This window comes from Musca autumnalis, unplaced genomic scaffold, assembly GCF_047663935.1.
Source record: "Musca autumnalis isolate F117 unplaced genomic scaffold, ASM4766393v1 scaffold_5, whole genome shotgun sequence".
Classification (NCBI taxonomy): Eukaryota; Metazoa; Arthropoda; class Insecta; order Diptera; family Muscidae; genus Musca; species Musca autumnalis.
In genome coordinates, this window is record NW_027412088.1 from 73747904 (window position 1) to 73819992 (window position 72089).

The 72089-nt window shown below is 36.3% G+C and overlaps 2 protein-coding genes across 2 annotated transcripts; both read left to right on the forward strand.

Annotated features, from left to right (window-relative positions):
• The first annotated feature begins 13385 nt into the window (after window positions 1-13385).
• Window positions 13386-33834, forward strand: LOC141405273 (uncharacterized). Its single transcript, XM_073989455.1, has 6 exons — window positions 13386-13559; window positions 27534-27681; window positions 27744-27855; window positions 27927-28165; window positions 32428-32539; window positions 32889-33834. The coding sequence occupies exons 1-6, from the start codon at window positions 13492-13494 to the stop codon at window positions 33125-33127; spliced, it is 918 nt and encodes a 305-aa protein (XP_073845556.1). The 5' UTR covers window positions 13386-13491; the 3' UTR covers window positions 33128-33834.
• Window positions 33835-48645: 14811 nt separating this feature from the next.
• On the forward strand, window positions 48646-49517 carry LOC141406612 (uncharacterized). The gene is made up of 3 exons (XM_073992388.1): window positions 48646-48829; window positions 48907-49012; window positions 49118-49517. Exons 1-3 carry the CDS (start codon window positions 48701-48703, stop codon window positions 49441-49443), a joined length of 561 nt encoding a protein of 186 aa, XP_073848489.1. The 5' UTR covers window positions 48646-48700; the 3' UTR covers window positions 49444-49517.
• The last annotated feature ends 22572 nt before the right edge of the window (window positions 49518-72089 follow it).

The window sequence follows — 72089 nt, forward strand, 5'->3', positions numbered from 1 at the left end:
AATTTTTGAAAAAAATTTAAATTTTTTTGTAATTTTTTTTTTTTTTGGGAAATTTTTGAAAAATTTTTTTTTTCGATTTTTTTTTATTTTTTTTTTGGTAATTTTATTGTTTATTTGTTGGTGTTTGACCATCTTTAATACATAGAAAGATATAAAAACCACAAAAAACTCATATTTTGATGAAAAATAGTTAAAAACCTCAAAAGTTTAACTTTGACCTTAAATTCCTCTGCAACTACCACTCCGAATTTGACCGATTATTATTCGCCTGAAAGCTGATTGTGCGGCGCGCCGGTAGTTAAGACACTTGAAGCTTTTATCCGCGCCAGCGTCGGAAATAGCTATCCAGTTGCCGATCATCAGCATGGGTTCCGTAAGCAGCGCATCACGACAGCAGCGCTGTACGCCATATCCACACATATTAGTCGAGAATTCAACAAGAGCGAGCCGTGCGATGGTGGCGATCGACTTATCAAAAGCCTTGGATACTGTCAAGCACTCCACGCTGTTTGAAGACATCGCGCAGACTACCCTTTAGATAAGTTTGAAACGTCCGAGAAAAAATTATATGTGTGGACGCCAGTCGTACATGGAATTCAGGAACAAGAAGTCTAAGCCCCATTTAGTGAAACAGGGATTTTCCCAAAATGGGGTAATATGTCCGGATCTGTTTAACCTTTACTTCTCCTTTATTCCACCTACTCCAGACGTCATTGATATCTTAACGTTTGCGGGTAATTGTACGATCTTGGCATCGAGTAAGGTACCTGACGTCATTTGTGAAAGGCTGAACTTTTATTTGACCGCCTTTTTTCCACGTGTTACCAAATTTACGACCACTCTGTTCACCACATGTACGGCAGAGGTGAGCACTGAGTTGAACGTCACGGTCGATGGTAGCAAAATTGCGATCGCCAACTACCCCAAGATTTTAGGGTCACATTCGACGGCATGTTCACGTCGTCCGCGCATGCCACAGCGATCTACGACAAGCTGAAATGTACGAACAAGGTCCTCAAGTCCCTAGCCGGCAGCATTTTGAGCGCAGATAAAGATACCTTGTTGACCACATATAATGTGGCTGGTGGCACCAGTGTGGTCCGATGGTAATATATACAACCCTGACAGAATGCCGCCCTGCCAGGGTGCTTCTTCATGTCTTCAGTGGACTATCTATTGAGGATACAAATATTCTTTCAGTACAGCAACACAATGGCATGCTTCATTGCAGTACTTGCTCGGTGCCAGGAGCGATCTTCATGATCTAGAAAGAGAGGTCAACGTCAACAAGCCTATCGAGCAGGTTTTAATACCATACACATAGATGCAGTCGCTGATGCCATAAAGAACTTTCGTGTGAATGCAGTCCTCCGAGAACATACTCCATCTATCGCAACTGAGGAGCGTCCGCTGCCACATTAAACCAGAATAATTTTGGATCAACTCCTATAGGGCAAAGATCGATCTGCCCAGCATGCGGCACAGGCCGACACGACACACTGCACCTTTTCAACTGCCCTGCCAAAAGTACTAAACTAACTCCAGTAGCTTTGTGCATACATCCCATCGAAGCAACTACATTCCTACAACTGACTCACAGCCAGATTACGCAGAAGACGAACATACATACATACACCTCGAGCTATTTCGACATTTTTAGTCACATTTTCACACTGAATTAGCTAAAATTTGGCATTTAGGGTTTATAGAGGTCAGGGAACTTATCTACTAAGAATTGTGGACACAGGTCCAAGTTTTGTTATAGCCCGCATATAACCGTAGATGTTTTGACGTTGTTAACCACATTTTCGGACCGAATTAGCTAAAATGTTGCATTTGGGGTTCTTAGAGGTCAGAAAATTTGTCCACTAAACTGTGTGAATTTACAGCAATTTTGAATTTATAACTCAAGTTATTGAAAAAAAAATCTCCACTGAAAATTGTAGAAATATGTATGTAGGTCCATGTTTTGGTATAGACCTATTGTAACTGTACCGGCTCATTTCAGGTATTATAAAGTTTTTATCTACATTATCAGATCGTATAACCTTTAATTTGGCATTTAAGGTTCTTAGAGGTCAACAATCGTACACGGTGCGCCTTAACTAATCTTAAATGGAAGGTGCTTACACCTGGGAAGTTTTTGCAGATTCTGAAACAAAGGGTATAAAAAGTTCTGCCTGACCGAACTTAACTCTAGTTTACTTGTTTTAGTACTACGCGTTTCTTTAATTCCCTTACCTTAACTTCAGAGTGCATGGTGACCAGGGCCCTATTCCACACAAACAACTTATAAACTTTTCATTTGCACTTAGCAATATTTTTGCTAAGTTTTCACACAAACGTTTCCTTCCGCTAAGTGAAAAGTTGTAACTGCAAAGTGTATTTTGCTAAGATTCTGAAAAAATGCTGCTCTTTCGTTCCACAGAAAACTTTGCATTTTGGATTTGCTGACCAAATATTGTTAAGTTTGTCTAAAATTTGCGGGGTAAACGTTCTCTTTGCTAATGTACATTATTAAAACAAGTAAAGGTTTTAAAACGTTTCGACAAGAGATTTTCTTTGGAAATATGGAAAACACGGCAATGACAAGAAATTATAAGGATCGAATTACTTTTTTCCAAACTTTCACCCTTCAAACCAAAAAGACAATAGGCGTGGTTGTTTTTAAAGATTTTTAGGAGTTACCAAAAAGGACAATAGGCATGGAATTTTTAAAGATTTTTAAGGACAACCAAAGAAGGCAATAGGCGAGTTTTTTTTAAAGATTTTTAGGAGTTTCCAAAAAGGACAAGAGGCGTGGATTTCTTAAAGATTTTTAGGGACAACCAAAGAAGACAATAGGCATGGATATTTTAAAGATTTCTAGGGGCAATCAAATAAGACAATAGGCGTGGATATTTTAAAGATTTTTAGGGGCAACCAAAGAAGACAATAGGCGTGGATATTTTAAAGGTTTTTAGGGGCAACCAAAGAAGACAATAGGCGTGGATATTTTAAAGATTTTTAGGGGCAATCAAATAAGACAATAGGCGTGGATATTTTAAAGATTTTTAAGGGCAATCAAATAAGACAATAGGCGTGGATATTTTAAAGATTTTTAAGGGCAACCAAAGAAGACAATAGGCGTGGATATTTTAAAGATTTTTAGGGGCAATCAAATAAGACAATAGGCGTGGATATTTTAAAGATTTTTAAGGACAATCAAATAAGACAATAGGCGTGGATATTTTAAAGATTTTTAAGGGCAATCAAATAAGACAATAGGCGTGGATATTTTAAAGATTTTTAAGGACAATCAAATAAGACAATAGGCGTGGATATTTTAAAGATGTTTAAGGGCAATCAAATAAGACAATAGACGTGTTTTTTAAATATATTTAGGAAATTAAAAGGATCGAATTACTTTTTTCCGAACTTTCAACATTCAAACAACCACCCACTCCGAACTTCCACGTTTGCGAACCAGCACATTCCGGACTTCCAACGTCAGAACCAACCATTCCGAACTTCCGCCCTGCGAAGCACCCCATTCCGAACTTCCAAACTCCGAACCATCATACAAATCGATGTTTCTCGATTTTACACTTAGCCTAAACTATTTGAGAGTATATTTTTATTTTATTTAATTATACCCTACACCACTATGTGGGGAGGGTATTATAAGTTGGTTTTGGCCAAAAAGTTTGTAACGCATCGAAATAATGGTCGTAGACCCATCTATTATATGAAACTCAAATGACGTTCGTACGTGAATCAAAAACTCGACCAATTTACAACCGATTTGTTTCGCGTTTGTCTTAAAATGTTCGTATTTATCCAAGGAAGGATCTGACGTATATTATTTTTGAGATATCGGGAATAATCTGCGAAAATTTGCAAAAATATATTTTGAAGAAAGTTAATTGTTTCCTCATATTTCGTTGGAGGCTTTTGTTGTCGACCTGCTTATTTCCACCTTTTGTAATTTTTTAGAGCGAAAAATCCGCTAAAATTTGCAAAAATATATTTTGAGGAAAATTAATTGTTTCCTCACATTTCGTTGCAGGCTTTTGTTGCCGACTTGCTTATTTCCACTTTTTTAAATTTTTTAGCGCGAAAAATCCGCTAAAATTTGCAAAAATATATTTTGAAGAAAGTTCATTGTTTCCTCACAATTTGTTGGAGGCTTTTGTTGTCGACTTGCTTATTTCCACCTTTTTCAAATTTTTAGCGAAAAGTGTATATGACGAAAAATCATTAACATTGATGAAGCCAAGGTTGACCTTAGTTGCAGCAAACGAAGTGTTTTTAATCAACGATCAAAAATGTGGCTAAGAAGTTAATTTTCACGGAAGCTATATCGCGGATTTAGACGCGTTTTTTGTGGATCGTTTCCTTTTCAATTAAGAAACTGACACATCACTCGCGTTTTTGCGAAAACAGCGATTTAAACAATTTAGTGGCATGGGAGCTGTATCCGATTTATCCCATAAATAGTGTGTGATGCTACATCCACCATTCTTGATGGATTTTATCGAAATAGGTTTAGATCGATGTATTTTTTCTTGGATGATAGTGACATCTGATGCGCATAAAAAGTGTATGCACTTTGTGCAAATTATAAGCGTTATACCGTTTTTTGTCCACTACGCTGCCGGCGATGCTACATCTTAGCGGCCAAAGTAAATCCTGGCAAATGTGTACAAATTAAAATAGAAGAATTCGTTGTATTGGTAAACCACATGCGCATCAAGTTATTATGAGGATTTCGCGATTTACACGCATTTCAAAATGAACATACAGTTTTATTTCAAGATTATACCCCATTTAAAGGAACCCAATATCTATTTGAACTTGATCTTCCGTCAGATGTTAGCGTGTATTCGAGAAGTGAATATAATAAAAAATGTGATTTTTTGCGAGAAATTTTACGAAAATAGAAGAATAACTCCGACCTATTTTTACTAAATTTTCGTCAACTAACTCACAAAATAAATTTTAATAAATATTTTTTCTTACAAAAATTTTATAAATTTCCTCAATATATTTTTTTGTTTATGCTATAATATGCAAACAACTAAACGGATTTGTATAGTTTTCATTTGAATCTTCACAATGTTTAGGTAACGTACATATTTTTATATATTTTTCGGATGCATAAACAGCTTGAATTTTCTTAAAACAAGTTGCAAACTACCAATTGTTTTGAATTATTTCCTAATTTCCGCGAAAATGTACAACTTTTTCACTAAAGTTATGGAACCTCAGTAAACATACAGTATGTAGGAAGCTATAAATTAGCAATGTTTCTCGATATAATGAATAGCGTATTTATACGATTTTTTTCTAATAATCAGAATTGTAGCCGCCATAAGTTTTGCGCTCAATACCCAAAATTAGTATCTCGAACAGAGTTGAGAATGGGGATTTTTCCTCAATCCATGTACCAAAAATCGTTCATGTAGCGTCAAACATTTTTTTTTAATTTTTTCAAATGGAATATTATAAAATTCTGATTTTTCCTAATATGCACAAATTGTGACATTTTATGTTTAGTTTTATCAATATTTGAAAGTTCTAAAATGTTTCATTTGCGACAATCAATTTAATTTGCATTGAAATTATTTAAAGGAAATTAAAAATATACATTGTCAACGATTATTAGTGGTTTCGAGAGAGGCAATTATTATTATTGTTGGTTTAGTAAGAAAATACCAACATTTCCGAAAGTAAATATATTTCGGTGTTAATTTTGTGACCGTAAGTAACGACAAAAGCTTATTATATAGTTGCTACATGTTATATCATATTTCAATGCCGCGGCTTCTATTATATAAAACTCAAATGTCGTTAGTACGTGGATCAAAAATTCGACCAGTTTACAACTTTTGTTTCGCGATTGTCTTAAAATGTTTATATTCAAGTTTAAATTTTTTTGTTTTTCTTATTATTTGACAAAGCAAATACATTCCGATGTTAATTTTTTAACCGTAAGTAACGTCAAAACATCTTTTATGCGGTTGTGTTCATATTCCGGTACCACGAGTCTGAAAATTCGAAATTACCGCGTACTTCATACCTGAAGAATAATTTCAATATAAGTATAGCATTCCATTATATTTTATCTTGGTCGGGAAGCGAAGCGCACCGGGTTCAGCTAGTACTTATATATACCAAAATGAATGTCTCGACGAGCTGAGTCGATCTGGCTATGTGTGTCCGTCCGTCAGTCCGTCCGTCTGTCCATCTAAACCTTGTAATCACGCTACAGGTCGCAATTTTGATCGGATCGTCACGAAATTTTGGATGTTGATGGGGGTCCCGGATGGGAAGAAACCTATTGGTTTTGGTGATGGTCGGATAATATTTAGGGGTCGGAATGGGCAAAAAACTTATGTGGATAAAAAGACAACGTTTTTTTCCAAAGCGAATATCTCAGCTTCTATATGGGGTATACCAAAGGTCGGAATGGGCAAAAAACTTATTTGGAGAAAAAGTCAACGTTTTATTTCAAAGCGAATATCTCTGCTTCTAAAAGGGGTATATCAAAAGCAAAACCTGCTGATGAAAGTAGAAAATATCACCTTTGCAACGATGTTACGTAGGTTGTCGTAGGTGGTCAAACAACGAAGATATCGCAAAAGCCGCTAATAGAACACAACTTTTCATTTTTGCGATTTTAATAATAATGACGAATATCACAGCTTTGGTTCCGGACCTTCCAAAAGCAAAGTCTGACAATGAAAGAAAAAAATCCCATCATTACAATGATGTCGGTAATACATCTCATTTTTCCACTTTTTTGGAAATCACGCTACAGGTCGCAATTTTAATTGGATCGTCACGAAATTTTGGGTGTTATTGGGGGTCCCACAGAGGAAAAAACCTTTTGATTTTTGATAATGGTCGGATATTATTCAGGGGTCGGAATGTGACAAACAAAAATATTTGGAAAAAAGGCCAACGTTTTATTTCAAAGTTAATATCTCCCTTCTGTAGGAGGTATATCGAAAGCAAAACCTGGCAAGGAAAGTAGAAAATATCACCTTTACAACGATGTGAAGTAGGTTGTCATAGGTGGTCAAACAACAGAGATATCGCAATAGTCGGTAATGCATCCCTTTTTCCATTTTTGTGCAATTACACTACGAAATTTTGATCGGATCCTCACGAAATTTTGGGTGTTGATGGGGGTCTAACCCAGAAAGAAGCCTATTGATGGTTGGCATACATCCCACTTTTCCATTTTTTATTTGGGTTGTACTGTCGATGCACTTAAATGCGTTTCAAGAAAATTGACCTGTGTTAATGTAGACATTCAGAGCAAAGGCGCTAAGCTATCCCAATTTTAATATTTTGAATTTTATTAGTCAAAAGCTTATGAACAGGGGTAGTGGTGTAGGGTATCACATAGTCGGCCCCGACCCGACTATAGCCTTTGCTCACTTGTTTTATTTTACTTTATTTAATTTTATTTTATTTTAATTAATTTCACTTCATTTTATATTATCTTATATTATTTAATTTTTATTTTATTTGATATCACTTCATTTTATTTTATTTATGTTTTCACTTCACTTCATTTCACTTTATTTTATTTTGTTTTATTTTATTTCACTTCACTTCATTTTATTTTATTTTTTTTTCACTTTATTTTATTTAATTTTATTTTATCTGCTTTACTTTACTTTATTTTGTTTTCTTTATTTTATTTTGTTTTACTTTATTTTATTTTATTTCATTTACTTTTTATATTTATATTTTATCATTGCTAAGTAGAAAACAAGTAAGAACGGCGTTAAGTTCGGCCGGGCCGAACTTGTTATACCCTCCACCACAAGTTGTATTGAAGTAAAATCAGCCATTTCGGTTGGATACTGACGTCACAATCTTCAGTATTACGAAAATCCGGAGGTACCGTTCTATGGGGGCTATATCGAAACGTGGACCTATACCGACGAATTTTAGTAAGAAATGGGACAATATGAAAGCGTGGACCTGTACAGACATATTTCTGGCGAACAGTTTTATATCACATTGAAGACTAAATACCAAATTTCAGCCATTTTGGTGGAATATTGAAGACACAACCTTCAAAATACGAAAAATCGGGAGGTACTTTTCCATGGGGGCTATATGAAGGCGTGGAACTATATCGACAAATTTAAAGGGTGAGTTTGAGTACCCCCAACGAAGTCTAAATAACAAATTTCAGCCATTTGGGTGGAATATTGAGGCCACAACGTTCAAAATACGTACCAAATTTCAGCCATTTTGGTAGGATAATGAAGCTAAAACCTTCAAAATACCGAAAATCGGGAGGTACCGTTCTATGGGGGCTATATGAAGGTGTGGACCGATACCGACAAAATTCTGGGGGAAAGTTTTATACCCCTAAAGAAGACTACTTACCAAATTTCAGCCATTTGGGTAGGATAATGAAGCTAAAACCTTAAAAATACCGAAAATCGGGAGGTACCGTTCTATGGGGGCTATATGAAGGTGTGGACCGATATATCCCATTTTCAATACCAACCATCCTGCAAGTAATAAAAACTTCTGTACCAAATTTTGACTCTCTACCTTTAAAATTGCGAGCTGTATCTTGATTTCAACAGACAGACGGACGGACGGACGGGCGGACAGACGGACATGGTCAAATCGACATAGAATTTTATGCTGATCAATAATATATATATACTTTATAGGGTCTCCGACGAATATTTCGATGTGTTACAAACGGAATGACAAACTTAATTATACCCTTCATATGGTGGAGGGTATAATAATGCAAAGATGATAAAATGTTCTGTGGAACAAATAGCATCCACACTTTGCATGAGAACTGAGAGACTTAGCAAGAAGGCGGAAAAATTAAGCAAGAGAGCGCAATAACTTTACTAAAGAGAACGGTTTTAAAAAAATTGCTAGGTTAGGTTAGGTTGAAAAGAGGGGCGAATATAAGAATCGCCACATGCCCGTATGGGGCATACACTTAAGCCAGTATAGCCCTGTTGTGCGGTCTAATTTCGGAAGCCTAAGGGGAATAAATTTTTTATTGCTTAATTTATTAAAAGAAAATAAATTTATCAGTTAATAAATTCTGTGCCATTGACATAATCTCTTAAGTTTTTGAACTCGCTTGCCCTAATTTGGTGGAGTTCTGGTATAGTATTATTTCCTAGAAATTGGTTTGTTAGCGTCGCGAAGGCTGGGCAATGACAGAGATAGTGTTCCAACGTTTCGTCGTCCTCTCCGCATGCTCTGCATTCGCTGCTTTCTGCACAACCGATTTTGTGCAGGTGTGCTTGTAGTCCTAGGTGTCCTGTAAGGATGCCTGTCAGTCTAATAATGTCTTTTTTACTCATTTGAAGGAGTTCCTTTGTTTTATCCTCGTCTGGGTTTCCCCCGGAGGATTTTTGTATTTTTCCCTTTCTCTTCAGTATTCCAGAGGGATGTATGGGCGTTTTCTGTCCATGCTTTTAACTCTAGACGCGCCGCTATTAAAGGCTTAGCATTATCTAGCATTGCCTTGCCAAGGAGTTGGCTATCTCGTTACCCCTAGTCCCTTTATGTCCTGGTACCCATATAATGTTAACAGAACGATGGTGGGAGTAGTCGTTGATTGATTTTTTACACTGCAGGACAGTTTTTGATTTCACCGTCTTGCTTGTTATTGCTTTAATTGCTGCTTTACTGTCCGTTAGGATGTTTACAGTGATTGGCCTTGTGTTAGCTTTAAACCAGTTCTGACACTCTGTGATCGCTCGGATTTCGGCCTGTAGGATCGTATTATGATCCGGCAGTCGAAGGGAGATTCTAGTTTCCTGGTCTTCGATATATAGACCCAGACCCGTTCTCCCCCCTAGAACGGCCCCATCTGTGAAACCACAGCTTCCAGTTGGCATCCGTTCCAGGGTTCCATCGATCCACATGTCCCTGTCTGGTATTAAAATTTCACACAAGGCGGATTCAATTGTTTCAGGTATACGGTCTGATATGATCTATTGACTCACCCGTTGTAACCTGTAATATGCTTTGGTGGTATGCTTGGTGGTCTCTTACGATCCACTCGCTCATCGACTTAAGTCTTATAGCTGCGATGGCTGCCTCATACCTTACCTGAATTTCTATTGGGTGGACAAATAAAATTGTCTCTAAAGCCCTAATTGGTGTAGTCCTCATTGCCCCGCTAATACTTAAGCAGCACGTTCTTTGGACTTTTTGCAGTACTTTTACGTTGCATTTCTTGTCCGTAGCTGTCCACCATACCACAGAAGCGTAAGTTAGAATCGGTCTAATTCTGTATAACCAATGTGTCATCCTAGGATTGAAATCCCATTTTGAGCCTATAGCTCTTCTGCAGGTTGACCAACATCTGTGGGCTTTATTAGCCCTTTCCTGAATATGGTCTCTGCATTTAAGTTTCCTGTTTAGAATTACTCCCAGGCACTTAATTGTTGGAGAAATGTTTATCATCTTATCTAGGAAAACGGGCTCTTCGTAAGCTCCTATTTTCGTTTTCCTAGTGAATAGAAATAATTCTGTTTTTCCGGGTTGACATTTAGACCTCTCGGTCTAGCCCAGTTGTATGCTATTTTTAGAGCCGTTTCGGCCCTTCTACAGAGTATATTTGGATTCTTTCCCCTAAGAAGTATTATAACGTCGTCTGCATAGCAGATGGGTTCAAATTCTTCGTCGGTTAAGATCCTTAGTAGACTATTTATGGTGGTAACCCATAGGAGAGGTGATAGTATTCCTCCCTGTGGCGTCCCCTGACCAACTTTGTCTCTTTTTGTTACGTCTTGTAGCGCGCAGCTTATTCATCTATTCCTTAGCATGTGGTCTATCCAGTGCCTCAAGGCCCGGTTTACCTGAAACTCGTCTAAGGAGTGGATTAGCGTTTCGGTGCTGCCGTTGTTGAACGCTCCTTCGATGTCGATGCAAACTGCGAGAGTATACAACTTCATCTCGAAGGTTCTCTCTATGTGGTGTACTACCTCATGTAATGCGGTTTCCACTGATCTACCTTTTGCGTATGCATGTTGTTTGTACTTGAGCATATCGTTAGGGATGTTACTCTTTATCATGGTGTCGACTGTCCGTTCCATTGTTTTGAGTAAGAATGAAGTTAAACTTATAGGACGATAAGATTTTGGTATTGCATAAATTGACTTGCCGGGCTTGGGAATGAATACTACCCTTGCCTCTTGTCAGGCCAATGGAGTATACGCAAAGTTTAAGCAAGCATTGAAAATCTCGACCAGATTGGACGAAATATAGTCCACTTCCCTTTGAAGTAAGGCTGGGAAAATCTGGTCTGGTCCCGCTGCTTTGTATAGTGAGAAGCTCATTATTGCTTCTTTAATCATCAAGTTGTTGATTTTTGGTGCTTCTTCTGATGCATAAGCTATCTCCATCGGTGACACTGTGTGTGCCGTAGTACTCGACGGGAAGTGCGTTCTCATCAACCATAAGCTCGGGTTGTGAGTGAGTTTTAGATAGAAACTTTTTAATTTTAGAGACGTCATTCACGCTATCTACCTGTTCACAAAAAAGCTTCCAGGAGTTCAGTTTGGCGTTTCTTGTCATTTTGTTGTATTCTTTTAGTTTTGTTTGGTAGTTGACCCAGAATACGGCTGCTTTTTTACGTTTTGCCTATTGTAAAGTCTTCGGACCTCTTTGCCTTTGTTACGAATTTCCCCTGTCATCCAGGGTTTTTCGTAGGCAAATTTCCTCTCTCGAAGTGGACAACTTTCTTCGAAAGACCTTACTAGAGCCTCTGTTAGTTTATTGACATTTCTATCTTTATCTTCTGTGCTTAGCAAACCTCAACTTCTTGCCCTAGTCTATCTTTAACTTGTTTTCCGAATTTAGCCCAATTTGTTTTGGATTTATTTCGGAAAGTTATCGGATTCGGCGGTGGCCTTGATATTTTAAACCTAATATACCTATGGTCAGAGAAGGAGTGTTCCTTTGAAACCCTCCACTCATGTACCTCGTTTATTAGATTTTCTGAACATATTGTTACATCTAATACTTCCTCCCTAACTCTGTTAACAAAGGATGGTGTATTTCCTATGTTAAGGGTTATGAGGTCGTTAGTATTCAAAAATTCTAGAAGGGCTTGACCCCTCTTGTTAGTATTAGTACTACCCCACGAAATGTGGTGAGAGTTAGCATCGCTACCTACTAGTACTTCGTTACCTGTTTGCTTGATTTTCCTCACCAGTTGCTGTAGCTCCGACGAAGGTGGTAATGTCGGCGAGTCGAACGGCAGGTAGATTGATGCGAGGTATATATTACCATTCCCTTGCTTCAACACTGTGGCGTCCGAGGTTGACAACTCTGGGGAGAAAAGAAAGCATAAGTTTTTATGGCATATAATACAGGTCCTCGGTCGGTTTCCTGTATAAGCGTAAAAGAGTTGGTAATTAATGTGGTTTAGTCCGGAAACATTGTTCTTTACGGTCCAAGGTTCCTGGATTAAACCGATGTGTTTATTACCTTTGTTTATTTTATCCATCAAGGCTTGAGTTGCCGTTTCGCTCCGATGGAGGTTTATCTGGATGACCTCAATCATGAGTCATCCAGTAAGCGTGCTTCTTGGGAGTCGCTGATGGCTTCGACCCCCTCTTCGGTATTGCTCGGTGGTTTGTCCTCCTTGCTGGTTTGGTGGGCATCCTCTTCTTCCCCGACTCGTGCTAAGTGCAAAGAGAAATTGAAAAGTTATTTCGTGGAACAAAAAATATCACTTTTCAAAATAACTACTTTTTGATAAGTGAAAAGCGATAACTTTTTTTCGTGGAATTGGGCCCAGGTTGCAGAAATGTTCTTCACATAAGAAGCTATAAAAATTTGCCAAAATGTTTTCCATTTTTGTTAGTATCTTATTACAATCGAAGTCGCTTCAATTGACGGTCAAGAGATCGACTAAATTCGGTCGCTACAAGCGATAGTCGTTGTAAGAGATATTAATAATATGATGAATTTTCGGGCAGAAATATTATTGTCGTAACAACTAATATGTCCTTATAAATGATGTCGTTATAAAATGTGTTTGTTATATGGATTTTGTCGTTATAACCGATATCGACTGTACTATATTTGTCATTCTAAAATATTTACCCTATTTCATTAAACAAAACTGATAAAAACCATTATTGTTGGTGAGGTTTCGTGCTGTTTTTAATTACAATAAATATTATATACAGATCACTGAGATTGTGCGGTTATTTGTAACGGCTTTTGTTTGTCCACACACACACTTGTAGTGTGTTCCATATTAGCAGTACATGACTAATACTCTGCGACCGACCTAAAGAACTCGTAGCGACATGATGCATTCATTACAAAAACCACCAACTAAAAATAATCTGAACATCCAGTCTGAGCTGAATTTTTTTTAAGTATTCAATCATTGTAGTTTGGATGTGTTTCGTTTTGTTTTAAATAAATTTATCATGTTAAATTTCGCTTTTTAATAGTTTTTATTTATATCCAAAAAATATGCACAATGTTGTTCTTTTCGTGTTAACAATTTGTGCAGAAAATTCACTTTTTATTGTTGTCGTATCGTAAGTCGTAAAGTAAATTTCCCCAAACAAAAAAATCATCAACAATTTCATGTTAATTACAATAAAGTAACAAAGTTGTTGCCATTGAGTGTGTCCACAATGTGTAAGAACATTTGTAAAACAAAAATTAAGACACTTCAAAAGACATTTTAATTTCGTTTTTATTGACCGTCATTTTTTAATGGATTTGTGCCCTTTTTAGTGTCACACTTTTTTCTGAAGAAAATATATTTTAAATCAGAGTAAAGAATGAGAAGGGCCAATCATGCTATTCCACATTTTATACATGTGAAGATGTCAATTCAAAACAGTAGTTTTCTTTTAAGTTGTTTTTGGAAAGTCGAAGTCCTCGAGCAATTCCATGGAAAAATATGTCATGAAACAATATGCGGCGCAGAATGGTTCAGAATCGATTTTCCTTCCCAAAAACCCAATTTTTTGTCATCACCGATTGTTAACTTCAATATGGGATTCGATATTAAACATATTGATACTAAGGAAACTAAAATTTAGCTAAAAATACTGGAAGGTGTGGGCGTGGCGTACTCTTAAAAACGAATTTTTTTGTTTGGTAGGTGGGATTGTTGCCTTTAATGACAGTTTTGCCATATCGTTTACACGAAGTGAGATATTTTATTTTTCTCTGGTATTTAATTGAAATTTCAAATTTAGTGGACTAGGACTTTTAGGGAACAGCATGGAACAAGGTTTGCTATTCACAGAATGATGTCTTAGTATGTCCCTTTTTTGCCCATATATACTTTTATAACTGACAGTTCCGTCCGTTTAAGACTTTTTTTAACGTTATTGAAATTACATGGATAAAAATGTGTGCTCTTGAATCAAATTTAAATGGAAGGTGGTTACACCTGGGAAGTTTTTGCGGACTCTGAAACTACAATGTTCATAGATGAGAAAAATCAAAAAACAAAAAAATCGCCGGAGCGTTTATTAAATAAATCGCAATTAAAGTTGGTAATTCTAGGGTTGTTTAGGTTTTTGCGATTTTGCTTGGAAACCGCAAGCCCTACCAAAATGGGAATAAAATGTTGTAGCTATGAACATTTTCTACAAGATTGATCTTTACGGTATTCTCGTCGGTTTTACCGTTTTTGAGATATAGAAGTTCAAACTGGGACAATTCAAATTCAATTCAATTCTGTATCGTCTCCTTATAAAACAATGTCATGACTGCAATTTCCCAACTTAAGCTTTTATATCTAAAAAACGGTACAACGTAGGAAAAATTACATAAGCAAGTCTTGTAGAGAATTTTCACAGCTATAAGATTTTCTCAGGTCCCGTATTCAAGCAAAATCGCGAAACCCTAACAAAAAAAACCTAAAAATGTAAACTTAGCTTCTTTGTCTCAAAAATGGTACAGCATGAGAACAAATCATAAACGTCAATCCTGTAGAGAATTGTCACAGCTACAACATTTTCTTTAGCTCCATTTCGATTGGACTTGCGTTTTCCAAGCAAAATCGTGAAAACCTAAAAAACATTTAAAAATGTGAATTTTGACCGCGATTAATTTAAAAATCCCTACAGCGATTTTTTCTTCTTTTCATTAAAAGTTAGTTAAGGCGCACCCTTCATGACATTGTTTTATAAGGGGGCGATACAGTCAGTGCATTATCCCAATTTGAACTTCAATATCTCAAAAATGGTAAAACCTACGAAAATACCGTAAAGGTCAATCTTGTAGAGAATTTTCATAGCTAAAACATTTTCTGTAGTTTCAGAACCCGCAAATACTTCCCAGGTGTAAGCACCTTCCATTTAAATTTGATTCAAGAGCACCGTGTGTGTGTTTTTCCATACCCTTTCCAATATCAATTAGAGTTTTTTAGAGAAATTGAAATTTTTTTAAATATACATATGTGTTTCACGAAACCCCTAGGAGTATTTCTTTTAATTTGTGATCAAATTTTACATTTAAACAAGTAAGAAAGTATCAGTCAGCTGTGCTGACGGAGATATACCCTCTGCCACTGACCAAAAGAAAAACAACAAAACCAAACCAAACACAATAATTATGACGTATATAAAATATATTGATTTTGTATCATGAGTTTGCTTTAACATCTGTAGGTACCGTAAGGTGGGGCTTAGGGTTATGATTTTTTGTACAATCTCATATCCCTGTATGATATTTTGATGAGTTTTTACCTAAGATTGCATAAATCTTTATTATAGAGTGTTTCGAATAAAAAAGCTTCCGCACAAAAAGTTTTTATTTTTCAGAACTTTTGACAATTTTTTGAAGTCACTGTAAGCAGATATTTAACTGAAAACAAGGTATAGGGCCACACGACATAACCAAAATGACATATCCGTTTGTTTCTCAATAATTTTATCGTCATATTATAACATACATATACATATATCATTTTATATTATATAACTTTATTTCATATATCATAAAATTAAAAGTGGTTTGTGCGGGACGTTTTCCTATACCCTCCACCATACTATGGAGGGTATATTAAGTTTGTCAGTCCGTTTGTAACTCATCTAAATAATCATTTGCGACCCAATAAAGTATAGAAATGCTTGATCAGCGTAAAATTCTAAGTCGATTTAGCCCTGTCCGTCCGACCATCCGTCTTTCAGTCTGTTGTAATCACGCTATCTTCCGAATGAGTTGAGCTACAGGGCTGAAATCTCGTACACACGTGTTTTTGGTCTGAACTTAGATCAAGTACGAAGATTGGCTATATCGGTCCACGGTTTGGTATTTTGACGTTTTTAGCCACATTTTCAGACTAAATTAGCTATTATTTGACATTTAGTGTTCCCAGTGAGCAAGAAACTTCTCCACCAAAAATTATAGACATAGGTCCACGTTTTCTTATAGCCCCCATATAGCGGTACCGCCTGATTTCCGGTATTTTGACGTTTTTAGGTACATGATTCGGTCGAATTAGCTATACTTTGGCATTTAGGATTTTTAGTCATCAAGAAATTTCTCCACCATAAGTAATTGACATAGGTCCTCGGTTTGGTACATATTATATTCAGAACGAATATAATATGACATTTAGGGTTTAGGTCCAATGACCAAGAAACTTCACTACCATAAATTATGGGCATAGGTCCACGTTTTCTTGTAGCCCCCATATAGCGGTACCGTCCGATTTCCGGTATTTTAAAGTTTTTAGCTACATGTTCCGGCCGAATTGGCTATAATTTGGCACTTAGGGTTTCTAGTGGTCAAGTGAGTTCTATAGCTAAAGACAACAGAAAGAAAACTAATACAGTACAATATCGATAATCCGGACAACACATGTTTCGGCCGTGTCCAGATTTTCGAATTGTCCAGATTACCGAGTAGTAACAAAAATATATCATTGTGTACGTTTAATTTTTTATTTAGATTTTTATTAGATAATAACATGACATCTAAGGTAAACACATTTATATTAAGCAAATATCAAAGGTTGTGACCACTTCAAACCTGACAGCTGCTTCCTTGGCCCCCAAATTTAGGCGACATTTGCTGAGTATTTTTGTCATCTCAAACTTCTCTATAACTGGTGTATATTTATTCATAGTTTTTTTTAAGGATATAAACTTCGTAGCCCATGTACATATAATGATTTCCCTTGTCCATGGGACATGAACCTTTTATGACTCGCGATAGAACTTCAGAATTCAAATGCACTCATCTCATTATAGTGAATATTTAGCTATTTCTATTTCAACAAATGACTTCATCTCGTCGATGAAACCAAGAAGAGATATAGGTTTATATAAATGTTATAGCGTACGAATAAGACAAAATGGAATTTAAATCTATTGGTTGCACAATTACGAGAATGCAATATAACAATCCTTAGTTACCAGTGATTTTGAATATCAAAGAAAGAATATAACATTTAATTTATTGAAATTCTACTCGTTTCATCATTTAGCTATAAATCCCAATAAAAACTAAGCAATTAATACCAACGCTTTAAATGATTTAAACATTTCAACAATATCTTTGGAATACATTACATGCCACCAAGGGACTCTTTCACAAATCGGAGGGCTAATGAACTAATTCCTTTAGAGGAAAAGAACACGCAACATCACCTTTTCAGGGAACCAGGTACCCAAATACCAAATACTGTTGCTTATCATAGCCCGTCAATGGTTGAAGGATGCAAAAATCATTTGACAGATTCAGATAGTTAATATCATTTTTACTGTTTGACTGGGTTGACAGTAGTAAATCGAGATTTGGACTGAAAATTTTGAAAAACTTACAGCCTGTTCATGTATGTCGCACGAAAACTTGTACGAAAGGAAAGCAGTCACTCACTTCCGTCAAAAAGGGCGTTCATGTATTTCGCAAACTATCGTGCGACTGCCGTTACGTATCCTATGAGAAATAAAAACAAAATCCACATATACATACAAACATTGGAATATGTGTGTTTTGATTTTTTGAGAAAATAAAATGTGTCGGTACATTGAATTATTTTATTTCATTGATTTCTTCAAAATAATGAATGAAAGAGCCTTTAAAACGTGTCTATAAAATTTTTATTTTGTTTCAAGAATGTGTTGCATAAATTTGTTCCAACATTTACGGTGTTATTCGCGAGTTTACGTTCTACTCGACAGCTACAAAGCAAGTGAGTGATTTTGGCATTCTCTTTCTACAAAAGTCCTTTCGAAATACATAAACCAAATATACATGGAAAAGTGTACGTTTATATGTTATTTCGTATGGCTTGTCGGTCGCATAGATTTTCGTTTTGAAGGTGTTTATATGTACAATTTTTTTCCACTTCGGAAGCGCAAGAAACCTTTCGGTCGACATACATGAACAGGGGGTTAATTTTTCTTATTGGTGTATAAATTCAATTGGTGCATAAATTGTCATTGCTAAGAACGAAAACGTAAATGAAATAACTCAGAATCTATTACTCAAGCTAGGAAAAAATGTTGGTGTCCAGATTATCGAGGTAAGAAAAATATGTGATGCCCGGATTTCAGAGTCTACAATGTAAAAAATTCTACTGTCCGGATTAGCGAGTATCCGGATTATCGAGACTATACTGTAATTCCATATTAGCTCAGAGTATTTTATGGTGGAGGGAATAAAAAGTTCGGCCCGGCCGAAAAGCATTTTATCTTGTTAAAATTTAAATGAAATAAAAGTTATTTTAGTCATTAATAGGCAAAAGACCATTCATTCAAATTGCTTTGTGCGGAACCTTTTTATACCCTACTCCACAATGTGGGAAGGGTATTATAAGTTTGTTTTGCTAAAAATTCATGTAAAACCGAGAAATATTCGTCGAAGACCCCTAATCTTATATACCATTTTTCATATCTCGACGAGATAAACCGATATAGCGATGTGTGTCCGTCTGTCCATTCAAACTCCAGGCCGCACTTTTAAACCAATCGTCACGAAATTTGGCATGGAGGTCGGTTTCACATCAGAATAGATCGCTATTGTTATTGGTGATGATCGTGAAATATTTAGGGGGTAAAATGGACCAATAACAAAATTTTTATCCGAATGTGTATCTTCTCTGTAGGTCGCACTCATAGTCTGATCAGCGCAAAATTTTAAATAAGATGTGAGCTTATGACAGATAAGAAGCTTGCAATTTTATATAATGATCAGATAGTGTTTAGCGGGTGAAATGGACCGAAACATTTGTGTGAAAATTGGAAAAAATTTTAATGTATATCTAATATCTTTATACCTGGTAGACACATTCTCCACAAGAGTTATTTTTGAAAGACGATCTTTCCACCTTTTCATAGATGCTAATATGTTCTCACTACAGGAAATCATTTTTGAGAAACAATGTCAAAAAGTTTTAACCCTAGTGGGACTATACCAAATCGTAGACATATGCCAAACATTTTTAGTAACCAAACTTTATCATAAAGGACTCGAAATATTTAATTACGTTAAACTAAGTTTGGAAGAAATGTTTTGGAGTTTTTTGCCATTATCTCAGCAAGTATTGACCTACTCAGGAAAAAATTGTACCGTTGTATTGTTGAGACCGCTATAAAAACATACTGAAAAGAGAATTAAAACGATGCGAGAGGATGACTGGATGAAATAATACGATGTGCTAAGTCTGTACCAATCAGAAATTCCTTGCGAGAACCATCTTGCGGATTTGCCATTTTCGTTGGTGCCTTCAGGATTTCTTGGAGCTTTTAGGTCAATATCACAGGAAGTACAATTTTTTTCTGACTGGTACAGACTTAGCACAAGAGACAACCCCTGCGGGAGGTACCTGAAAGAAGGAGGAAAAGGAATATAGTCCATATTCGAACCCGATATATATCTGAAAGGAATAATATGATGTGCAAATTTTAGACCATCTAAATTGCTCCCTTCGAGAATTATCGTTCACACCATTTTACCGACAAATTTTGAACTTTTGTGGGGGAGGTACCTGAAGGAGTGGACCGATATACTCCATCTTCGAACTTAAACAAAGTTTGGACAAAATATTGCTGTACCCAAAATTTGGCTTGAATCGGTTGATCCGTTCGAGAATTATCGTTCGCACCAGCCAGACAGACAGACTACAGGTAGACGGACGGACATGGCTAATTCAACTCCAAATTGTCTGAAAAGAATTTCGTCCAAACATACTTGGGGTCGATGAGTCACATTTTTGGTCGTATCAAAGTGTATATACCCTCTCTAGTCTAAAGGCTGAGGGTATAAAAAAATCATTTGTTTTAATTTTTTTGTATTTTTATTGGTGTTTGACCTTTTTCATAGATTGAAACCTATGAAAAATTCAAAAACAATCTGCAATCTGCAATCAACAATTTGCATTTGAAAAACGATAAGTTTTAGGACAGAGAAGCCATTACATAGTCGATACGTCCGAAGATTTGCTTTACCACCAATGAAACCAGGTAACGTAATTTGGTGACTATGTGGGTTCGAGTCCATGGCTTTCCTTTTTCACTTGCAAATAATTTCAGATCATTAAGCTTAACTCTAAACGAGAAAATTAATAAAATCATTAAAAAAATGATCTTCGCCCTAACAGGCAAAATTTCAAAAAAAAAAAAAAAAAAAAACAATCGTTTGATGCGAAATATAAAAAAAAACTTAAAATTTCAACTTAGACCTGGAATTCCTTTGCAACTGTTGGACCTTATTTGAACATTTGTGATGCAAAGGAAAGCAGAAATGGTTATCTATCGAAAATATGAAAAAACCTTTATGCGTTCAAAAGTTACAGTGTTTTGACCAGGAAAAAAGTTTCTGAGCCATTGTGCGGCGTAGGGAAAGTAAGATAATAAGCAACGATATTGACCGGCTTTCACATGGCAAAGGCCAGGATCCGTGATCTCACCAGGATAACTTTCTGCAACACCTAACATGTGTCATAAGAACGATAACAAATTGGATTAGTAACCCAACCCTATTAATGATATCGTACTATGAAAAAATAAAGAAAGAGAACAACAAATCCCTCTAATCTAATCCACTCAAACGACCAAGATCTGCGAATCTGCACTAGAATATTCCGACTATTTATAGTGAATGCACAGTTTAAGCACTGGCGGATGAACTTGGAAAGTACATAGCAGATATTTCAAACATAAACAATGGAATTGGGAAAGACGTCACAACCAGGGTTTCGGAGTCGAGCCATTGTTGATTCGACTCCGGAGTCGACACCGAGGATAATTTCCAAGATCACTCAAAATTAATAAAATATACAAAAGCTTTTACTTTGTTCTCTATATGTTTACATGGTACAACCAATAAGGTAATGAAAATACTACAATAAATACAACTCAACAACAAACACACAGAAGTTTGTTTTTGTTTGTAATGTTAGTGTCATCGGTATATGTAAACAAAATAAGGAAATGTATATAAATTATTGGAATTTAAAAAACTAATATTTTTCACATTTGATTGAATATTTTAAAAAACGTGAATGAAAATTTGTTGCATTTCTATTTTGAATGTTTCCATATCATTCCACTAATTGCATAATTTCTCGCAGAAAGTAGAGTTCTTGCAAAAATACTTGGGGTTGCAGGAAATTCAGTAAAAAGGAGAAGATTTTGTTTATGACATCAAAAAAGCTCATGTTTATTAGGGCTGTCTATTTTTCAAATTTTACAACATACCACACATATTAACAACTGTTGTACCGGTGTTTTAGTGTGCGGCACGTTGTTCGGACTTGGAGGAAGTTACATGTCATTGATATAAAGAAGTCTTTATGGGAAATAGTTTTTTTATCTGAATGCTATATTCTTCCTCAAAAAATATATATCTCTAATATACATCGAACATAGAAATAAATATTTACAATGTCGTATGGAATTTGACACTAACATTACAGTTCGGTTCAGTCAGCTGGATATTGATGTTACCTTATATTAGTCTACCATATTATGTTTGTTAGAATATAATACTCAACATACAAATTAGAAAGTTTCATTCATTAATTTGATAAATTTAAAAATGTTTGCCTGGAGTCGGGTTACTTTTTTCGGCTCAGACTCCGACCCTTAGCAAAATTGCTCGACTCCGACCCTTAGCAAAATTGCTCGACTCCGAGACCCTGGTCACAACAACAGCAAAAGTGAAGCTACGTGTTATAGCTGCTATGACATTTATTTAGTCAAACGTTGAAACATCTGGTCTCCATTTTCACCCCGGTGGATGAAAGACTTGCTAAAATTTGGATAAAATACGAATTCTTCAACATAAGTCTTATCTGTGCCTATGATCCCACCGAAGACAAGGATGAACAGACCAAAGTTATTTTGCACGCGTATGAACAACAAGTAAGAAATCGTCAAGTTCGGCCGAATTTTTATACCCTCCTCTATAATATATTCTGAACTAAAATGGTTTTTTTTCCTTATTTTTTGACCACGGATATCATAAATTAGACCAGAAAATGTATCTAAAAATCTTAAACCGGGCGGCACCTTTACGAGGGCAGTTCGGAAACTTCTTAGCCTAGCACAAAAAGCGCGGTATAAACAGAAAAAAATTAGGTGTTTTGGAAACTTCCATCTCTTTTATGAACACATGTCAAATTTTGTTTCGATCTTGCAACTCCTTCATATAGAAACAGGTGTTCAAAAAATGCGCATCCGCAATTTTTTTACAATGGAAAAATTAGAAATGTGTGCTGTCATTAAATATTTACATAAAAAAGGTTTATCGGGACAAGAAATTCAAAATGATATGGTGAATGTGTTAGGTGGAAGTGCTCCTTCATATGCAACAGTAAAAAATTGGGTTGCTGAACACATGTTAAATTTTGTTTCGATCTTGCAACTCCTTCATATAGAAACAGGTGTTCAAAAAATGCGCATCCGCAATTTTTTTACAATGGAAAAATTAGAAATGTGTGCTGTCATTAAATATTTACATAAAAAAGGTTTATCGGGACAAGAAATTCAAAATGATATGGTGAATGTGTTAGGTGGAAGTGCTCCTTCATATGCAACAGTAAAAAATTGGGTTGCTGAATTTAAACGTGGTCGTACAAGCATTGAAGATGAACCACGTAGTGGACGTCCAAAAACAGCAACAACAACAGAAATTGTAGCCAAAGTGCATGATATGGTATTAAATGATCGACGAATAAAAGTGCGTAAAGAACTACAGATGAAAAAGCTTTCTGCAAGATGGGTGCCGCATTTGTTAACAGTCGATCAAAAACGCATAAGAATGAACATTTCTCAAGCTTGTTTGGATCGTTTTAAGCGAAATAAAATGGATTTTAAGCGTCGTTTCATAACTGTTGATGAGACATGGATCCACCACTATACTCCAGAGACAAAAGAACAATCCAAACAATGGACTGAAGCTGGAGGAAGTGCCCCAAAGAAGGCAAAAACAATTCAATCGGCTGGTAAGGTTATGGCAGCGGTTTTTTTGGACTTCAAAGGTATTTTATTGATTGACTATCTGCAAAAGGGTAAAACAATAAATTCAGAGTACTTTTGGATCAATTAAATGTACAAATTCGGGAAAAACGTCATGGCTTACAACACAAAAAAATAATTTTTCATCAAGGCAACGCACAAGCGCACAAGAGTTTTAACAATGGCTAAAATCAACGAATTAAAGTACGAGTTGCTTGACCACCCACCTTATTCTCCTGATTTAGCTCCCAGTGACTTTTACTTGTTCCCAAATCTAAAAAAAATTGCTTGCTGGCAAGCCTTTTACCTCAAATGAAGAAGCAATTAAAGTTGTAAACCACTATATTGAAGACCTTGAGGAAAACCATTTTAATCAAGGGATAGAATTGCTAGAAAAGCGTTGGACTAAGTGTATTGAAGTTTCAGGAGATTATATTGAAAAATAAAAATATTTTTGAAAAACTAACTATTCTCTTTCATTGATAGGCTAAGAAGTTTCCGAACCGCCCTCGTATATGGGGCTTATAAATACACTATATGTATATGTATATAAAATGCAATGATTCGAAGATATCTTGACTCGAAGATTTCGAAAAAAACTTGCCTGTCTACTTAGGTTATTACCCGACGCAAACATTAAAACGCCGATACACGTGCCTCATATTTTTAGCTCTACTTGTCATTTTTATACCCTCCACTCATCCATATTATGGTGGAGGGTATAATTAAATTTGTCATTCTGTTTGTAACACATCGAAATATTTATCGGAAACTCTATATAATATATATATTCTTGATCAGGGTACAATTCTAAGTCGATATAACCAAGTCCGTCCGTCCGTCCGTCCGTCTGTTGAAATCAAGATACAGCTCGCATTTTCTAAAATAGAGCCTTGTAATTTGGTTTAAAAGTTTGTATTACTTCTAGGATGTTTGGTATTGCAAATGGGCTATATCGGTCCACGTTTTGATATAGCCCCCATAAAACGGTACCACCCGATTTTTCGGTATTTTGAAAGTTGTGGCCACAATAATCCACCGAAATGTCTGAAATTTTATATTTGGTGTTCATTTGGGGTATTAAACGTTCCATATGGAATTTGTCGGTACAAGTCTACGCCTTAGTACAGACCCCATAGAATGGTACCTCCCTATTACCAGTGTTTTGAAGGTTATGGCTTCAATATTCCACCGAAATGGCTGAAATTTGTTATTTGGTCTTCATTTGGGGTATTAAAAGTTCCACATGAAATTTGTGGGTATAGGGCCACGCCTTCATATAGCCAACATAGAACGGTACCTCCCGATTTTCGGTATTTTGAAGGTTTTAGCCTCAATATTCCACCGAAATGGCTGAAATTTGGTATATGGTCTTCATTTGGGTATTGAAAGTTCCACATGAAATTTGTGGGTGTAGGTCCACACATTTATGTAGAACGGTACCTCCCGATTTTCTGTATTTTGAATGTTTAAATTTAGTACTAAGTCTTCGTTGGGGTTATATGACTTTCTCCCAGAATTTTGTCGGTATAGGTAATCGCCTTTATATAGCCCCCATAGAACGATACCACACGATTTTCGGTATTTTGGAGGTTTAAATTTGCTACTTAGTCTTCAAGGGGGTATAAGACTTTCTCCCAGAATTTTGTCGGTATAGGTCGATATAGGCCCCCATAGAACGGTTTCTCCCGATTTGCGCTATTTTGAAGGTTTTAGCCTCAATATTCCACCGAAATGGCTGAAATTTGGTATTTGGTCTTCATTTGTGGTATTAAAGGTTCCACATGAAATTTGTGGGTAAAGGTCCACGCTTTATATAGAACGGTACCTCCCGATTTTCGGTATTTTGAAGGTTTAAATTTAGTACTTAGTCTTCGTTGGGGTTATAATACTTTCTCCTAGATTTTGTCGGCATAGGTCCACGACTTTATATAGCCCCCATAAACCGATACTACGCAATTTTCGGCATTTTGGAGGTTTAAATTTGCTACTTAGTCTTTGTTGGGGTATAAGACTTTCTTCCAGAATTTTGTCGGTATAAGTCCACGCCTTTATATAGCCCCCATAGAACGGTACAACCAGATTTTCGGGTTTAAAATTTTGAGGGTTTAAATTCGGTACATAGTCTTCCCTTAGGGGTATAAAACTTTCTCCCAGAAAATTTTAGGTATATGTCCACGTCTTAATATAGCCCCCATAGAACGGTACCTTCCGATTTTCGGTATTTTGAAGGTTGTGGCTACAGCAAACCACAGAAATGGCTGCAATTTGGTATTTAGTCTTTGTTGGATGTAAAAGCCTTTCTAACTGAAATTCGTCGGTATAGGTCTACGTTTCGATATACCCACATAGAATCTAATCTTTTATGGGGTTATAAAATTTTCCAGAAGAGAATTATAAGCATAGGTCCGCGTGTTCCTATATCCCCCATAGAAGCGCACATCTTGATTTTCGGGTATATTGAAGGTTTTACCGAAATATCGGAAATTTGGTATTTTAGTCTTCTTTGAGTGTAAAAACTTTCCGCCAGAAATTTGTCGGTATAGACGTTTTGATATTGCCTCCATGGAACGGTACCTCCCGAATGTGGTATTTAGTCTTCTTCATAAACGAAAGGAAACTAATTGTTCCATCCCAGCAAAAAGTTTGCCTCCAAAGAGGCAGTTAAATGATATGTACAAGTGATCTGGAAGTGCATCAAATTATGCATTTTCACTCATGATTTTTACAAGAGCGTGACTAAGGAAAGAGGCACTCCATTGCACTGCATTTTAACTGACCCTTTGGCACTGCATTTTAACTGACCCTCTGGCACTGCATTTTAACTGACCCTTTGGCATTGCATTTTAACTAACCCTTTGGGGTAGAATAGGAGGCAGGAAGATTTCGACATGTACTCCAACAGCACTCCATTCGGAAATTTTCTTCTCTTGAGTTACTGGAAAAATGTTCACGAATGAAATATTATTCAGTTTGTATTAACAAATATTTGAAAATATTAACACGCTTATCTCTTATTGGAAAATTTATGTCGCTGCCTGTAGAGATGTACAAACTGATTTATGTACATGTAGGGATCTCTAACAACTGCTAATAATATGTAGCGAACGGAGTGCCTTTTTCACGACTCCGTTTGGACTGCATCCGGATGCTGTTAAATTGTGAGGAATTGGAGTGCCTTTTTCACGACTCCGCTGAACTGCATCCGGATGTTGTTAAAATGTGACAAGTGGATGTGATTCTTTGGATTGCATCCAAATGCAGTTAAAATGTGAGGACTGGAGTGCCTTTTTCACGACTCCGTTTGAACTGCATCAAAACATGCCGTGACAGAACTAGTCCACATTGCACTACTTCCAATTTATTTTGCTGGGATTTTACTTCCATACAACTCATGTTGGAGATTATAACAAGTTCGGTCTGGCCGAGCTTAACGCTGTTCTTACTTATTTTTTTTTGCCGCACAGTGTTATTGTAGACGCTAGAGTGATAACAACAGACGCACAGATGGACATGGCTAGATCGACTTAAACTTTATCCTGATCAATAATATACATACTTAAAGGGTTGCAAATGATTATTTCAATGCGTTACAAACGGAAAAACAAATTAGTCGTGAGTTCAAGGATTATCTCTGCATTGTTCTCATACACTTCCTCCTTCAAATAACCTCAAACAAAATAGTCGAGTAGTGTCAAATCTGCAATTTATTCGCTCTCTCTAAAAATTTGACTTAAAAGTGTCATTGTTTCTCGTGGAAGTACGACCCAATGATATTATCCGATGATCCTACACCATTTTGTTCATCGAATCGGCTGCAATTCGCATTTAAATGGCTATTAGAATTTTAGAACAACTGTTATTTATACAATCTAAAAAATATATATATATATATAACTAAACTTTTGGCCCACCCTATATAAGGAGATATATTTTTTGAAAAGATGACTTTTTGTGGTTTTAGAAGAAAATTTCCAAAACGCAACAGCTATGTACTTTGTTAACCACATTGATTAAAATTAGAGTCATGAACACTGTTAGAAATCGATCTTTAATGATGAAATGAAAATTTTCACTCAGTACCACATCGATCATGAAACACTGCATTCATGTGATTGCAATTCTTTGCTTTTGCACTGTGTTTGTGTCAGGGCAATATTTTGAACATAACGAAAGAAAATGGTATGAATACAATGGAACTCTGTATCAACTTGAATTGGAATCATGGGTATGTTAACTAAAAATTTAAAGAATATTAAATCAAATAATCCTGTTCAATATTTTTTAAAGTATAAATGGGAGGATGCCTTCAAACAATGTCGTATGGATGGCCTAAATTTGATAAGGGCCCAACCGGAATATCACCCAGACGCTTTGAAAATGTTTTTACAAGAAAAAATACGTAAGTTTTATATACATATTTTGGGGTACTTCAACAGTGATAATTATGGGAATTTTTGTTGTTTCTTTAAGATTATTACCCCTCCATGTGGATACAAAATAATGCCACACAACCTTCCATATCGCAAAAATCTGGTTTTAAAAATTCAAAGGACACCAAGCTATGCAATAAAATGGATAACAGAACATTTGCCCCACAGACAACAGCCTGTGATGATCGTTTGGGATTTTTGTGTGAGAAAACACTGATCAACGAACACGGAACTTATCAAATTAATGATACGGAATACTATATTGAACCCAAGTCTAAGGTAAGGAGCATTTTAAATTTGAAAATGTTGTTTTCCAGAATCATAGTTACCATCATTGGAATGTGTAAATGTTAAATGTCTTACTTACTTACTTACTTAGCTGGCCCATTACAGAACATTTGTTCTATAGGCCGAACTAAGAAGAGATCTCCATTCCTCTCTATTTGTTGCTTTGCACTCTGGAATACCGCGCCTTGTCATCTCATCATCCACTTGTTTGCGCCATCTATTCCTTGGCCTGCCAATTCTGCGTGCACCGCCATGTGGCATGTATTCATACGCCTTTTTAGCGGGTTCATCATCGCTCATTCTTATGATATGGCCTAGCCAACGCAATCTCTGCATCTCGATACGTTTAACAATATTGATGTCGTTGTATAGCAGATACAGCTCGTGGTTCATGCGACGTCGATATTCACCGTCAACGCAGATTGGTCCGTAGATCTTTCGAAGAATTTTTCTCTCAAACACACCAAGCACTGCCATGTCTGCTTGCGCAAGTACCCAGGCTTCGGAGCCATACATCAGCACGGGTAGTATCAGTGTTTTGTAGAGCGTTATTTTTGTTTGACGAGATGTGGCTTTGTTTTTAAACTGCTTACTTAATCCAAAGTAGCATCTGTTGGCCAATACAATTCTTCTTTTTATTTCACAACTGATGTCGTTTGTTGTGTTGACGGAGGTGCCGAGGTAGACGAAGTCTTTTACTACCTCAATATTATAGGAACCAACTTCCACAGTCGGTCCGAGCTCAATGGCCGCATTGCGCGTCGACACCATCAACTTGGTCTTCTCACCGTTTACCGCCAGACCCACTTTAGCAGATTCTCCTTCGACCTTTATAAAGGTATCAGTTACTTCTTTTACTGATCGACCCATGATGTCTATATCATCAGCATAAGCAAGTAACATGTGACTATTGGTGTAGATTGTGCCACTTCTTTTGACGTTTGCCTCTCTTATAACCTTTTCTAGCAGGATGTTGAAGAGGTCACACGAAAGGCTGTCTCCTTGTCTGAAACCTCTTTTGGTACCAAACTCTTCGGAGAGGTTCTTTCCTATTTTAACTGAGGACCTCGTGTCAGTTAAAGTCATTTTACAAAGCCGGATGAGCTTTGCGGGAATACCAAATTCAGACATGGCTTGGAATACCTTTGAGCGCAGCGGACTGTCGAAGGCTGCTTTATAATCGACAAAAAGGTGGTAGGTGTCGATCTGCATCTCTTGGGTCTTCTCCAGGATTTGCCGCAGGGTAAATATCTGGTCAATGGTGGACTTTCCAGGTCTAAAGCCGCATTGGTATGGTCCAATAATCTCGTTGACCATTGGCTTTAGTCGTTCGCACAATATCCCTGACACGATCTTGTAGGCAATAGGGAGTAGACTTATGCCCCTATAGTTAGAGCATACAGTCTTATCTCCCTTCTTGTGGACGGGGCACAGGATACTCAGGTTCCAATCGTCGGGTACTCGTTCTTCCTGCCAGATGGTGCTAACTAGCTGATGAATACACCTTATCAGCGTGTCGCCTCCGGTTTTGAACAGCTCGGCTGGTAAGCCATCGGCCCCTGCTGCCTTATTATTCTTCAGCCGATTTATTGCTGTCTTTACCTCATCTTGGCTGGGCGGTATACATTCAATACCATCTTCTGGGATTGGGACTGTGGTATCTTCGTCGTCTTCGCTGCTATTGGATACCAACAGATTTGAAAAATGTTCTTTCCATATCCTGAGTACACTATCTGTATCAGTTACCAAATTACCTTGCTGGTCTCTACAGGAGGATGTGCCTGTACCAAAGCCATCAGTTTGATGCTTGACTCTTTGGTAGAATTTTCGGACTTCATTCTGGCTCCTGTACATCTCGATTTTTTCACACTCCCGCTTTTCCATCTCTCTCTTTTTCCTGCGGAAAAGACGTTTCTCCTCTCTCCTTTTCTCCCTGTATCTCTCTCGTGCGCTACGCGTTGCTACGGATTGTAAAGTAGCCTTATATGCCGCATTTTTCTCTTCGGTGGCAGCACGACACTCCTCATCATACCATGGATTCCTTGGTGGAGGTCTCTGGTATCCAAGTATGGATTTTGCGGCTGTTTGCATGGAGTGGGCAATGCTTTGCCATTGCGCTGATATGTTATCGGGATGAGGAGGGCTTTGATTAAGCAATTGGGCTAGTTGAGTGGAATATGCTGTGGCTATCTGTTGTGATTGCAGCTTACCGATGTCTAACTTTCGTGTTGTGTCTGTTCGTACTTTGTTTGCTACGTTTAAGCGGGTGCGTACCTTTGCTGCAACAAGGTAGTGGTCCGAATCAATGTTTGCGCCTCGGAACGATCGTACATCCAACACGCTCGATGAATGTCTTCCATCTATCACAACATGATCAATTTGGTTTCTTGTTTTCTGATCTGGAGACAGCCAGGTGCCCTTATGAATATCGAGATGATTAAATCTGGTACTGCTAACTACCATGTTTTTTGCAGCTGCAAAGTCTATCAGTCTTATACCATTGTCAGATGTTTCACTGTGGAGACTGAATTTCCCGACTGTTGGGCCAAAGATATTCTCCTTTCCAATTTTGGCATTAAAATCGCCTAGAATGATTTTAATGTCATGGGCAGGGCAACGGTCATATGTTTCTTCTAAGCGCTCGTAAAATATATCTTTGGTCTGTTCGTCCTTTTCTTCAGTGGGAGCATGAGTGCAAATAAAGCTGATGTTGAAGAATTTAGCTTTTATTCGAATTGCAGCAAGTCTTTCATTCACTGGAGTGAAGCTGGATACAAGATGTTTTAGTCTCCGACTAACTACGAATCCACAACCAAACTCATGCTTTACGTCATGGCAGCTATAATACAGTGCGTCACCTTTAGGTGTTGTTGTGACGCCTTTTCCAATCCATCGTATTTCCTGTATGGCAGTAATATCGGTCTTGTACTTTTCAAGTACGTCTGCCAATGCGAAGACTGCACCTTCTCTATAAAGAGTGCGAACATTCCAGGTGCAGATTCGCAGATCATGGTCCTTAAAACGTTTGCGGGGTTCGTCAACTTTAGAGGGGTTTGTTTTTCTTTTCTTTCGTTTTTTCATAGTAGGCTGTTTTTTCTAGGGGAGGGTTACTAACCCGACGCCCAAACCCAAGTTTTTAACGTTCTTATGGGTGAACGCGCGGCACATGTTAGCTCACTACCTTTAACGGGTGTTAAAGGCAGTTCCCCAGGTGACACCACGGGGAGGTCAGTGTCCACTTGGGATGAAAGAGGGACCAAGATAAATCCTGGGCTTTGCCCGGTCAGGACCGTTCCTTGGTATCTTCCATCCCCAACCTCATCTTAAGATAAAAGAAGGATCTTATTACATTTATATTGAATGGCAAGTTTCAGAAGTACATAAACACAACAAACCACATCAGTTGTGAAATACGAAGAAGAATTGTATTGGCCAACAGATGCTACTTTGGCTTAAGCAAAGAGTTTAAAAACAAAGCCTCATCTTGTCAAAAAAAAAACAACGCTTTACAAGACACTGTATGGTTCCGAAGCCTGTGTACGTGCGCAAGCCGGTAAGGCTGTGCTTGGTGTATTTGAGAGAAGAATTCTTCGAAAGATCTACGGGCCAATCTGCGTTGACGGTGAATATCGACGTCGTATGAACCACGAGCTGTATCTGATATACTGTATCTCACATCAACATCTGATATAGAACTGTTGCGTTGGCTAGGCCATATTATAAGAATGAGCGATGATGAACCCGCTAAAAAGGCGGTTTACGTCACATGGCGGTTTACGCAGAACTGGCAGGTCAAGGCTACGATGGAGCAAACATGTGCAAGAACAGATGGAAAGACGCGGTATTCCAAAAACCAAAGCAAACAACACAGAGGAATGGAAATCTTTTCTTAGTTTGGCTTATAGGACAAATGTTCTATAATGGGTCAACTAAGTAAGTAATGTTGAAGAATTTATCTTTTTTCCGAATTGCCACTAATCCTTCAAGTCGTACTTATTGTTGGCATGCAATATCGAAGACTTTATAGGGGTTTCGTCGAATATTTCGATGTATTACAAACTGAATCACCTCCATATTGGCATTGAGAATAACCAATGTTGCGGATATATTCCAAAGCCTGTTATTTTTTATTTTGTCCATTACAATCCAATCAATAAGAAACAATAACGTAGAATAATGATAAATAGTACAACTTAATTGAATATACATACATAATATGAATTATATATTATATTTTTGTTATCTAATTTCAGTATTCTTGTAGTGAAGCTAAAGCTCAATGTCTTCAGAGAAACATGTCAATGATACTACGTCAGCCATATAAAAATAACACAAAATTACAAGAATTTGTCTTCTTACACTATGGTAAGTATATTTACCAAACTTTATATAAAACGCAGTTTACACTTGCACCTAAAACAAGAGTTTTGGGAGTATACGTCATTCATTTGACAAATATTGTATGGAATTGACAACTTAAATGATGCACGTTTTATAAAACATGTTAAATCTAAAATGCGTTTTAAGCAGAACGTCTGTTGGTAGCTAGACGAACCTTAGCAGCTGGTGGTACTACGACTACTGCCTCGTCCTTTTCGCCTGGGCCTGAAGAAACGAGATAACACCGAGCATTATGGCAAAAAAAAAAATCATCAATAATTTGTATATTTTAACCAATATATTAAAATTTCCAATCCCTTATTTTTGTTTTCAGGCACTGGTCCCTCGTTCTGGTTTAAAACTGACAATATCAGTGACACTTGCATTGCTTTGGATTTTCAAAGGCGTTCCGGGGATAGTGTCAATCATGGATTTATTTGTGAAAAACAAATTGTTCGATCAAAGCTTACCCTACGTCATTGGGTGTTGATTGGAAGTGTATCGTTTTCCGTTTTCATAGCAATAATTGCCGTTATTGTATACAAAGTTTGTATGACTCGAAATACGGCATAGTACGTTTGTTACAGATTGATTTATACCCTAGGCTGACGACAGCAATAATTTGCAATAACTGTCTTAATTCAAATTAATTCGTGCATTATCCACATACTTAATGCACAAAATCAAACTGAATTTGAACTGAATTTAGGTATTTCAATATGGCCAGGTCAGGCAATGTGCGCTTGCTGAGAGCAAGTGAGCGAAAACTTCAATGTAAAACAGCGTCAGGCACCATACTTTTCTATTGCATACTTTACGGGGCGTCATTTTGTGAGTGCATGCTTTTTCAATGGGTTGAATTGTGTGTGTGGAGAGAGCAACGTTAAATGAGCGCATACGGGAGCCTAATTGCCTGGCCTGGATGTAAAATGCATTGAAATGTATGCTCACTTGCTCTCACCAAGCGCACATTGCCTGACCTGGCAATACTGTAAAAGAGAGCCATGAATATGCTCTGAGACACAAGGAGTGGATACTGCAGTGCAGATGATAATGCGGTGCAAACAAAAAACTGCAGTGCAAACAACAACAAAATACATGTTAACCAGCATTCAGCTAAATCCAAAATTTGTCGTCTGTCAGAGTAAAATTAAATGCAGATCTTAATGCAAATTAACGTTGCCGTCTGTCTATGGTATTAATTTTATAAATATTAGTATTGATTATGTGTTATTATATTATTATTGAATTAATGGTGAATAAATGCTAAAAAATTCAAATTTACATGTTGTCTACAATTTCACTGTGTTTCATTTTGTGAATCATGAAAATTAACTATGTTCTCTCACCGCAGCGTAATGGAAGACCAAAAAAGAGGAAACATGTGTTCCGGCGTTCTTCCATAGAACTTGCAGTTTTGCTCTAACTGACCCCCAAAAATTTGAGGCCTTGATGTCAATAGGTATCAACCTATCAGACTCATATCTTTCAAACGTTATTTGTTGCCGGCACGGTGCTTTAGCCCTTTTGGGATATTATCTCAAGAAGTATGCACCTGACCCCCAAAAAATTGTACCGTCGTAAAAGGGGCCGCGAGCACAAACTTCATTTTTGCCAAAAATTTTGAGGATTATCTTTCGCACTATTTTAGCGACAGATGTTTAGCTTTTGTGGGGATGTAACCAAGAGTTATCGTGCCCTGCAGCTAGCTTCACAGACAGACAGACGGACATTACTAAATCGACTCCAAATTGTCTGAAACGGATTTCGTACAAACACACTAGCGGTTTAAAACCATTGCTTCGCATAGCAGGTTCCACACAAATCACTTTGATTTTTTTTTTAAATACTATGAAACGATTTTTTTCTCAAAAAAGAATTTCCTTTTGCACAAATGAATGACCTTTTGCCTATTAATGACTAAAATAACTTTTATTCCATTTAAATATTGAAAAAGTTCCCGCACAAACCACTTTTAATTTTTATGATATGTGAAATAAAGTTATATATAATATAAATAAAAGATATATCTATATATATAAAAGAGTAGTGAGGTGAGTGACTGACTGACTGATTGACTGACTAATTCATCAGCGCCCAGACGAAACCGCTAAAGCTGGAAAGTTGAAATATTGGGTGTAGGTTGCTGTTGGTGTGTAGGGGTGAGATAAGGCTGGGTTTTTGGAAATTCGACCTAGAAGTGTACGAAAAGTACTAAAAGATACTGAATATGGTACCCTTTGTATTAGGCAAACGGTAAGAGCTAGAATTATGAAATTTGGAATGAGGGTAACTGATGGAGAGCTAGAAAGTTGTACCAAAGGGTTTTTGGAAATTGGAACTATAATGGTACGAAAAGTACCAGAAGGTACTAAATTTAGTACAATTTTTATTTCGGTAAACGGATAGAGATGGAATCCTGAAATTTGAAATGAGAGTCACTGATGAAGAATAACGATGAAAGCTTTTTGGAAATTAGAACTATAAGGGTACGAAAAGTACTAAATGGTACTAAATTTAGTACAATTTTGATTTCGGTGAACGGATAGAGACGGAATCCTGAAATTTGAAACGAGAGTCAATGAAGAGTAACGATGAAAGGTTTTTGGAAATTCGAACTATAAGGGTACGAAAAGTACTAAATGGTACTAAATTTAGTACAATTTGGATTTGGGGAACGGATAGAGCTGGAATCCTGAAATTTGAAATGGGAGTTACTAATGGAGAGTAACAAATAAAGGTTTTTGGAAATTCCACCTATTAGTGTACGAAAAGTACTAAATGGTACTCAATTTAGTACTATTTGGATTTGGGTGAACGGATTTAGCTGGAATCTTGAAATTTGGAATGAGGGTCACTGATGAAGAGTAACGATGAAAGGTTTTTGGAAATTCGAACTATAGGTGTACGAAAAGTACTAAATGGTACAAAATTTAGAACAATTTGGATTTCGGTGAACGGATAGAGCAGGAATCCTGAAATTTGGAATGGGAGTAACTAATGAAGAGTAACAAAGAAAAGTTTTTGGAAATTCGACCTATTAGTGTACGAAAAGTACTAAATGGTACTAAATTTAGTACAATTTGGATTTCGGTGAGCGGATTGAGCTGGAATCCTAAAATTTGGAATGAGGGCCACTGATGGAGAGTAACAAAGAAAAGTTTTTGGAAATTCGAACTGTATGTGCACGAAAAGTACTAAATTTAGTACAATTTGGATTTGGGTGAATGGATAGAGCTGGAATACTGAAATTTGGAATGAAGGTCAATGATGAAAAGAAACAATGAAAGGTTTTTGGAAAGTCGACCTACTAGTGTACGAAAAGTACTAAATGGTACTAAATTTAGTACAATTTGGAGATGGAGAGTAACAAAGAAAAGTTTTTGGAAATTCGAACTGTAAGTGCACGAAAAGTACTAAATTTAGTACAATTTGAATTTGGGTGAGCGGATAGAGCTGGAATACTGAAATTTGTAATGAAGGTCACTGATGAAAAGTAACAATGAAAAGTTTTTGGAAAGTCGACCTATTAGTGTACGAAAAGTACTAAATGGTATTACATTTAGTACTATTTGGATTTGGATGAACGGATTAAGCTGGAATCCTGAAATTTGGAATGGGAGTTACTAATGGAGAGTAACAAAGAAAGGTTTTTGGAAATTCTACCTATTAGTGTACGAAAAGTACTAAACGGTACTCAATTTAGTACAATTTGGATTTGAATGAACGGATAGAGATGGAATCCTGAAATTTGAAATGAGAGTCACTGATGAAGAGTAACAATGAAAGGTTTTTGGAAATTCGAAGTATAAGGATTCAAAAAGTACTAAATGGTACTAAGTTTAGTACAATTTGGATTTGGGTGAACGGATTGAGCAGGAATCCTGAAATTTGAAATGAGGGTCACTGATGGAGAGTAACAAAGAAAAGTTTTTGGAAATTCGAACTGTATGTGCACGAAAAGTACTAAATTTAGTACAATTTGGATTTAAGTGAACGGATAGAGCTGGAATACTGAAATTTGGAATGAATGTCACTGATGAAAAGAAATAATGAAAGGTTTTTGGAAAGTCGACCTATTAGTATATGAAAAGTACTAAATGGTACTAAATTTAGTACAATTTGGAGATGGAGAGTAACAAAGAAAAGTTTTTGGAAATTCGAACTGTATGTGCACGAAAAGTACTAAATTTAGTACAATTTGGATTTGGGTGAATGGATAGAGCTGGAATACTGAAATTTGGAATGAAGGTCTCTGATGAAAAGTAACAATGAAAAATTTTTGGAAAGTCGACCTATTAGTGTACGAAAAGTATTAAATGGTACTAAATTTAGTACAATTTGGATTTGTGTGAACGGTTTGAGCTGGAATCCTGAAATTTGGAATGAGGGTCACTGATGAAAAGTAGCAATGAAAGGTTTTTGGAGAGTCGACCTACTAGTGTGCTAAAAGTACTAAATGGTACTAAATTTAGTACAATTTGGATTTGGGTGAACGGATTGAGCTGGAATCCTGAAACTTGGAATGAGAGTTACTGATGGAGATTAACAACAGAACTAAATGGTACTAAATTTAGTACAATTTGGATTCGGGTGAACGGATAGGGTTGGAATCCTGAAATTTGGAATAAGGGGTCACTGATGGAAAGTAACAAAGAAAGGTTTTTGGAAATTCGCACTATGAGTGTACGAAAAGTACTAAATGATACTTAATTTTAGTACTTACTTTAATTTAGTACGGATAGAGCAGAAATCTTGGAATTTTGAACAAGGGTCACTGATTAAAGGAATTAAATCGATTAAATGTTGGTATTAAAAATAGGTTTTAGTACAACAGAATCGTCAGCGTTCACCACTTCCATATTAAATATTGTTCATTGTTTGTGCCAAACAACATTAAAAATCAGCAATTAAATCCCTTACCCCTAAAACATACAAAAATTCCCAATTACGTAAACAGCAATTTTACGTTAAATATTGGCATCATTTTTTCTGTAAAAATTGACATAAATTTATCTGTAAAAAACTTCCTTGACAGCTTCCGCTCAATTTACAAAACCTCATTCTTGTTCAACATCAACTGTCGTACTGGTAAGATCTATGATCTCCAAATAAATCCAAACTTTATCAATCCATCCTGAAACCACATATTTTTGTTTTTATTTCTTCTCCCTTTATTCGCAATTGGATACATCCATTCCAATTTCTTTTTGGAGTTGCAAAGACAAAGTTCTTACTTTGTCTCTTTGCCTAGTGCTCATTGTGTTCTATCTCAACATCAGGTCAAACACCGTCCAACACACCCGACGTCATCTACATTTTATGGTCCTTCGAGCCGGATTGCCATTGTCGGAGAATACACTGAGATTTCATTTCCATATCGTTCTAATTTGTGGATTCCAGGAGAGAACAGGTTAGTTTGCATTGTTTCATTCTATGCCCAGTTATTCGTTGAACAAACATTGAGATGTGCAAAAGTGTCAAATTATAGTGCCGCTATAATAAGAAGGAAAGAACACAAAATACGCAATATTTAATATCAAATGTCATGGAAAAAAGTGTAAAGTTTGAAGCGATCATTTGCCAAAATATTTCCCTCTGTCTCTGAAAGGAAAATAACAAAACTAAGACGTGCATACCATAATTGTTACTGAGGAAACATCGACGAAATTAAAAAAAGAAAGAGAATCGATTACTAAAGATTTACAAGGAGATTTGTGGTGAGTCCACCAACAATTATATGTGTCTATCCCAAAAAACATAATAGCCCATGTGAGAAATAAATTGACGTTGATGCGACATTCACAAAACATAATCACAAATTACCACGTGAACCAGATCTGAATTCGCCCAACGTTAAAGACGATGTATGTATGTAATTTTTGTTTCAGCGAATTGCCTAACAACAATGTAGTGACATCTGTTAAAAGTATGTTATGTTAAATCCATGCTTTGAAACTTTTATATGAACACATACATTCCCCATAGTGATGACATTTTGCATTTTATGTGATCTTTCTCTTTCGTCACACAATAAAATAATTGGGTTTATTTACCACTTGTTCCACCACTTATAATCGTGCTCTTACATTCCACATAGTCGACACTCTCTTCGGTTTGACCGAACATCAATTCAATTATTGTGTTTGATCTATTCATTTGTATTCACATCCATTCTCATTTGGTTTGTTTTTTCCATACCTTCCAAGAGAAATATTCTTCCCAACAGAAAGTGTTACATTGGAAGTAACAACTGGTAAAGGTTAATGACCGTGATTTCCAATATCAAAACAAAACAGCTGATATCTACCTCAAAAAATATCTAAAAGCGTAATGCTAACTCTATGTTTGGGTTGTTTCGCTGCTTGTTTTCATTTCGCTATTTGGATATAGTTCTTTTATGAGATTGCTACCCAGCAAACATTTTGTTCAACAGAAAAGTTACAACAATTGTTTGACCTAGATAAAACATAAAACTACCACAAACTACAAATTATTAGTACCGTTTGTCCATTGAAAATATTGCATCCCACCAATTTAACACATATTTCAATACAGTTCGGTTAAAGATACTTAAATTTCACTGTTGACTAAATGCAAAAACATCTTACTTATCACCATAATATTTTCGAAACAATTAACTACACTTTAACAGTGAATTCAACTAAGGAACATATATAACCATATCATCTTACATTCTTTGGAAACACGATAAGTTGTCTTGTCCAAAATATAGCTGCACTCTATATTATACTCTCAAATTACTCTCGTACGTGAGATTGCATTATATCTTTCTCTATACCATTTTAAAATCTTTGGAAATCATATATTCTATCGCCCTTTTGGCGCTCACTCCAGCTTCAACATTGTCTTTAGAGTTTTCCATAACTAATCCTCATAATGTCCTTGAACCAATTCATCAGATTGGCCGATAGGTTGGTAGAATTCGATGCTAATCTCACTGACAAACAGACTCCTTTGTCTTCAACATTTCTTGTAGAAACTCATCAAGAGGAACTAAAAACCATTTGGAATGAGTTTAAAGTAGTCTATAGTCAGTGCCTCTCAGATATTGAAAAGGAAAATGCGGAAAAAGAGGAAGAAGATAAGGACCAGGAAGAGGATGCTGAAGACAATGTCCTTCCTACGGTGAAAAGCAAATTTCAAAGTGCATATGCTACGTACTGTCGTAGCAGCGCACAACTTAAGGAATTATTGCATAGTCTAACCATGTCTAAAACTATCCCTATTCCGGAACCATGTCCGAGTCCATCCATTGAGCCACAACATGGCTTCAAACTTCCCCCCTGCGAAATCCCTTTGTTTAGCGGAGAATATTCGTCGTGGCCCACGTTCAGGGATATTTTTACAGCCATATGTATAAAGAATACAAGGCTCAGCTCCGTGGAAAAACTGTTCCACCTAACCCAAAGAACTAAAGGGGAACCCCACGAAATTGTGTGTAAAGTTCCCTTAACGAACGAAAATTTTGATCTGGCTTGGGAAAACTTATGTTCTCGTTACGAGAACAAGCGAGTGTTGGTAAATATCCAACTAAAAGCCTTGTTCAGTCTTCCTAACATAGCCCAAGAAAACGGGAGCTCCATTAAAAAACTCCAACGAGACATTAATAACTGCATCTCCCTTCTAAAATTATATAAAATTAATGTGGATAGTTGGGGTCCACTATTTGTATTCATATGCTCTAATCGTCTCCCTGAGTCTACACTGACTTTATGGGAACACACGTTGTCCAATAAATCTGAAATCCCACCATGGTCCAGCTTAGATGATTTTCTTACCAATCGTTACAGAACGCTAGAATCTGTCTCTGAAATTAGGAAGAAAGATTCTAATTCAAGTAATTCCACCCAAAATATGTTATCCAAAGGGAGATCAGACACACATTCCAAACACGTTCGCACGTTTCAAAATAATGTTTCCGAAGACCAATGCAAATTGTGTTCCTCTGGAGTTCACGTCATAAGAAAATGCCCATCGTTTTTAAAAATGACTCCCAGTCAAAGGTACAATGAAATTAAGAAGAATAGTCTCTGCTTGAATTGCTTCTCAAAGGTGCACACTTTAAAACATTGTACAAGTAAATTTTCGTGTCACAAATGTAGCAAACGTCACAACACTTTACTTCATCAAGAAGTAGTGTTGCCATCTACAACCAATATGTCCAAAAAACAAGACCATTCAAAATTTAGCTCACATTCTAATGCTCTTACTCCTAATTCAGTCCCCATACAGTCCACTGATTCTAAAATTCAGAGTTGTTTCTCTACAAATTCCGTGGGAGTTTTACTTGGTACCGCTCTCGTCCATGTTACACACAATGGATTACATGGCCCGAGCACTGCTGGACTCTGGTTCCGAAGGTTCCTTCATATCAGAGAAGATCTTCAAAACCATTCGTCTCCCTTATAAGAACATTTCTGCCCAGATATCTGGATTGAACAACACCATATCTGCATCCGTACACAAAGAATGTTCTATAGTTTTAGGTTCGATACAAAATAGCAACATAAAACTTTCGCTTTCTGCTTTAGTGGTTCCGTATTTAGCAAGCAATCTGCCATCCAGAACTATTGACCCTGTGTCTTTTACAAATGTTCCCGATCTTCCCTTGGCCGATCCCCGTTTCTACGAAAGTTCTGAAATCGATATACTTCTCGGCGCGGATTCACTTCCTTTCATTATGCTTCCTGGAATCAAAACAGGCATCTGCGGTTCGCTTATGGCACAAGAAACGGTATTCGGTTGGGTTCTTTCTGGTCCTGCTCCACATTCGTCTGCCCCCAAAACGACCACAATTATATCCAATTTCTCTGAAATCTCCTTAGACAAGGCGATTTCACGCTTTTGGGAGTTGGAGGACCTCCCTCGGAAAACTTTCATGTCTCCATCGGATCAATATTGCGAAAACTTATTCGCCTCCACAACAAAAAGAAACGTAGATGGAAGATACGAAGTTTATCTGCCATTTAAGCAAAATTTTCCTCAGGATGTGAACATTGGGACATCCAGAAATAGTGCTATGGCTCAATTCTTCCGGAATGAAGCTCGACTTCTTCGTACACCGGAATTTAAAAAAGAATACGATGAGGTCCTTAATGAGTATATCACTCTTGGGCATATGTCAGAGGTGAGATATGATGAATCTGTTCGAAATTACTACTTACCGCATCATGCGGTAGTAAGGCCCGAGAGCACAACTACCAAAGTGCGAGTTGTGTTCAACGCATCCTCAGCTTCTTCCAATGGGATAAGCTTGAATGATGTCCTATGTACAGGTCCAGTCCTACAACAGAATCTTATAGTTCTAATCCTCAACTGGAGATTCTATAGGTATGTCTTTAACGCGGACATTACAAAAATGTATCGCCAAATTCTGGTAAACCAAAGACAGACATCATTTCAGCGAATCCTTTTCCGTCAAAGCCCAAAAGATCGTGTAAAAGATTATGAACTGAAAACAGTTACATTTGGCGTAAACTGCGCCCCGTTCCTGGCTATACGCACACTTCTACAATTAGCTGAGGACGTCAAGAATACTTATCCTCTAGCTAGTGAGATACTCCAGTGCTCGATGTACGTCGACGATATCTTAGCTGGAGCTCACACCATAACAGAAGCAAATGATTCCAAATACCAAGTAATCCGTGCCCTGAGTTCTGCCGGCTTCTCTCTCCGCAAGTGGACTTCAAACTCAAAGGAAATCCTTTCAGATATTCCACCAGATCATCTTCTTTTCGAAGACTTCCTCGAGTTTGATGATCACAGTTCTGCCAAAACTTTAGGCATTCGCTGGAATGCGTTATCCGATACATTCTACTTCGGTGTAATTCCATTTCCCAGTCCACCAAAATATACGAAAAGGGAAGTTCTATCTCTAATTTCCAAATTGTTCGATCCAGCAGGGTGGCTGTCACCATGTGTCATAACCGCGAAAATTATTATGCAACAAGTATGGGTTGACGGTACAGATTGGGACGAAATTATATCTCCAAACTCCTTAAAAGAATGGAAATCTTTTGAATCTTCATATCCTTCTATTAAATCCATAAAAGTTCCTAGATGGTTTGGCTATAATTCCACAAGCGAAATTCAATTCCACGGATTTTGTGACGCCTCGGAAAAGGCGTATGCAGCCGCTGTTTATATTCGTATTAAAAACGAACACGGCATCCAAACACACTTAGTATGTTCCAAAAGTAAAGTAGCGCCCCTCAAAACGTTATCTATCCCGAGACTAGAACTATGTGGGGCTACATTACTTGCCGAAACTGTCGACACTATTATTCCACAACTTCGATTTCCAAAATGTCCAATATTCTTCTGGACAGACTCTACCATAGTTTTGTCCTGGCTCTCAAAACCCCCATGTTGTTGGAACACCTTCGTCGCCAATAGGATCTCAAAGATTGTAGAAACATCCAATCCTTCTAATTGGTTCCATGTCACGTCCGAATCCAATCCAGCAGACCTTGCCAGTAGGGGTTTACATACGCATGACTTAATCAAAAATGATTTATGGTGGTACGGTCCACATTGGCTTAAAGACGATCCCACTAACTGGTCTAAGAGCAATACTGTGGTGCCTGACACTAGTCTCGAAAAGAAAGTTCTTAAAGTTCATTTCGCGTATTTCGAAGAGTTCGAAGACATTCTCGACAACTTCTCATCGTTTCTGAAAGCAATACGAGTTGCTGCATACATATATAGATTTATTTTTCAAACTCTTCCTAAATACAAGTCCAAATTTGTTTTCGTTTCCAAAATTGTAACAGCCTCCGAAATGCAAGTAGTTCAAAATCGGCTGATTTCACTGGTACAGAAGGCTTGCTATCCAAACGACTACATGGCTCTCTCCACCAAGGGCTCTCTTTCATCCAAGAGTCAACTGCTAAGCCTAAACCCCATTCTTGATAGCGAAGGAGTTATGCGGGTGTGCGGTAGACTTGTCTCTTCTCCAGATTTGTCAGAAGATGAAAGACGTCCCATATTACTTCCTTATAAATGTCAATTCGCACGACTTTTAGTAACCTTTCTCCATGAATATTGTCTTCACGGCGGAAATCAACTGGTCCTTAAGTTGATTCGTTCTAAATACTGGATACCCAAAGGGAAAAATCTTGTCAAAACAATAATACATAGATGTAAACCTTGTATATTATACAAACACAGATGTCAAAAGCAGTTGATGTCCGCCTTACCTCCTGAAAGGTCACAATTCTCACGTCCTTTTACACATACAGGTCTCGACTTTGCCGGACCTTTTGACATTAAAACTTATTCCGGGAGAAATTGTCGTATAACCAAAGGTTACGTATGCGTTTTTGTCTGCTTCTCGACAAAAGCCGTACATTTAGAACTAACATCCGATCTTACAACTCCAACCTTTTTAGCTGCTTTTAGCCGATTCGTTTCTCGTCGAGGCTGTCCGTTACATTTGCACTCCGATAATGGTACTACCTTTGTCGGGGCATCCAAAGTCTTGGCCAAAGAATTCCTCAAAACTTCGCACGAAGCTATTATATCCGGCTATGCTCACCAAAACTTATCCTGGCATTTTATTCCTCCGGGAGCGCCTCACATGGGTGGCTTATGGGAAGCTGGGGTAAAGTCCTTTAAAGCCCACTTCAAGAAAGTTGCCAAAAATTTTAAACACACTTTTGAAGAATTCCAAACCCTTCTATCCAAAATAGAGGCATGCCTGAATTCACGGCCATTATCTCCAATGTCCCAAGATCCATCGGACTTATCGGCACTTACACCAGGACATTTTTTAATTGGCTCCCCAATTTTAGTTCCAATCGATCCAAAAATCGACTCCAACCCCATGTCCATAGTCAATCGCTGGCAACGTCTCAAGACATTACATCAACAATTTTGTAAAAGATGGAAAGATGAATACCTAAAGGAACTCCATCGGCGTCATAAGTGGCAATTTCCTAAGGATAATCTAAAAGAAGGAATGATGGTAGTTATCAAAGATGACAACACTCCACCAAATTCATGGCGATTAGGTAGAATAACAAACACATTCCCTGATCGTGATAATCTTGTCCGTATAGTTGAAGTCAAAACCGAAAAAGGCACAATAACTCGGCCAGTAACAAAACTGGTCGTGATCCCTTTAGAAGACACAGCATCTTAATTCAAAACGAATAACTATCCATATAATTACTCTTGCCAATGTACTGTTTTTATCCGTCGTTATTGCAGTAAATATGCCAAGTCATCAATCGCCCGCTAAAAATACACCAAACCGTACCAACCCTTCCAAAGGAAATTTGCGTCGAAACCAATACACATGCAGATTATGTCGCCAACAACATGCTCTCCGGAAGTGCAAGCGTTTTCTGGACATGAATATAACTAAACGCAGAGAAATAGTTCATACCTATGGTTACTGCCAAAATTGTCTCGCCCATTCCCATTCTCAAGGAAATTGTTTTACAAAAACGGGATGCAAATATTGCCACCACCAGCATCATTCCTTGCTTCATATTCATCCTATTCTCACGGAGAGAGCTCGGACAAGGAAAAGCCCAGCAAGATCCAATAACACCAACTTCCGAAACCAACCGCAATCGGATTACTCACCAAGTCGTGATTTGCATACTAGAAAAAAGACTTCTGTAGCCACGAGCAAAAACTTTACCACCTCATTGACCGCCATTTTAAAAGGCAACTCCATTACATTGCTCCCTACTGTCGTCGTTCAGATAGATAGTTCCAAAGGAAAACATAACTTGCGATGCTTTTTGGATTCTGGGGCAAGATATAGCAGCATCTCTTCAGAAACGGTTGGCAAACTTGGGTTAACAACATTGACATTAAAAGACGAAACTATTTGCCCATTAACGCTACATTCTGTCCATGATACGGATATTATGATAGAAAGCACATTGCGCATGACAAATAGGATAACCACGCGAATACCACACAAGTCATTACCCCAATCATTTACAAAACACTTCCAAAATCTGATGTTAGCTGACTCCTCCTTTTATAAGTCTAACCCAATCGATGTGATTCTTGGGGTAGACATATACTCACGAATACTAAACGAAGGCATAATTACAAGAGTCGGTCTTCCGACCGCGCAAAACACAATTTTCGGTTGGTCCCTCTATGGCACTTGTCCACTATAATCATCTTCTTTTTTAAACTAAACATTGATATGAATTCTTAACTTAAATGGGCATTTATGAAATAATGTAAACTACTCCTAAACCACTTATTTTTCTTATATAAAATGAATTGTAAACTAACATACAACATAAGCCATATCGTACTGAATTTACTATTTGTATATGTTGATCATATGGAAGTTGTCAAGGAATATAACTTGAAACTACACTGCAAGGGGGCCGGCAATGTTTGTGCCAAACAACATTAAAAATCAGCAATTAAATCCCTTACCCCTAAAACATACAAAAAGTCCCAATTACTTAAACTGCAATTTTACGTTAAATATTGGCATCATTTTTTCTGTAAAAATTGACATAAATTTATCTGTAAAAAACTTCCTTGACAGCTTCCGCTCAATTTACAAAACCTCATTCTTGTTCAACATCAACTGTCGTACTGGTAAGATCTATGATCTCCAAATAAATCCAAACTTTATCAATCCATCCTGAAACCACATATTTTTGTTTTTATTTCTTCCCCCTTTATTCGCAATTGGATACATCCATTCCAATTTCTTTTTGGAGTTGCAAAGACAAAGTTCTTACTTTGTCTCTTTGCCTAGTGCTCATTGTGTTCTATCTCAACATCAGGTCAAACACCGTCCAACACCCCCGACGTCATTTTATGCCCTTTCCGCATACGAAGTAGCGGGCATTTGCTAGTGTAATTATATGAGGATAAAATTAGTGAGAAACAATTGGTTATGCCATCTTGGTTATGTCGTGTGCCCCATACCTTAATTTCAGATAAATATCGACTTACAGTGACTTCAAAAATTTTTTCCAAAATTCTGAAAAAAAAAACTTTAAAAGCTTTTTGTGCGGAAGCTTTTTTATCGAATCACTTTATTATTAAGATATTGTGTAATCTTATGTAAAAACTCATCAAAATATCATACAGGGATACCAGGTTGTAAAAAATGATAACCCTAGTTTATATAGCCTCCTTAGGCTTACGGCTGAGGGTATAACAAGTAAAAAGTTTCAGTCGACGTAATATATAATCTCAGCAATGAAAGCCAGCAAATTCAGTATGGTTGCTTACTTACTTATTGTTACAATGAGTACTGTGAGACCTATCCAAAATAATATCTAAAATTGATCGGCGAACAGGTCTCAAACTGTTCTTAAGTTAAAATATTTGAACTTTTACGGGGAAGGTATCGGACGAAGTGGGTCGATAGATTACATCTTCGAATTTGGTGTGAGTTTCGAAGAACGATTACGATGTATAAAGATTGAAACATATCGAAGACACCCTACAGTAAAACATGGACCTATGTTGACGATTTTTAGTGTGGCGGTTTCGTGACCACTGAGAATCTCAAATGTCAAATTACAGCTACTTCGGTTAAAAATTGTAACAAAATCCTCAAAATATCGACAATTGGGGGCTACCCTTATATGGGGACTATGGCAAAACATGGACCTATGTTGACGATTTTTGGTGGAGAACTTTCATGACCACTGAAAACCTTAAAAGTCAAACTACCGCTAGTTCGGTTAAAAATGTAGCTAAAGACCGAAAATCGGGAGGTACCATTACATGGGGCATACCAAAACATGGACCAATGTCCATCATTTTTGGAATATAAGTTTTGTGGTCACTGGGAACACCAAATGTCAAATTATAGACAATTCGGCTATTCCAAAACAAGGACCTACGTCCACAAGTTTTTTTATACTGATTTCTTAACACTTAGGAACCATAACTGTGAGATTATAGCTAATTCGGTCTGAAAATGTAGCTAAAAACGTCAAAATACCGGAAATCAGAGGGTACCGTTATATGGGGGCTTTACCAAAATATGGATTGATATAGCCCATCATCGAGCTTAGTCTGCCTGCAAACAAAAGACGCATCTTCCCAAAATTTCAGTGTCCTATCTCCATTTTTGTGGATGCTAGAGAGATTACCACAGACGGACGGACATGCTTAGATCGACTCAAAATTTTAACTTTGTCACCATTTCTTATTTAAATGCAAGCCTTTTATTTTAAATATTCCATCATGAAGAAGAATATAGTTAAGCGAAAAATTTTTTTCTAGTTTTTATTGCATTTATAAATAAAACACTGTGTTAAGGTGATAGCTCAGAAAGGCCGCAGAGAATAGTTCTTGTTTTAGGAGATGAGAAGGTGATACAAACCCGCGAGTGAAACATATAAATAGATGAGAAGAAAATAAAAGACAAAGGTTTTTAGTTTGTATGATAATAATAATGGTGTGTAGGTGATTTATTAGGCGAAAAGTGCTGATGACTTTACCTTGTGTTGGTGAGACGGGTTACAATTCGCAAGAAAACCGAGAAGTACGTCCGTACTGATGAAGGGATGACTGATAAGTGATTTGTATATTTGAAACCGAATATGAATCAAGGTTGCTGTGTGGAAAATGAGTTATTAGATTTTAACTAAACAGACACCAAAGCAAGTTAAATAAAACTCTGTAAAAATACATCAAATCGTTAGGTACCTTTATATGGGGGCTATACCAAAACGTGGACCTTCGAACTTGACTGGCCTATGGCAAACAGACAGTCGACTCAGAATTTAATTCTTTAATGATTCTATCATTGCGTTACAAAGGGAAAAACAATCTTAATATACCCTCCATACCATGGTCCGGTAGCATTCATAGATATCAGTGCAATTTCTCTCTGTTCCTTCGATGATTCAAATGAAAAAGTATTTTTTAAATTATTCTTGCGAATTAGCCTTGGTATACTTGCCCACAATAGTTATGATAAATAATTTCTATTTTTATTTAAAAAATATTCTTGCGTAAATGTTTTGTGGTTTTGTGTATCTTCTTCGAACATGTAAATGTGTATGATTTATGACACTAAAATATTAACAACATTCAGTTTAGTATTCAGTATTCAATCACCAACTAACCAGAGATAAACAAACAGAAGGATTCTGAAAGTCCATAACGAAAATGAACAATATTTTGTCGATATTAGTAATCGTGTGTTTGTTCCTTATGTCAAATCAAATTGTAGCAGATAAAGATATACCATGGTTTGTACATGACGATAATATGTATTTTATCGATACGCAGGCGAATGTAAGTGACAATGAAGTGATTTGTATTTTTCTAAGTTAATTTCGAAATGCTGAATTGGTATTTTTATTTATTTTCAGTACACTTCCGAAAATGCCAATAATGTGTGCATTAAGAAAAATATGTTATATAAACTTTTTTTAATTGACATTAAGCATATAATGCCTCTTGTTGCTCAATATTATGGTATGTCTAGAATTGGGAATATTAGAACATCAGTAGCGCTAGCAATAGCATAATAATTATCTAAATACACAGATGCAATAACGCTAATATTTTTCCTACCTTTAGATAATGTTCAAGCCGTTTGGTCTTTTCAAAATTACAATTTGGGCCATCACACTAAAAATTATAATATAAATTTCTGCTACAAAGTAAATACCATCAATTCCGAAATTGTGAAAACAGATTGTAATGAAAAATTGGCTGTGGTGTGCAAGCGACAAGTTACCGGTGCAACATTATACAATTTTGATGGAACACAAGAAGACATTGATGCAGATGAAGTGGCAGAGTATTGCAATCCTCATTCTGAGGAATATGATAAGAAGATCCAACTGTGTTTGGTGCATTTTTACACAGCTGATGTGGATTTGAAACAAACTAAACGTAGTTAATACGTAGTAAAAACTCATTATTTTTATTTAAAAAATAAAAAAATTGTTTAATGGATTTATTTTAAACATACGGAGATATTTTTCGTTTATGGTGTCCTATAGCTGACTTTAAAAACGTCAGTTTCAGTGTCAATGACTTGGCTATTACTTTACGGCATCGCTACGATACACGTCGCACACTGTCGCGAGTTCATATTAACTGTGGCCAAAAATAGAAGGAGTTATTGTAGGTGCATCAATGTTGGTACATTTTTGTCAATTTTTTTTTGTAAAAAATCGAATTTTGAATTTCGCTGATATTTGTAAAAGTCTCTCTTTTCAAAGCAAGATTATTAGGTACTTAATAAGCCCACAAACATATATGATTATCGGTTCATTCGTTTTCGCGCTATAGCCAACACCGCAAAAGGCTTGGCTAAAAAAGGGGTAACCCCTGAGTAAGGTGGTCGCTGAAAAAGAGAAATAACCTGTGCAGCTGGAACCTTTATAGGTTTGAAGTACTCACTTTTCACAACTCAAACAGCAAATAATATCGATATACACTTTTATACAAATTTTCCCCACACAACTAATTTTAAAATTTGGTTCACAAAATCGATTTGCTAAGTACCACAGACTTGGGTAGCTGCAAACACCATATGATCACTATTTATTTACTCCCAAACAAAATTTAATCTTTGTTTATTACATCCAAAGCAATCTTTAAAATTTATTTTAGAACGATAAATTACTTTAAATATTAAAATTTTGGGGCAGAATACAAGTTATTAATTTAAGTAAAATAAGGACAAAAATACACATTTCCAACAATTATCGGATTTGAACCTTCACATCGACAAAACTACTTGACAAATCAATACCATAATTAAAATTCCTTCAAATTGATATGTTTACTTTATATTCTCATAAATAAATTTGTATTCCGAAGTACTTGATTTTGACCATTTTTGGCCACGGTCGTGACACTGTGCGTCGCTGTTGGGCACTTCGAACTCAGAATACGCACATAGTAATAGTAAGGTAGCAAGCAATTGGATGTGTTGAGTAGATTTTGCAAACATGTGCATTTATATACATACATCCAGAAATGTGAACCACTAAAAAAAGGATCAAAGTGAATGTGTAAGCTAAACCGTTAGACCCCCCAAATTTAATCAAAAATTGACAGATATAGCGTGTTTGGTGCATAAAATACATTAAATCGATCGGAAATATATGTGGGAGCATTATCTAAATTTTGACAGAATTCAGTCACATTTTCCAAATTTCAAATTTTCGAAACTGGACAGGATATACACGGAGGAAAAAAAGGTCTCTCTAACATATTTTCCAAACATATTTTGCAGCAAAAATATATTTGTTTGCAATCAGTCCCAAACATAACATATGTTTGTGTCCTGCAAACAAATACAAACCCAAAAGCCACAAAAAATAAAAAAAAACATGCGCCAGTGGGTGCTTACTGAGTGCAAAGGAGCGTAAATTTCAATGTAAAACAGCGTAAGGCGAGAGAGCGCCCACGTGCGCTAATTTAACGTTGCTCTCTCCACACACGCAATTCAACCCATTGAAAAAGCATGCACTCACACAATGACACCCCGTAATGTATGCAATAGAAAAATATGGTGCCTGACGCTGATGTAAAACACAATAAGCGCTCACTGGCTATCTCTAACATATACACACATTTATAAATGGTGGTGGTTTATTGAAACGCATAGAAATAAGCAATAATAGACACATAGGCATATAAAAAATTCCAAAGACCCAGCCAGCATTTTTTGAAAATTATAATCAAATTCGAGTCTTTTTTGATCCGAATGCACGATTAAAAAGCTGGAATATTAGCTCATTTTTTGACGTAACCTCAGACGACTCTTCTAAACTAGAGATGCACAAAACCGTACTCTAGCATAAATTTCATTTCGTTTCATATATTGTCACATATATTGTTTTGTGCATCCCTATTCTAAACAAATCACAAATGAGTCTTCCTATGCACTAGTTTCGAGTCATTTTTGCCCATTTTCTGATGGTATATAAAGTCTTTTTCGAGTCGTATTTAAATCACTTATTGGTGATTTGTTGATTAATTTGGGACTCTTTTTCGAGTCATGTTTATAATCGTTTATGAGTCTTTAAAGAGTAATTTATGAGTATTTTTATTAGACGAAATAAATTAAAAGAATTTTCTTCCCAGCCAGCATTTTTTGAAAATTTTAATCAAATTCGAGTCTTTTTTGTTCCGACTGCACGATTAAAAAGCTGGAATATGAGCTCATTTTCTGATCATAAATGACTCCTTGGTCGGGAGGAAAACGTAACCTCAGGCGACCCTTCTAAACAAATCACAAATGAGTCTTCCTCTGCATTAGTTTCGAGTCATTTTTGTCCATTTTCTGATGGTATATAAAGTCTTTTTCGAGTCGTATTTCAATCATTTATTGGTGATTTGTTGATTAATGTGGGGATCTTTTTCGAGTCTTTTTTGAGTCATGTTTATAATCATTTATGAGTCTTTAGGGAGTCATTTATGAGTCTTTTTATACCCTCAGCATTTATGCTAACGAGGGTATATACACTTTCATACAGGCAAAATGTGCCTCATCGAAATAATGGTTTTAGACCCCAAGTATGTTTGGACGAAATGTGTTTCAAACAATTTGGAGTCGATTGAGCAATGTCCGTCCGTCTGTCTGTCTGTCTGTCTGGCTGGCTGGAGCGCACGATAACTCTCGAACGGATGAACCGATTCGGTTCAAATATTGGTTTTCGTAATATTTTGCTCAAACTTAGTTTAAGTTTGAAGATGGGCTATATCGGTCCACTCCTACCGGTACCTCCCAAACAAAAGTTCGAAAATGTTCGGAAAATTTGTGCGCACGATAACTCTTAAAGGGAATAACCGATTTGGTTCCTACTTTGCACATCCCGAAATGTGTACCAGACTTAGATAAGGTTTAAATATGAACTCAATCGGTCCACTCCTTCGGGTACCTCCCACACAAAATTTCGGAAAAGTTCAGTATAGGGCCATCTCTCGAATCGCTTTGATTTTTGTTTTAGCAACTTGTATTCACTGCCCCCCATACGACGGTACACGTTTCATTAGGGGCAAGTCCATACTTCCTGAGAAAATAGTTTGAAAGTTGCAAAAAACCCCTATGACACCGCGTGAGGTGGTTTGAGCGCAAGATAACTCTAGAACGGATCTGCCGATTCGGTACAACATTTGGCCTTAGTAATATTTTGTCGAAACATAACACTGTGCTACAGTGAAAATTTGCAGGGGTTCTAATGCATAAATTCGGTTTTGTGGGAGTCCACAGAAGACGAAAATACCTTTGGTTTCTTTGGGTCACTTCGGTTTTTCATTTTACAACGGTAAATGTAGTGAAAAATGGGCTTTCTTGGATTTTCAACTTTAAACGAACATTACTTCTTTTTTCCACAACCGATTTGCAAACGCTGTTTTTCATTATAAAGGGGAGAGTAATGCCTTTCGAACAAGCCATAGATTTTTAAAATCGGTTAACAAATGGCTAAGTAATAGTGGTTTAAGTGTGACAAAAACGCATTAAAAAACAGTAAAATGTTTTTCCTTGTGCTCTAGGCTGCGTAAACGAACCTAACAGTACAATTATTTACTGTTAGCAAGTAGGAAATTTAGTTGGCTTTCCAAAATGGGAAAAGCCAGGGAAATCGGTTGAAAAATGAATGCGTTATGGCATTTTTTGTTTTTCAACTTTTTGGTTTTTTTCATATTTTCCTTTATAAAAGATGGGTATTTTAGCATGTATGATTCTAATTGTGATTATCCTGCTTAACAATTACGCACAAGGTATCAATGTTTTATAAAGGAAAATATGAAAAAAACCAAAAAGTTGAAACACAAAAAATGCCATAACGCATTCATTTTTCAACCGATTTCGTTGGCTTTTCCCATTTTGGAAAGCCAACTAAATTTCCTACTTGCTAACAGTAAATAATTATACTGTTAGGTGTCGTTTACGCAGCCTAGAGCACAAGGAAAAACATTTTACTGTTTTTTAATGCGTTTTTGTCACACTTAAACCACTATTACTTAGCCATTTGTTAACCGATTTTAAAAATCTATGGCTTGTTCGAAAGGCATTACTCTCCCCTTTATAATGAAAAAAGCGTGTGCAAATCGGTTGTGGAAAAAAGAAGTAATGTCTGTTTAAAGTTGAAAATCCAAGAAAGTCAATTTTTCACTACATTTACCGTTATAAAATGAAAAACCGAAGTGACCCAAAGAAACCAAAGGTATTTTCGTCTTCTGTGGACTCCCACAAAACCGAATTTATGCATTAGAACCCCTGCAAAAAAATTTTGTCCACTTTTGTATCACAGTGTAATTTATGTTCGAAGATAACATTCAAAAATGTTGGGAAAAATTGTTCGTACGGTAACTCTTGAAGAGAGTGGCCGAATTGGTCTATACTTTACACATCCTAATATATCTACCAGATATAGATCAGGTTCAAATATGGACTATATTTGTCCACTCCATCCGGTACCTCCCACAAATATCGGATAAGTTCACTTTAAGACCTGATATCGAATCACTTTGATTTTTGTTGAAACAACTTGCATTCGCTGCCTCAATTACGATGGTAAAAGTTTTTTTTTCAGGAGCAAGTCCATACTTCTTGAGCAAACAGCCCGAAATGTGTAAAAACCCCATAGGCACCATACGTAGTGGCTGGAGATCCACTTCCATAATGGTCAATGTCGATCCATTTCTTGAAGTATCTCCTCCGCAAAATTTTTAAAACGCCCTAAATACATTCGTTTTTGGGGAAAAAATTGTTTCAATATACACAGGCTGAGGGTATATCTCTGTCGGCAAAGCTGACTGATACTTTTTTACTTGTTATTAGACGAAATAAATAAAAAGAATTTTCTTGTTATTCTTTTTTGTTTCTTTCCTTTGTTTTGTTGTCTTTTCTGTTATGTCTTTTAATTACCCTTTATGTTACGCGGTGGTTAGTATACTGCTTCTTCATTTCACTTGGCAAAACTTGAACATGTGTTGTGTTTGTCTATACTCTTAATATTATACGTTACAATTATATGAAAGTTTTGTAGAAAGTGTATATGAGAATTACTTACAATAAAACAAAAGTAAAACCAAACAATAAGTTTTTATACCTTCCACCATAGGATGGGGGTATATTAAGTTTGTCACTACGTTTGTAACTACTCGAAATAATAATTGTAGACCCACAAACTATATATATTCTTGATCAGCGTGCAATTCTACATCGATATAGCCATGTCCGTCCGTCCGTCCGTCTGTCCGTCTGTGGAAATCACTCTAGCGTCCGAACGGATTAACGTAGGTGGATGCAATTTTGGGAAAATCTATTACTTGCACGTCGGACTTTTGGTATTGAAAGTGGGCTATGTAGGTCCACGCTTTCGTATAGCCCCCATACAAAATGACGCGTCGTCGTTTTAAGGAATTTTCAAGATATTTTTCCCATTTTACCACCGAATTGGTTGTAATTTGGTATTTTGTGTCTCCAGAGGCCAAAAAACATTCCTACCAAAGTTGGTTTATATATGTCCACGTTTTGGTATAGCCCCCATATAACGCCCCATATAAAGTACGCGTCATTATACCCTATACCACAATGTGGAAAAGGGTATTATAAGTTTGTTTTGGTAAAAATTCATGTAACACCGCGAAATATTCGTCGGAGACCCCCAATGTGGTACACCAATCTTCATATCTCGACGAGATAAAGCGATTTTGAGATGTGTGTCGGCCCGTCCGTCCGTCCGTCTGTCCATTATAAATTGTAAACACGCTCCAGGCCGCAATTATGGACCGATCGTCACGAAATTTTGTATGGAGGTCGGGTTCAGATCAGAATAGATCCCTATTCTTATTGGTGTTGATCGTGAAATATTTAGCGGGTGAAATGGACCAAAAACATAATATTTATCCAATTTTCTAGCGGCTCTGTAGGTCTCAATAATAGTCCGATCAACGCGTAGTTTTAAATAAGGAAAGAGTATATCACAAAGGAGAAGCTTGCAATTTGAGATGGCGATCGGATAATATTTAGAGGGTTAAATGGACCAAAACTTTTGTGTAAAAATTATGAAAATTTTTAATATGCAGCTCATATCTTAATTCCTGGTAGTGACATTCCGGACAAGTGAGATATACTTGAAAGTGGAACGCTTGACCTTTCAATTGATGCCAATTATGTTGGTGTGAATGATCATATAACAGAGTTACAGCCTAATATATTCCGATATTTGTTTGTAGTGTAATAATAAACTCGCTAGAAGTCGCAATTATACATCAATAGTCACGAAATTTTGCACCGGGTAAGAGTATAGGTCAAAAAAGATGCCTACAATTTTAAATGATGATCTGATATTCTTTAGCGGGTGAAATAGGCCATTACTTTTGTATGAAAAATATAAAAATTTTATTTTTGGTCGATATTTTAATTCCTTGAGGACATATCGCTCATTTACTCAAAGACTGACATAACTCAAAAAATGCGCTTTCTTAGATAGCAATTTCTATTTTTTCTGCGAGTTCTATTTTATTTTGGGTTCTTCGAGTTCCAGCTCATTTACTACGAGTTTGACATTATAGAACAAAAAAGTTTTTTGAGTTTATGAAGCACATAAACACTTCAAATCATGCTTGATCTTGCGCAGAAATTTAGTAGTGATATCTGGCAAGCTATTTTCGAAATATGCTCCATGTAGTTATTTTAGTTTATGTGTAATAATATTTTTAAATTGGGAAGTCAAATTTCAATCGTCAGCTTAAAACGTGTTTTTATCGAAACTCGATTTTTTGAAATGTGTCACTCTTTGAGTAAATGAGCGATATATACTTCGTAAAGTAGCCTACATATGGAAAAAAACTACTGACCTTTCCTCTGATTTAAATTGCAATAAAGTGTTGGATATATAACGGTCCTACTGCCTAATATATAATGGGTTCTGTGTAGAGAACCACATTTTTATCCCATGCTACATATTGTCTCTCCAAAAGTTTATGTAACACCACGAAATATTCGTCCTAGACCCCTTAGTTGGTATGCCAAAATTCATATCTCGACGAGATAAAGCGATTAAAAAAAGGTTAAGGCGGCAATTTTGGACCGATTGTAACGAATTTTTTAAGGAGGTTGGGTTCGGGCCAGAATAGAAAAGGTTAGTTTTAGGTGATGATCGTGTAATGTTCAGGGGATGAAATGGACCAAAAACAAAATTTTAACCAATTTTGTAGGGCTCTGTAGGTCAAAATAATAACCCGCAAAATTTTAAACAAAGTTTGAGTTTATAATGAAGAGGAAGCGTACAAACCAACGTGAAGATCAGATAACACTTAGCGGGTTAAATGGACTGAAACTTTTGTGTGAAATTGGTAAAAATTTCTATAACGTAGCGGTTAAACAACGGAAGTAGTAGTACTACATAAGTGGGTTTCATTACATTTCACGGTGTGCCTTAACCAAATTTAAATGGAAGGTGCTTACACCTGGGAAGTCAGTACATTGTCTCAATTTGAACTTCTATATCTCAAAAACGGTAAAACATACGAAAATATTATAAAGATCAATCTTGTGGAGAATTTTCATGGCTACAACATCTTCTTTAGCCCCGTTTACATAGGACTCGCGGTTTCCAAGAAAAATCGTGAAGACCTAAAGAACCCCTAAAAATGTGAACTTAAATCGCGATTGATTTGAAAATTCCTCCGGCGATTTTTTTTTTGTTTCTTGACATTTCTCATCTATGAGAATTGTAGTTTCAGAATCTGCAAAAACTTCCCAGTTGTAAGCCGCTTCAATTTTAAATAAGTTAAGGCGCACCGTGATTTTAGATAGTGTGAACTAAATTATCCTTTCCTGCTACAAAAATGTCTTTGTCATGCTAGATACCTTTTTGGTTTTGGTCATAAGTATTATACATTACATCTCTGATATTAGGTAAATAAATTTTCACAGTCATTGAAAAGAAGTTACGTGGAGAGCGATTGTCCAGGGATAGTGGTATAGGGTATCCCATGGTCGGCTTCGTCCGACTATAGACTTTTCTTACTTGTATTAATATATTTTGAATGTATTAGTCCCATTTGACAACAGAATCGGCTCCAACTTTGTATTTTGTGTTTTCAGAGGCTAAGAAACATTTCTACCAGAAAATGTTTATACAGGTCCACGTTTTGATATAGCTCCCATAGGACGATATCTCCCGATTTTCGGTATTTTGAAGGTTTTGGCCTCATTATCACACGGAGATGGCTGAAATTTGGTATTTAGTCTTCGTTGAGGATATAAACCCCCCCCCCCCCCCCAGAAATTTTTAGGTATAGGTCCTAGCCATCATATAGCCCCCATAGAACGGTAACTTCCGATTTTCGGTATTTTGAAGGTTGTGGCCAATTAATCCACCGAAATGGCTGAAATTTGTGGTGGAGGGTATAAAAAGTTCGGCCCGACCGAACTTAACGCTTTTCTCACTTGTTAATCACCTAACTGTTCAAAATATGATCAGAAGATACATAATTATAATCACTTCTCAAACACCTGCATGACCCTTTTTTGATTAAGCAATTTTCAATCAAGAAGATCAAAATGTGACAATAAATAACGAAAAAGTAGTCACATTTTAAACGCCTCAATGATTTATTTGTGATTGCTACGCATTTGTTGTTGTATTTTAAATTGAACTCTTTTTAATCACTACAGGCACTCACTTTCGAGTCCCTTTGTGATCATACAAGCGACTTAATCAGTTTTTGATCACCAAAAGGACTCTAAAAAGACTCCACAATGTGATTTTTGAAAAAGCAATCTTCCAAATGCTAGCTGGGGAAATACAATAACAGACTTTAATAAACGAAAAACGGAATGAAATAATTTATAAAAAGTCACACTTTTAACAAGTAAGAACGGCGTTAAGTTCGGCCAGAAAGAACTTGTTATACCATCCACCACGAGTTGTATTGAAGTAAAATGGAACAATTAGTTTCCTTTCGTTACTGAAGAAGACTTACTACCAAATTTCAGCAAATTTCGTCAATCTATACCACCAGCGTCAGGCACCATACTGTTGCATACTTTATGGGGTGTCATTATGTTAGTGCTATGTTTTTTCAATTAGTTGAATTGTATGTGTGAGCATTTTTTACACGCACAACTACAAATGGGAGCCCCATTGTCCACTAAACAATTTTTGCCGAAATCGTACGGAATTCGCACGAAATCTCTGCACAAGTTTCCATTTCTGATGCCGTCTTCGCAGGCAAAACATGTCCGTTTTTGTGTGAAGCGGTTCGCAGAATTCGGAACAATTTGCCGATGGAAATTCGAAAAAAGCATTCGATTTCTGAAGAAATTTTGTAAAAAAAATCTGAAGTAAATTGTGATTTTCGTAACAATCTCGGACAAAACTCTGAAGAAGTATTCGAAAATGTGCAGAAAATGGCATACATTTCGGAGATGTGTTTCGAGATTCTGGAAAGTTTCGGAACTTATTCTAAAAAATTTGCTATATTCTATGCGAAAGTCGGAAACTATTTTGATGTTTCATTAGATGTTCCAAATATATTCGCCCAAAATTCTTAATCTTTCTTCGGATTGGATTCGAATTTCTTGCAATTTAAATAAGAACTTCTTTATTTAAGCTATATACCTATGTTCATAATTACAATGTGGATTTATTATATTATTCACCGCTGCTGCCCGCAAAAATTGCAAAATTATAGTCGCAGACCTTTCTGATAAAGTTTTCGAATGCTTTTATTTGATTTTTCTAAAATATAATTAAAAATATTGATTATTCCATTATGTGTTTGCAAACTTACAATTTTAATTTGCGATTTAAATCACAAAATAACTTGTTCCGCTAAGTCTTTGTCAATTAACAGTTGCTAAATAACTAAAAAAAAAACAAACAACAGCATGCAAACAAAACAAAAACTCTACCTTGTCTTTGTAGTTCTAAAAATAATCTCTCTGGGAATTTACTAGCGAGAAAGAGAAACGAATCAAAATTTCCCATCAGAGAATGTGCACAAGCACAAGAAAAAAATGGCTGATAATAGGTTCAACTTCTGAAGGAAATTTTGAGAAATCTGAATATTTTCTGATCATACATTGGAAAAACTCTAAAAAAATCTAACATCAGAGCGCTCGGCAACAATTGTTTAGTGGGTGCCAACCAGATCAATGGTTACCGACAAATTTCTGCGGAAAGTTTTTAGACTCTAAGAAGACTAATTACCAAATTTCCGATTTCGGTAAGATAATGTGGCTTAAACTTAAAAAAATTCCAAAAATCAAGAGGTATGCTTCTATGGGGAATAAAGAAAGACTTGAACTTATACTAATAATTGTTTTCAGGAATACTTTATAACCCGCTGGAAGACTAAAAACCAAATTCAGTAATTTCGGTGGGATATTGACGTCACAGCCTTTACAATTAAGAACATCGGAAGATACCATTCTATGGGACCTATACCGACAAATTTCATATGGAAAGTTTTATACCCCAAATGAAGACTAAACAGCAAAATTCAGCCAATTCTGTGGAAAATTGACGCAACAACCTTCAAAATACCGAAAATCGGAAGGTACGGTTCAAGGCGTGGACCGAGATGAAGGCGTAGACCTATACCGACAAAATTAGAGGGGAGAGTTTAATACCCCCAACGAACACTTATACAAAATTTGAGCCACTTCGATGGATTATTGTGGCCATAACATTTAAAATACCGAAATTGGGGAGATACCGTTCTACGGGGCTAAATTAAGGCATGGACCTGTACCGACAAATTTCTGGGGGAAAGTTTTATACCAAGACCTGTAAACCTGGGGGAAAGTTTTATACCCCAAATGAAGACTAAATACTAAATTTGAGCCATATCGGTGGAATATTGAGGCCAAAACCTTCAAAATACAAAAAATCAGGAGACACCAATCTATGGCGGCTATATGAAGGCGTGGACCTATACCGACAACATTCTGGGGCAAAGTTGTATACCTCCAGCGAAGACTAAATACCAAATTTCCGTCATTTCGGAGGAATATTGAGGCCGCAACCTTCAAAATACCGAAAATCTGGAGATACCGTTCTATGGGGGCTATATAAAAGCGTGGACAATGGGGGCTATATGAAAGTGTGATCCTAAAACGACAATATTAAAGCGGAAAGCTAAATACCCCCATCGAACACTAAATACCAAATTTCAGCCATTTCGATGGATTATTGAGGCCATAAGCTTCAAAATACCGAAAATCGGGAGGTACGGTTCAAGGCGTGGACCTAGATGAAGGCGTAGACCTATTTCGACAAAATTCAGGGGCAAAATTTTAATACCTCTAGCGAAGACTAAATACCAAATTTCCGTCATTTCGGAGGAATATTGAGGCGACAACCTTCAAAATACCGAAAATCTGGAGGTACTTTTCAATTGGGGCTATATAAAGGCGTGGACATATACAGACAAATTTCATATGTAACGTTTTATACCCCAAACGAATACTAAATACCTAATTTTAGCCATTTCGGTGGAATATTGAGGCCACTACCTACAAAATAGCGAAAATCGGGAGGTGCCATTCTATGGGGGCTACATGAAGCCGTGGGCCAGGGACGTACGCAGGATTTCATTTCGGGGGGGCCCAACTTGACCAAAAATCATGAAAATTGAAAATGGTGTGTAGGGTTACGTAAAGCTTTTTTAAGGTTTAGCTGTTGATTTTATATGAAATATTGACACAAAGTATAAAAATTCAGTAGAGAAAGATCACAATATTTAGGATACAATTTTAACTTTTTACAGAGTATTAAATATAAGTTAAATATAAGATATTTAGAATTGAAATTGAAACCACGTTTGGTATAGTCGCCATATAAAAGTTGCGCCCCGTTTTCAGTATTTTGGACCTATATGATTAAAAATATAGGTCAACGTTATGGTATATCCCAGCATTTTAAAAGTACAGAGAATTGCCTTTATTTCTGCTATCGCAAGATTTTCAGTATTTCAAAGCTCTTAATCTAATTTTTAGAATATCAGCTGTAATACAGATTTTGGGATTCCTTTTTGTGAAAGAGCCTCCATGCAGAAAGTGGTTAAAATATATCCACGTTTTAATCCAATCCCTACTTAACTATATTCGCGAGTAGGACGAATTGAGTTATACAGGAGTTATAGGGTATAGTGGTATAGTTCGACCCGAACATAACGCCTCATTTTTTTAATTACTTATCGAAATACCCATACGACTTCTATAAAGAAGAATAACACGTATCTGCGAGCACAGATTGGACTTCTATACCTAGCTATTGTGTAGATAACCTAAGAATAAACTATTCTTTAATGCCATAAAAATGCCAAATTTGATTAATTAAAAACTTTAGAAATTTAAAAACGGACGATACAGACTACTATTCATAGACTCCAAGTCCTTTTCAGAGTACTGTTTGAGACTACAAAACTCATGTTTGGACTAAGCCACAGCATGGTCGATCAAATATCTCAGAAACCAATTGGCAAACTCTAGCTAAGTCGTGACAAAATAATATAAGTCGAAAATGTTCATGATTGTTGTTCCAGCTGCATTCTTTACTTTTGGTATAATGTTAAAGAACGACTTAACTAACTTTAATTGAAAGATGCTTACACTTGGGAAGTTTTTGCAGTTTCGGAAACTACAATGTTCATTAGGGCTATAACCAAAAAAATACCACCACATAGCCGTGTAGAGCATGGAAAACTATTATGAAATACGGTGTCAATTTTTCTCTGTCGCGAAAAAAGTTTCCGCACCAAATGCATTGAAGTTCAGAAATGCATTTTTTAATTTTATCTGTTATAACAACATATTTGCTTTTCATTAAAATTTTTATTTTTTTGTAATCTAATTTAAAATCATTATCAAAGCGTTCTGGACCAATTTGATCTCAAATCGCGCCATTTCGGAGCACATTAGGAACTTTTGACACTATTGCAATTTTTGGTTTTTCTTTATAAACTCGTGAATTTTATGTTTATATTTTTTGTACCTATCGGACAAGAGAATTTGGGGTCATTTGCAACGAATTCGCGAAAGTTACAGGCTGTTTTTGTTGACCTTGCCTGTGAGAATTCTATTTGTTTTCTACAAAAATACAACACCAGTACCATGTGGGGAATTTTGTCCTAACAATGAAAACGCGTTTCTAAGATCGATTCGATGAAAAAAGATTCAGCACCGACCGCAATTACTAAAACCCTTTTGATATTTTTTCTACTTATAATTTTAAATTTTCTTTGTTTGAATAAATATTTATAGACAAAAATATATTTCTCACAGGCAAAGTCATTAAAAATGGTCTGTAACTTTCGCGAATTCGTTGCAAATGACCCCACATTCTCTTGTCCGATAGGTACAAAAAATATAAACATAAAATTCACGAGTTTATAAAGAAAAACCAAAAATTGCAATAGTGTCAAAAGTTCCTAATATGCTCCGAAATGGCGCGATTTGACAACAAATTGGTCCAGAACGCTTTGATAATGATTTAAAATTAGATTACAAAAAAATAAAAATTTTAATGAAATGCAAAAACGTTGTTATAACAGATAAAATTAAAAAAATGCATTACTGAACTTCAATGCATTTGGTGCGGAAACTTTTTTCGCGATAGAAAAAAAATTACACCTTATTTCATAATAGTTTTTCATGCTCTACACGGCTATGTGGTGGTATTTTCGATATCTACAAAAAAGTGCAAAAAGTTATATCCCTAATGTTCATAGATGAGAAAAATCCAAAAACAAGAAAAAAATCGCTGGATGGATTTTTAAATAAATCGCGGTCAAAGTTCACATTTTTAGGTTCATTTTAGATTTTCAGGATTTTGCTGGTTGCGGCAAGTCCTATCGAAAGGCAACTAAGGAAATTATTGTAGCAGTGAAAATCCTCTTTAACATTTTCTTTAGTCCCATTTCGATAGGACTTGTCGTTCCCACGCAAAATCGTGAAAACCTAAAATAACCCAAAAAATTTGAACTTTGATCGCGATTTATTTGAAAATTCCTCCGGCGATATTTTTTTTTTTCATCTATGAATAGTTACTGCTACCACAAGCCATTTTAGTTGGTCTCCTTAGAATTTAGAGCTTTGAAGCATGGACTTTCCCCCTCAAAATTTGATATCGCAGTAAACAAGACTACAAATGTCAAAAAAGTCCAAAGGATCAGTCTTAAGCTGCACTTATCGTCGGTGTCATGCTTAAGTGTTCCATACGCCATTTGCCGGTTTTGAGATAATCGCATTTTAAAGTTTTGCGTCACAACTGTGTGGAGCTGACTAAAGCAAATATTTATATTTTTGACTTGAAATATTAATAATAGTATACAGAACATATTTGCAAAAATTTGGAGGAATATGTATTGGAATATAAAAGTTATAGAGATTTTTTAAAAAAAGAATTTTTGTCGATTTGTTCCATATCCGCACTTATGACACAAATGTGAAATATTGTAAATCACATGGAACAAAGTGACAAAAAAATTTTCCATCTTTGCCTCAATAAATTACATACTTCTAAATCAAAAATTAAAATTCTCATTTTTGAAATGTGTTTTCAAACTTGTAAATTTTTAAAATATTAATTTCATAACTGAAAAAAGTTTATGCTTTCCCGTCGAGGCGTGGATATCTCGGAAACTAGAGCAGATAGGAGAAAGCCGACTAGAAATTCAAAAAGAGCATACCGGAAAACTCTAGAAACCACCTGTATCTCAAAAAGTCAAAAATGGCGTATGGAACACTTAAGCATGACACCGACGTTATGTTGAAATTTGAGAGGGACGTACCTAAAGATGTTGGCCACACATATTCTCTTGGAACTTGTTGTACATTTGGAAAAAAAAATTATTTGAAGAACTGGACCGATATAATCAATTTTGGGTTCGATATATTTCTGGAAGAAATACTGCGATGTGCAAAGTTCAGATCGAATCGATTACTACCATTTTAGCGAAATTTTTTTCTTTACGAGATCCAAAACTTTGACCAAATCGGTTGATCCGTTCGAAAGTTATCATGCGCTCCAGCCTTCCAGACAACTGAGATACAGACGGACGGTCTGTCCGTCCAAAGATATCGCTCATTTACTCAAAGAGTGGCATAAATAAAAAAGCGGGTTTTTTGAGTTAGCAATTTCTATTTTTTCTACGACATTTATTTTATCTTGTGTCAAATTTTCATGTTGATATCTCTAAAAATCAACGAGTTACAGCTTGTTTTCTAGGAGTTTGGCATAAATCAACAAAAAGGTTTTTTGAGGTTATAAAGAACTAAAACAATTCGAATCATGCTTGATCTTGCACAGAAATTTAGCACGAATATCTGGCAAAATCTGTACAAAAGATGATCCCAATAGTTATTTTATTTTTTGTGTATTAACCTTTTTAAGTTGGGAAGTCAAATTTCATTCCGCAACTTAAAACGCGTTTTTCTCTAAACTTGATTTTTTAAAATATAAATGAGCGATATGTGCAATTATAGGGAAAAATGCAAGTGAGTATGCTACATTTAGCAGATTTTAGCAGTTTTTGACGAACACAAATTCATTTTTCTTCATAATTTTCTCCTCTTGTTTAGCAACAAGTAAAAAAAATGTTGGTGAGGGCAGCGAAACAAATTTCTAATTGGCTTTCAATATATAGTCCAGGAAGAACGCTTCATACATTTTGTCCAATAGATATTTTTAATGCACTTCCATTCCCACAATATTGAATTATTTTGGATTCAGGATGAGTGTAAAGCCTCGAGACCTCAACATTGCTTGAATAAGACATAACAAATATGGATCATATTCATTACGGAATTCGTATTTAATAGTGGAATGATGTGGCATGAAAACGTTATTCAGATTTCATTGGAAGTTTCTCCCAAAAGGAGTATACAAACAAAAAATTTGAAAAAAAATCTTACATAACTTGACTTGATGTACATTTTCTGTACAGAAACTTCATATATATAAGAGAGATATATACGTTTTCATTTGAAATCTCCTAACATAAAAAATGTTTATGACAAAGAAAAAATTTAATAATTGGTTACAGTTGCTTAATAAATTTTGTTCGACCAAAACATTACGGGGGGGGGTGCCCGGCGCCCCACTGCCCCCCCCCCCCCTGCGTACGTCCCTGCCGTGGGCCTATATCGACAAAGGAAAAAAACTTCTATTCCGTAATATTTACTGTGACTGTCTTCCGTTTTGGTTATTGAGATGTGAACGTTGAAAAAATACAAACATTTAACTACTCTGAATTAATTTGTAAATATGAGCATCATACCCCTAAGTGCACTGTTTATAGCTTACATTTCCTCTCACTAATAGTAAAACTGTCTAAAACCACCAAAAGAGCACCAAAGAAACTTGTACCTTTATTGAAAAATATTGAAAATATTTTTGGAAGACTAAAGCATGACACCAACTATACATAGTATCAATACCAGTACTGTAATAATCTAATTTGTACTATTTTTTCGATACCATTAAAGACAAAGGACAGGTTCTGCAACAGACCAATAATTTTCTTTTTGGCCCCACTCTGTGCTTGGCCATTTTATTAAACATTTTATATATATTCAGCCTAAAAATATACAAAACAATTTTCTAGAAATAAGCATTAATTTGTGAGCTTATTTAAAACATCAAGCTTTTAATCCAAAGCTTAATTATTAAGAGCAAAGCGTAAGTTTCAATATTAACTTTGCTCACTCATGATCATGAACTCAAGATCTCTGTCAAAAACAATCTCTTGAGTGAAATTTTTAGGCTTTTGATCACTCTTAACTTAAACACGTTAAAAGCGGTTCATATTGTAAGCTTTATACCGGTCTTACTTTCGCTTTCATTTAGTTATTGGGTTTTACCAAAAGAGAAGAAGTGAAAAACAAAATAAACTAATAAAGTGGACTGTGTGTATGTGTGTCGGTCAGCTGTTATTTACTCGCTCCCCCTATTCCGTTAACAACGGCAATGAACTGTTCATAGTTTTGTTTTCTTGTTCTCTTTGATTTTACTGACTGGATTTTGCTTTGTGTTGGAACAAGCTTACGGTATTTTTTCTTGTGTTCGTTTGCACTTCTCTTTTTTTTCTATTTTTTGATATTTTATTTTTGTGGGGTTTTTGTGTTCCACTGGTCAAAGACGACAACGTCTTAATGTTGTGCGTTGTTTCGTTGGTAGAGTTTTCATCAAGATTGTTGTTTAGGTTGTAGTATTAACATTTTCTAGTTGCTTGCTTACATTTTGCACTGTGGGTCTAGGTAGTTAATGTGTTTTAATAAATATGAATAAAGTTTACATTATTTAACATATTTCATGGTATTAATTACAGAAACGTAATCACCTCCTTAATCTAAGAAGTTAAATAAATAACCTAATTCATGAAAGGAATCTAAATTTAAGAATATTATATGCATTGTGCGATCTTATTGGTCACATGTTTACTATATCGGAGTCTTGGATTTCCAGCTTTCAATATATACAACCACGCAATCGTTGTTACTCGAAACGTTTAAAATTGCCGATGCCTTTGAATAGCCGCTACAGCCAAAAGGTATTCTTGTTGAAGATCAAAAGGTTTTCTTTAAGAATACAAGATGTTCTTTTTAAATGCCAAAATGTCTACTTATATAAGAGTAGAAGGTCTGCATATCAGGAAGTCTTCATATATAAGAAAAAGAGGTTTTCTTCATATTTTTATAGTGGAACAAAAGGTCTTCTTATAGAATAACAGAAGGTTTTCTGAAAGTCTTGTTATAGAAGATCCCTAAGTTTTCTCATAAAATAACGTTATAGAAGACCTGAAGGTTTTCTTATAGAAGGTCAAAAGGTTTTCTTATATAAAACCACAGAAAATCAGAAGGTTTTCTTATAGAAGATTGGTGGGCTGATTATTGAAGACCATATGATCTTCTTATAAAATACCAGAAGGTTTTCTTATAGGAGATAAGTAGATGTCCTCAAATAATACCAGAAAGTCTTATTATAGAATAACAGAAGGTCTTCTTTTAGAGGAGCAGAATACCATAAATATGTAAAATAATAGAAAGTCTTCTTATGGAAGCCTATAATGTCTTCTTATATAAGACCAGGCGGTGTTCTTATAGAAGATCATAAAATCTTCTTATAGAAGACCAGAAGGTTTTTTTATAAAAGACCAGAAGGTCTTCTTATAGAAGACCACAAGGTCTTCTTATAGAAGACCAGAAGGTCTTCTTATAGAAGACTAGAAGGTCGTCTTATTGAAGACCAGAATGTCTTCATATAGAAGACCAGAAGGTCTTCTTATAGAAGATGAGAAACTCTTTTCATAAAAGACCAGAAGTTTTATATAGAATATCAGAAGCTTTTCTTATAGAATATCAGAAGTTTTCTTATAGAAGATCATAAGATCTTCATATGGAATACCAGAAGGTCTTCTTATAGGATACTAAAAGATCTTATTATAGACGACCAGAAGATCTTCCTACTGAAGATTGGAAGGTCTACTAATAGAAGACCATAAGATTTTCTAAAGAAGATCAGTTGGTCTTCTTAAAGAATAAAGAAGACCAGAAGGCCTTCTTGTAGCCGACCAGAAGATCTTGTTATAGAAGATTAGATGGTCTTTTAACAGGAGAAAAGAAGGTATTCTTATAGAAGATCCGTAGGTCTTCTTAAAGAATAAACCAGTAAGGAAAGGATCAAAATCGGGCGGGACCGACTATTTGATACCCTACACCACAGTGAATATGTAAAATATATATGGGAGCTATATCTAAGTCTGAACCGATTTCAATATAAAATGGCTCGCATTGTCATGGAATTTCTCAGGAGACTTCAGGCAAATAAATTGTGGGATACCACTCAGAATAAACCGTCCTTCGTTTCCCAAGTCATACAGCAGTTACATGGTCAGTTTAGTTAAAGGAACAGGCGACCATTTCCGCTTCTTCTATGATCAAATTTCGTTCGATTTGGCCCATCTTCGAAGACCCCCACTGTCGATTGCTGTTTTGTTTCGGGTTCATACGCATAGATCTAAGATTCGAAGTCTGCGACGATCTATAAACGTCGTTTGAAGCAACGCGATCGTATTTATTAACAATTTTTTTTGCACAAATCGACAAGAGCCTTTTTTGAATGTTTGTCAAATTGTGCTGGATCTAACTAGAATAACCGATTTTTGCGGCCATACGTTCATGACTAAGGATGCCTCTATTTGACGGTATAACATGAGGATCTTGTATTATACGTTCGCGCACGGCCTAATTTTTTTTCTGGCACAACGGCGGTTTTTTGACCTTCGTTTTTTAGCTAGTGTCGGCCACGACTGAATTCATTAAACCAGTTTTTTAAAGTGGTAACTGATTATTATTTATCGACGTACAAAGATTTAATTTGATCGCTGCACTCTTGCCGTGATTATCCACGTCGAAAGTTCTTAAAAATGATCGGACGAAAATGTTCACAAGAAAATTCTATTTATATACCCCACACAACAATGTGGAAAGGTTATTATAAGTTCGTTTTTCCGAAAATTCATGTAACACCAAGAAATATTCGTCGTAGATCCCCCATGTAGTGTACCAAAATTCATACTTTGACGAGATAAAGCGATTTTTGGATTTCCGTCCATTAAAAATTGTAATCAAACTCCAGGCTGCAATTATGGATAGATCGTCACGAAATTTTGTATGGAGGTCGGGTTCAGATCAGAATAGACCTCTTTTGTTATTGGACCGAAAACAATTTTTTTACTGATTTTGTAGCGGCTCTGGAGGTCGCAATTGTAGTTTGATCGGTGAGAAATTTTAAGAAGTGTCTGGGTTTGCCGCTTGATTTTTAACATGATGAGCAAATAACAATTAGTGGGTAAAATGGACCTATATTTGTATACCCTCATCGTTTATGCTAACGAGGGTATATACACTTTCATACGGGCAAAATGTGCCTCATCGAAATAATAGTTTTAGACCCCAAGTATGTTTGGACGAAATGTGTTTCAGACAATTTGGAGTCGATTGATCAATGTCCGTCCGTCTATCTGTCTGTCTGGCTGGAGCGCACGATAACTCTCGAACGGATCAATTGATTCGATCCAAAATTTGGCTTTCGTAATATTTTGTCCAAACTTAGTTTAAGTTCGAAGATGGGTTATATCGGTCCACTCCTTTCGGTACCTCCCACACAAAAGTTCGAAAATGTTCAGAAAATTTGTACGTACGATAACTCTTGAAGGGAGCAACCGATTTGAACCATACTTTGTAAATCGTGAAATGTCTACCAGACTTAGATGAGTTTCCAATATGGACTCAATCGGTCCTCTCCTTCGGGTACCTCCCACACAAAATTTGGGATAAGTTCAGTTTAGGACCTGCTCTCGAATAGCTTTGAATTTTGTTTTAGCAACTTGTATTCACTGCCCCCCATACGACGGTACAAGTTTCATCAGGGGCAAATCCACACTTCCTGAGAAAATAGCCTGAAAGTTGAAAAAAAACCTATGACACCGTATGAGGTGGTTGGAGCGCAAGATAACTCACGAACGGATTTGCCGATTCGGTCCAAAATTTGGCCTTAGTAATATTTTGTCCAAACATAGTTTAAGTACTCTCCCACAAAAGTTCAAAAATGTTGGGAAAAATTGTTCGTACGGTAACTCTTGAAGAGAGTGGCCGAATTGGTCCACACTTTGTACATCCTAATATATCTACCAGATTTAGATCAAAGGTTCAAATATGGAATATATTTGTCCACTCCATCCGGTACCTCCCACAAAAAATTTCGGATAAGTTCACTTTAACACCTGCAATCGAATCACTTTGATGAAGCAACTTGAATTCGCTGCCTCAATTACGATGGTAAATTTTTTTTAGGGGCAAGTCCATACTTCTTGGACAAACAGCCCGAAGGGTGTAAAAACCGCCTATGGCACCATTTGTAATGGCTGGAGATGCACTTCCATAATGGTCAATGTCGATCCATCCCTTTTAGTATCTCCTCCGCAAAACTTTTGATCTTTAATCCTAATAAACATTTTTGTAGGTTCATCCATCCAAAATTTTTAAAACCCCCTAAATACATACGTTTTTTGGAAAAAAAATTGTTTTTATATAAACAGGCTGAGGGTATATCTCTATCACAAAAGCTGACTGATACTTTTTTACTTGTTTTGTATGAAAATTGGTAACTAATGCCTATATTTGTTTATGCCCTCCACCACAATGTGGTAAATTTGTCATTTCGTTTGTAACACATCGAAATATTCATCGGAGGCCCTATAAAATATATATATTCTTGATCAGGGTAAAATTCTAAGTCGATATAACCATGTCCGTCTGTCTGTTGAAATCAAGATACAGCTCGTAATTTTTAAGATATAGCTTTATAATGCGGTACAGAAGTTTATATTATTCCTAGGATGTTTGGTATTGCAAATGGGCTATCTCGGTCCACGTTTTGATATAGCCCCCATAGAACTGTACCTCCATCGGTAATCCATCGAAATGGCTAAAATTTGGTATTTGGTCTTCATTTGGGGTATAAAACTTTCCCCCAGAAATTTGTCGGTATAGGTTCACGCCTTCGTATAGCCCCCATAAATCGGTACCTCCCGACTTTCGGTACTTTGAAAGTTGTGGCCACAATAATCCACCGAAATGGCTGATATTTTGGTATTTGGTCTTCCTTTGGGGTACTAAACGTACCATATGAAATTTGTCGGTAGAGGTCCACGCCTTCATATAGGCCCCATAGAACGTACCTCCCGATTTTCGGTGAAGTTTGGTATTTGGTTTTCATTTGGGGTATTAAACGATCAATATTAAATCTGTCGGTATAGGTCCAGGCCTTAGTATACCCCCATAGAACGGTACCTCCCTATTTCCGGTGTTTTCAAGGTTGTGGCCTTAATACTCCTCAGAAACGGCTGAATTTTGGTATTTAATCTTCGTTTGGGGTATAAAACTTCCCCCAGAAACTTGTCGTTATAGGTCCATGCCTTAGTGTAGCCCCTTATAACGGTACCTCCCTATTTCCGGTATTTTGAAGGATGTGGCCTCAATATTACACCGAAATGGCTGATATTTGGTATTTGGTCTTCATTTGGGGTATTAAACGTTACATATGAAATTTGTCGGTATAGGCCCACGCCTTAGTATAGCCCCAATAGAATGGTACCTCTCTATTTCCGGTATTTTTAAGGTTATGGCCTCAATATTCCACCGAAATTGCTGAAATTTGGCATTTGGTCGGCATAATCATAATTAGTGTTCGTTGGGGGTATAAAACTTTCCCCCCAGAAACTTGTCGTTAAAGGTCCACGCCTTAGTATAGCCCCCTATAACGGTACCTACCTATTTCCGGTATTTTGAAGGACGCGGCCTCAATATTACACCGAAATGGCTGAAATTTGGTACTTAGTCTTCGTTAAGGGTATAAAACGTTATCCAAGAAATTTGTCGGTATAGATCCACGCCTTCTTCCACCCCCCGTATAACGGTACTTCCCGATTTTTGGTATTTTGCATGTTGTGGTCGCAGAAACCCACCGACATTGCTGGAATTTTGTATTTAGTCTTTCTG

What these genes read in the sequence shown, in the direction of transcription:
- LOC141406612 (XM_073992388.1), top strand. Translation starts at nt 48,701, where the DNA reads ATGAACAATATTTTGTCGATATTAGTAATCGTGTGTTTGTTCCTTATG. An exon ending in TTATCGATACGCAGGCGAAT is followed by an intron (nt 48,830 to 48,906) that starts GTAAGTGACAAT and finishes ATTTATTTTCAG; the next exon opens with TACACTTCCGAAAATGCCAA. An exon ending in TCTTGTTGCTCAATATTATG is followed by an intron (nt 49,013 to 49,117) that starts GTATGTCTAGAA and finishes TCCTACCTTTAG; the next exon opens with ATAATGTTCAAGCCGTTTGG.
- LOC141405273 (XM_073989455.1), top strand. Translation starts at nt 13,492, where the DNA reads ATGCACAATGTTGTTCTTTTCGTGTTAACAATTTGTGCAGAAAATTCA. An exon ending in CTTTTTATTGTTGTCGTATC is followed by an intron (nt 13,560 to 27,533) that starts GTAAGTCGTAAA and finishes ATTTTCACTCAG; the next exon opens with TACCACATCGATCATGAAAC. An exon ending in ATTTGTCTTCTTACACTATG is followed by an intron (nt 32,540 to 32,888) that starts GTAAGTATATTT and finishes TTTTGTTTTCAG; the next exon opens with GCACTGGTCCCTCGTTCTGG.